Raw genomic sequence first — 72,089 nt, forward strand, 5'->3', positions numbered from 1 at the left:
CATCAGATGAACAGTGACTTTCATTACTGTGTCGCTCAGCATACTTTACAGCGGAGTAACCAGAGAGCCAGGGAGATGTTCGAGACCCATCATTTGATGCTTCATTTAATCTGGGGAGTGTACATCTGTGCTTTAAAGTGTTTATTTTTGTGTTTGTCTACACTCATGTTGCAGTCCTCCTGAGACTCCTAGGTCTTTGTTTTGCAAGGTTTGGGTTTACAGTTACAATTAGTAGTGTCATTAGGTCTTTAGATAGAAATTATGAGACTTAAGGCTACAGGACTGACTACAGGAGTTCAGATAGATTTGATCCTGACACCTAAAGGAGAGCATTTGCTCCTTATCTTAGCATCATCATTTACCAGAGTCCCTACTTTTTCTCCCTCCAGGGATCTAATGGGTACATTTTATTTAATTTCCCTCACGTTATCACATGCATACTGTCATTTCTATCTGAAGGAGAGCCAGTCAGTCAAAGATCAAAGATCTTAGGGGGTGTGTGAGGCTTTGTCTGCTCTTAGGCTGCCAAAATTAGATTTGCAAATATTGACTAAAACCATGATAAAGCAGTTACTGAGTAGTTTATACAAAGGTCTTTTGATAAGAAAAACATGCAAAGGCCTTTCTTAGGCCTATGCATGCAGTGAAAGAATTAAAATATAAGTTGATTTTTGGGAGCAGTGTGTCACTTTTTCTTCTCTCTGGGGTCCTGGGGGGCGCTGCTTTTCTTATGTACATGTATGGGGGGTTTAAAGGAAAAAATGGTTGGGAAACACTGGTTACAAGCACTCATTCCCAGTGTCTGGGTCGAGACCCACAATTGGGTCACGGGAGATTTCTGTTGGGTCGCCAAATTAATTTTCACATTTTCTTTACTACAGTATTTAATGGGACATTTGCACTTGTCTGCCACTTCATTAGGTACACCTTGCTAGTACTGGGCTTGGACCCCCATTTTGTCTTTTGAGCTGCCTTAATTCTTTGTAATGTAGTTTCAACAAGGTGTTGAAAACATTTCTCACAGATTTTGGTCCATACTGACATGATAGCATAACGCAGTTGCTGCAGATTTGACATCTTCACATTCATGATGCAAATCTCTCTTTCCACCACATCCCAAAGGTTCTCTAAGCAATTCAGATCAGGTGACTGTGGAGGCCATTGGAGTACAATGAACTCATTGTCATAGTTAGGGTACCAGTGTGAGATGATTTGAGCTCTGTGACATGGTGCATTATCCTGCTGGAAGTAGCCGTCAGAAGATGGGTACGCTGGTCATAAAAGGATGGACATGGTCAGCAACAATACTCAGGCTGTGGCCATTAAACAATGCTAAATTGGTACTAAGGGGCCCAAAGCATGCCAAGAAAATATCCTCCACACCATTACACCACCACTTCCAGCCTGAACTGATGCAATTTTTGCCTCAGTTCCCTGTTCTTAGATGACAGGAGTGGCACTGCTGTGGTCTTCTACTGCTGTAGCCCATCTGGTTCAAGGTTTGATTTGTTGTGCATTAAGAGGTGGTATTCTGCATACCTTGGTTGTAAAAAATGGTTATTTGAGTTGCTGTTGCCTTTCTATCATCTTGAACCAGTTTGCACATTTTCCTCTGATCTCTGACATTAATAAGGCCTTTTTTTCCACACAACTGCCCTCATCTGATATTTTCTTTTTTTTTGGACCATTCTCTGTAAACCCTAGAGATGGCTGTGAGTGAAAATTGATCAGCAGTTTTTGAAATACCCAGACCAGCCCATCTGGCACCAGCAACCATGCTACATTCAGAGTCACTTAAATCCTCTTTTCCCCATTCTGATGCTCGTGTGAACTTCAGCAAGTCGTCTTGACCACGTCTACTTGCCAAATTGCATTGAATTGCTGTGATGTGATTGGCCAATTAGCTTTTTGTGTAAACAAGCAATTGAACAGGTGTACCTAATAATGTGGCCGGTGAGTGTCTGTTTTTAGTGCACATTATAGCCACCTTGGGGGCCTTCACCCAATAACTATCACTCTCTGCAGCAAAATAGCACACAAGGCTTTACTGGCCACTGGATGGTAGAAGAACTACAGTCACAGTTATTGATGCTTGGCTAATAAAAAAAAAAAAAAAAAAAAAAAAAAAAAAAACTGTTCCAGACCAGACAGCCACTGAAGACCTAAGGAGTCGAGCATGGGAAGAAAGCCTATGTGAGGAGGGTGAAGTGGTTTCTTCAAGGCTTGTAAAGCAGAGAACGCAGATTGAGTCTGGAATTAACATATCTAAGCTAGCACCAGCCATAAGCTCAACCAACCAGCTGACGATGGCGCAGAAGGCAGACTTGATAAGCAATAACATGTTGAAAACAAAGTTGTTAGGTTGCCATGGCTTTTATCCTGTAAAAAGTGGGTCACCAGAAAAAATTGGGAAACACTGGTCTAAAAATTAAATTTTTAAAAAAGCATTATGCAAATTACAACTTCATTCTGCAACAGTAATGCTGCAAGGCTGGTTTACAGAATTTAAAAATAATGATACAGTGTCAAAACCCATGTTGAAATCACTAAGATAGAAGCTAATTAGCTTACAACAGAAAAAACAGATGGAATTGTGACCTTTGTGATTTCATAACTACTAATTCAGACTGAAAAGAAGGTTTGAACTGAAAATATGACTTGTATTATCTCTTTTCCCTTTGGTAACTTTGATACTTTACTGTCCTATAAAATCTAAAAATAATGAATAATATGTCGTCTAAAGTATGTTGAATCCAAAAGGTATCAAAAATTTTGACACACTGGCACATTTGACAAGGTTTTCATTTTTGCTTCTAATGTTTATACAATTAAACAGTGTGTGGTCCCCTATGCTAATTTGATTTAAACTCGGTGAAATTATTTTAAAAGAAGAATCTGTACTTTTCTTAGGGAAGTATAATAATACTGTGATAAAACATGATATTTAGGTCATGATTATTATCATCTGAATTGTTAAGATCTTTCGGGTCATGACTTATTATCTCACCACCAGAGATAAGGAGGGTATCTTTCTAGGTTTTCTTGGGTGGATAGTGACTGTAAGAATTTCCTTAAGCATTTCAGAATATTTCTGCGAATAGGTTCAAAGAATAACCAGGTATCAGTTTGTTAGCACAGGGAGCCATTACTCAGCATTTTTGTTCTCTGATAACAGGAGTGTCCTGATTTTGGCTTTTGCCATTTAGTTTCAGGTTTCTCCCTTTCCCAATTTTTCCCTTCTGAATTTAAGTGATTTTCCCCTTAATATAACTTTTAGAAGCCCATTTGTCTGCACTGTGTCCATCAACCCAAAACCTGACAACATATGAGCTGTTACTCAGAAGACACCATGCTTCATTTGATCCTCCATCCTGATGTAACTCAGCTACCTGTCAAGAGTGAAAACATTGCTGCAACTATAAATCACTTCACAGGTAAGCTGAGTTAAATGTTCTCTTTATGTTATTGTAAAATCAGAAGCACAGAGTAGTAGTAGGGGTGGGACGAGCCACTAAGCTCATAATGTTAGCAGATTTACACTATTTTTTTAACATTCATAACATATGACTGGAAATTTTGTCTTTATGCACATGAAAAGTCATTAATGCAAAGATCACAGGTCCCCTTTGAATAACTAATTCTCTTGCACTGAATATCATTGCTTACATGTTTATATCTTGTTTAATCTTGTTTCAAACATGTATCTTAACAGCACTACCTATCTAATATCCATACATGTTAATAGTGCGTCACATCCTGATTATTCCAGAAATATTACATATAATAGAAGCTTTTAGATAAACCTGGACTTTCTATTAATGATATTATTTTTTAAATATGACTATAATAGACAGAAATATAAAAAGCTCCATCACTTGAATAATAATAGCCTGTTTCTTTTCGACAAAGTAAACATTTAAAAGTAATGTTTTTCATTAACACATCTGCTGTAATCATCATTTTTTTCCACTGAAATTGCTTTGTGTTTCTCTCATATAAAGCAGACACATCTTGTTTGCAGATGAGTGTGTGTCTGCTTTCTTGCACCGCCAGCTGCAGCGTTTGTGTCTTTTAGCGTTTGTTTCTTGCTAACAAACGGAGCAGAGCCGATAAAACTGGCGCTTTAGCAGCATCCACGCTGAGCAGGTACGTGTTTTTTCCGCTAAGTTTGCCACTGCCGTATCCAGCAGGCTGGTCCGCAACTTGCGTTCACTTTCTGATGTTGGCTCATGTGCAGCTCAAAACGGCGTATGCATGCAGAAGGGGAGTGTAAGCAGTGATTCAAACAGGTGATGAAGGATAAGTTTTGGCTCTGTGTCCTTGCTGCCATACAAACTCTTAGAGTGTTATTAGTTAGTATTAGTATCCAGTTAAAGTACACTACTTTATGCAGCCTACTGCTGTATGTTAATCTCTCAAGACATTTTTCCTCTCGACAAGAAATCTTGTGACGTTTTAGTCTCACAATCCTAACTAGTAGTGCATGGAATGCCTGTAGAAGTGCACTCCACGCCCTGCGCTTGTGAAAGCACTTGCAAGTGCTGGGTCTACCCGCTTCCTCTTTTTTGTGGCTTATGAACACCTGGTGATAATACCATACACCACGGACAAGCTTTGTAAAGGTCTGACGGTATTTGAAAATGTATGCCACAATCCTAAGTGGTGCTATAAAATAACTAATCAAAACTGAATGCTAAATCAGTCAAATTTTTGCCTAAAACAGCAGTTGTGTTTTGTGCTAGTAATGAAAAGTTATTGCATTATGATGGTTACATGGATTACTCATACCCACCCCCACCACATATTTCATGCTCCTTTGCCTAAATAGCAAGTTAGAAAAAGTCTGGTTTGTGGCAATACAGAGCCAAGCTTCCATACTAGCATCCAGACCTTCATTTCCTGTGGCTAACACGCTTAGTATTTTCAAGTAACCCATGCAACCCCACTTCAAAATACTGAACTATATCCCTTGGACCACTTTTCACATAGAGATGATAAATACCAAGAGAGAGATTCTTAGAAATGCTAATTTATATTTTCCAACATTTTCTTTCTAAGTTTCATTATACAAAGAGTCAAAAACTGATCTGTAGAGGCTAGTTGGGAATATATTACCTCAAATTAGAGAGATATTACATTTGTACTCATTTATATTCAGACTTGCAACTCTGATGGTTAATATTTTTCTCTCTAATGGGGAAAAAATGAACCTAAGTAAAGCAGATGCGCATTGTAACTATTCAATGAGTAGCACTTTCACCCAAGAGAATTAAAAAAAAAGAAAAAAAAAAAAAAACAGTGCCAAGCATTCAGTGTCAGAAGCCAAGGTTACAAATCACATAAGTGGGTGGGCGGCTGTCATCAGAGCCACATGGAGGTCAGTTAAATAAACTTGAACTTGAATGTCTTTTGTGTACGTCGGAGGCAGATCACCCACTTCTTTGGTTGCATAATGCTCCCAGTAACACAGAGTCAAGACGGTCAAGTTAAAGTCCAGCTGTGTAAAATGCAGCTTCTACATGGATTTCTCCTGTACAAGATATGAAATTGATTTTAGTTGGGTAAAAAAAGTTTTAGTGCAATCATGTCCTTACAGCAAAACTTTTCTGATAAGCCCTGTACAGCTCAGAAACTACTGAGTATTTACAATTGAATTCCATCAGTGCCGACGCCTTTGAGATTCTGTTGATTCAAGATTAGCCTTGGACTGGATTTCACAAATGTTAAATGACATATTGATTTGTGAAATACCAAACATTCATGCAATACCTCACTTGCAGAAACTGTTTTATTTTTTTTATTTTTTTATTTTTTTGAGATGATGCAAAAAGGTGAAATTTGAGCTGAAAAAAAGATACAAATCCTTCATTTTGAATGAATTATGAAGCAACATCCATAATAAGAGCTGGATACACAATGAGTGTGTCCTTTACAAGACTGACCTGCCATTACAGCCTGCACATGAACAAAGGCATGAATGAAGTCTGCATTAGTTTTTGAGAGCTATGACCTTGTGAGGTTCATGCAATATGTGCAAGACACATACAGCAGCACAAATACTGAGGACACAAACACACTTCAGGTACAAAAAGTTCACACACTATTGCACTGGCACATGCACCCACCTATTTACACCTCCAAATGCTCAGAATTCCCACCCACACTCACCCACACCCACACATTAGCACCCACACAACTGCATGAGCAAGCTCTCACTTTATTTCATAAAGCAGTTGGCTGAACATCTATAAATAGGCTGTAGGGCACTGCACAACCTCAATTTGCCACCCCCGTACTCTCCTATAGCAATTATCCCAAGGTTTATTTCGGTTAAGCAGTCAAGCACAGGGAATAAACGACTCAGCCCATTCAGCAGTGCTTAATAGGAATGAGGATACTTAATAGCAGCCAGCAATCAATCAGATCAAAAGGGAGTAAAATAAGCTAATTTGTTCATTGCACATGATCTGAGAATGAGTATTTGTTGAATAATGCCAAATAAACCAATTCTATTTGATGTACTAATTCAATTGTAGTGTCTCGTTTGGGGATTTTCAGAGTCATGCAGTTTTCAGGTGGGCTCTTACATTATACCCATGTTCAGAGAAGGTCAAAATTCAACAGCACAATCCTCTTCCAGGATTATTATTATTTTAATTTAAACAAGACTAGGCAATACAACCATGGACATTTCCAAGTTTGTCTTATATGGACAAGTAAGACACTCCAAAAAGTGTAAAATAAGTCAAATTTTTACACGTGTTTACTGCTCATTTTAGAAAGTACTTTTCTAAACTAAGGGCCTATTTTTTCTAATGGTTGAGAATTAAATAGTTTTAGTAAAAAAAAAAAAACTGGATGCCATGGAAAGTAGAGAAAAACATTGCCCAATAGAACAATAGGGTAAAGACATTTCATATTGAAATTATTCATTTACATTTAGCAAAATCCTTATATCAACAATTTTAATGCATGAAACAAGCTAACCAGCTACCTGCATATTCACTGCCATAAAACATTTGATTCGACACCAAAACAAGACTGTGCACATTTATTTATGAGGATAAAGAAATTACAGCGCTGTGGAAAGAATTTGCTCCCTCCCTGATTTCTCGTTTTTCCTATGTATGTGTTTCTTTCATATATGTTATATTTAAATGTTTCAGGTCATCAAACAAATTTTGACATTGGACAAATATAATCTAAGTAAATGCAAAATGCAGTTTGTAAATGATGATTTAATTTAATACAGGAAAAAAATCCATCCAAACCTACCTGGCCCTGTGTGAAAAAGTAATTCGATACAATAGTATTCTGGTTTTCACTTAATTATGAGCTAGTGCTGGGCAATTGATAAAGTTTATATGTCAATTACTATTTTGGTTTTGTGCGATCATGAAAACGGTATGAGAGGATCAACATTCAGTAATTGCTGCACCACATTAACCTGACACGCCAGATGGAAGTGTTTCGCACATCAATCTGGGAAATCTTCAATGGGAAACGTCTGAGAAAAGGCAGAGGCTTTGAAAAAAACTCAGAGTGTGAGTGGATGAACGTTCTGTCTGTCACATCTCTACGGGCCAATAAGAGCAACAAAACACGTGACGTAGCAGCTATCGAGGAATAACGCGAAACATGACGACTAAAGACATGTAAGTACTCGACTTTTGTCATTTTTGAAATGAAAACAACTCACTGCTGTTTTTTATTCTTCTTTTAACCAAGAATTTTTGTCAAGTTCCGATAAAACTGGCGCTTTAGCAGCATCCACGCTGAGCTCTTCTGCCATAATTGTGTAACAGATAGGGAAATTATATTGGATAAGAATATAGTCTTTTTATTTGGGGGGGGGGTTGTATGTTTTGTTTATATTTTAAAGTTAATTTCACCAAAATCTTGTGTTTTATTGAAGTATTTTTAAGTCTTTATTTTGAAGCCTTGAATTAGTGACATTACTATGCCCTCTGCTGGCGGTAAGGTGGTATATCGTGTCACTTCCGCCCTCTCGCCAGTCTGATCGGAGCACGACTGGGAAAGGTGTGTATCTACTGTTGCTCGTTCATAAAGCATAGATATAAGAGTTCTTACCTCTAGCTAACAGTTGAAAATTGCTTGTTTGTTCTATATATGTACAGCAGATGAGATTGGTGTTTCTTTTCTCATTTATTTAGCCTTTGAATCAGAGTGAGAGAGCTAGCTTGACACGCTAGCTTGACATGTGTATGTTGAGCCTGCTTGTGTGTGTGTGTGGGCCGTTGCCGCTATTGCATCTCTTGTTTAGCACATTTTAAGCTTTTCTTTTTTTCATGCTAGGCTTGCTCAGAAGAAAGCTAATTGTTGACTGTGTTTCTGCTCTCTGCTCTGAACCTGTTAAGGTATGTTTATTTTGTTGTACATTTATTATTATGTTTATAGGGAGTCTGTTTAATTTTCAATGTTGTATTTTTTTTAAATATGTATTTTAATTTAACATTATAATGTCAATTTTGTTTATTTGTATTTTCTCAAGAGCTAACATTAAGAGTCTGATCAGAGCACGACTGGGAGAGGCTTGCTAAGAAGAAAGCTAATTGTTGACTGTGTTTCTGCTCTCTGCTCTGAACCTGTTAAGGAGCTCAACTTGGGAGAGAATAAATTCTGCTCAGTGAGACTGGCCTGAGTCTTTGATTGCTTCCTGCCTGAACACAATGCAGCATAGCCAGAATGGGTAGCTCATTGCCGGCTACAATTGCACCGGCCTCTTGCTGCTGTTTGTTTACATCACAACTGTGCTGTGCCTGAAAGTACTGCCCCTCGTCACTTTCTAACCTGGCCCAAACAGTTCAGATGGGCATTTAACAAGATGGATTCGCCAGTGAAAAACAGGGAAACGGCTGTATCCATCTGCGTTGCAAGGTTAGCACCACATGCCAACCACTCTGATTTCGAGGAGCCATACTGGGAAACTTGAAAAAATATCTTTCAGATTTTGCTATATGATTGTGGCTGATCCCAAAAGAAACAACAATTTTGTTTTTCTAAAATAACACTGACATGGGTGTTCCAAAAACAATGGAAAACCACATTTAACAAACATGATATTATTTAAAACTTAGGCTGCAAGCAGCACTGAAGGGCCCTCACACTCTAGTGCATATAGGGGGGAAGTCGCAGTTGTGGGTGTGTAGTAAAAGATGGGTGTTAACAACCTGCTGTTAGCAACCTGTTTAGTGCGCTGCAGCACATCAGAGGCACCATGTAGATCCTCCCAAGACTGCCATTAAATAAAAAATAATGAGCATTTTGCACTTTGTGTATGAGGTTGCACTGGCTGTCAACAGTAGGTGGCAGTATGACAAAGTAAGATGGTAATATGTAGGAGTGATCAGGCCAGCAAAATGTGCATAAAATCTCTGCAGCTGCAAAAAAATGAAAGTATCAAACTGGTATTTTGACAGAAGTCAAGTCAAAGCAATATTGCAATAACCCCATAACTACAAATTGCAGTGCGCCATATTTCTCCTTTGTGATTAATTGCCCAGCCTTAGCTGGGAGAAACAGTGTCTTTGCTTTCAGTAGTGCCAAATCTCTCACAAAACATGCGTTTTTGTTTCTATTGCCACCTGTTTGCTTTTTTAACTTGCATCATATGTGACGTGTGTTTCAAAACTGCTATCACAGTCTTTGCAGCCATATTAGTTCTGTAACATCTAAATGAGCTGATCTATCAATACAGAAGTACATTACGATATATTACTTTATTGATTATTTTTACACCTGCCTAACATTATGAGACATAGCATGTCAACTTTCCTTCACTTAAAGAAAGGTTTTGTGTTTTGTAAACACAAGCCCTGTCTGCAATGGATTAATATTACATGGGGGACTCTGGTAATAATGAACGTTACTCTCTATTGTCTCTATTTAACATGGCATACTTGGCCCAAATAAACAAAGTCTTTAATTTCCTCCAATTTACTGATATTTCCAGTATCCCCATGTGGGCACAGCATGGCACCCACCTTGTCTCTGGGGGCATAAAACTACATCCTACAGCCAGCCCTGACAATCACCATTCCAAGATGTCTTGAAGAAAAACAGAGAAAGACAGAAAATGTTCCTCATCGCATGCTACAAAGCCTGTCATCTGTTGTTGGACATCTGGTGGTGTTTAGCAAGACTGGCCAGCTGAATTTGCACTCAGAATGTTGTAGAAACCTTTATTTACCATGTCCAACACAGCCTGCTTTATTATCGACCAGAAAAAGCGACCTGCTTGAAGAAAGTAAATCCCACCCAAATTACAGATGCGCTTGTTCAGACGAGATTACTATTATCAGAGAACCTTTGTGTCTACTCTATAATGATAGATAATTGGCCCAAGAAATTTTAACTCACAGGGGATTAAAAATTAAGATGTTCCCCACAATTATTGCAAATTGCAAGAGGTCCACAGGCATGACTTATTCCTTGCAAAAAAAAGGGCTTCAGAAAACAGGAATCCCTAAAATCTACATCTCTTGACTGGTGTGGAAACTTCTTTTGAAGCTTATCAGCATCATTGGTCTGGGTTCCAGTGTTCAGCATTAATATGGTGTTGTCTATTCTAACTGGGATGGGTCAGGTGCATGCACCTATCACTTTTACCAATCTAATGAGTGGAAGTTTTATCTTTTATCATAGCGTGTGTGCATTGTCTCAAACTGGTTAACCAGACCTGACTTTAAAGCTGATTTTGACTATAGATCTTTTCTGTTTTATCTCTGTGTTCCTGCTGAAAAGGGGTACCATAAGAAATCAGAGACCCCATACTATATCATTGGCTCTTTCTTTACCCTTCTTTCTTTCCTTCTTTAATATCTGTGTATTTATCCTTGGCCAGAGTTGCTTTTTATATATTATTTTTTCATGTAATCTACAGAGTTTTTCTGTGCTGAGCAGCCGTGCTGGGACTGTAGCAAAAGAAAAGGAATTCTGAACTACAAAGGCTTCTACTTTGTAAGATCTCCTTTTGATTTTTCTAACTTTGATTGCGGGTGCCTCTTTTACCTCAAGATACATTTTGGAATCCATGTTTGCACAAAACTAGGACTGTGGATTTTGTCTTTCATATCTCTTACACTTTTTTTTTGTTTTTTTTTATTGTTTGTTGTCCGAAATAAATAAATAAATAAATAGGTAGGAAACTTGTTGGACAGTGAAATGAAGCGAATGATTACAGCAAATTAAAAAAAAACTGTTTATAAGAGCATCTGCTGTAAAACAGACTAGAAAAGTTGAACCGGTCTAAAATTATTTTTCACACACTAATAGATGATAGAAGGGGGGTAAATGGCTCAGCTTGCATAGCACGTTGATCCTATTTGGATCTTTGCCCAATGTCATTGAGCTTTTTCCTCCAATGGGCAACGGATCTCCAAGGACCAGAACAACACGTTTTCAAACTCCCATGGCAATTAAACTAAAGGTGTTGTTTATTTGCTGGTGGCAATTATGAACTTCCTGAACAAGGACATCAGCTTCCTTAGTTCCTCTTTGTCACAGATCTACACTATTTACTTCATTACCAAATTTTACAAAGGATACAAAAAGTGGATTTCTGGTTCATTATAAGCAGTTTAACACTACATAAATTACTTACACCTCTTACATCTCCTAGAAATTCCAATGAGTGTCCTTCTCCAACAAATAAGACTAATTAGTATTCTTTGCAACGTGTGTATTACTTCAGGTTTTTCTGGGTGCTAATGTTAACAATATCTCTACTTTTATTATTTGAACTGCTGCATTAAGAGTGTTACAGCTCCATGTTTTTCTTTGTTTTACTTTCCCTATCCTGCTTTTTCAGTTGATGATATCAAAACAAATGGCTGTTAACTAGGGATGTGCATTACTGGCACATCTAAACAATAAATTATGTCACTCCAAGTCATTGGCACCAGATTTACTAGCTGGCCAAATGAATTATTTATATTCTTGCATCAATGCTGGTCAAATTGTGCTTCAGACTGTAAAACAGCTACCTGCCACCAGTAACAGTGTAGACATATACTGGTTGTAGAGCTGGCTGATGGGCCTTCTGTCCTTACTCTGCTGCCCAATGAACAGATAGCAAGCAGAACTGCTGTTTGTTGGTATTTTAAAATAGTAAACTGGCATAAAATGTTATGTATGTACCGTAAGCTGTGTCAGATTAAACTGGCATATCAAGACTAGAATTGCTCAAACACATTTAGCTCTGGCACTTGGATGTTAACCTGCACGACAGATCGAAGACATAACATTAGCCACATTCTGCAACCAATTTGCCATGTTTAGCCATTTTGAAGACATTTTTCTCATTTTTGGCTCTTTTCTAAGAGTTTTCATAACATTAGCTAGTCTAAATTAAGATTTTTGTGAACTGACTAAGAAATTAGTTTGTGGGAACAAGCCGTCTGTCAAGCATCCAGTCATGCTCAAGCCTCCTGCCTTTTAAAAGGAGGTTGCAGAGAGCCTGCCCATTAAGATTGGGCGGTATTCATTTTTTAATAACATCATAACCACCCAAATGTTGCCGGGATATAGAGTGTTACTTCCAGGTGTTTTGAAAAACCACATTATACGGCACTCGTTGGCGTTTACGCAGATTTATCATGAGCAGAGGGTGCACTCCACAGTGATTTACAGTTGAAGCATTGTTCTCGCACAAGTAAACAGTTACTTCAGGACCAAGGTGAAAAGTCTCTCTCTTTTTCCTCTCCATCTGTGGCACAGACATGCACACCTTTCCTCTCTCTTCCCACCCCTCCTCCCAGAGGTAATATGAGAAATAATGATCAAATACTATCATGTAAAATCTGGCAGTGTTAAGTAATGTCCAGTGTGACTTTTAACATATAAAGATTGGCCTTAAATATTATTTCAAAAAAGTGCAACAATGCTGTGCTCTGTCCTGAAGTGACTTCACTTCACAGGAAACTTATAAAAGTAACAAACTAGTTCAGTACCTAAAATAACCATCAAGTACTGATTAATTTCATCTATTGAACTTTAAAAAAAAGGGTAAAAATAAGGAGGAGTTTTGTGTCATGAGAAAACCTAGAGCTTAACAGGCTTAAATGACTGCTTGATTGACAACAGTGATTAATATTAAATGTCTAAAGTAGCTTTCTCAATGCTTTGGCCTTGTAACGAGTACAGAGAGAATACATGGTACGATAGACAGGGTTTGTCATATCATGCTTGAGGAAATCTCTCAGACTTTGAACATCGCTTGTTGAGCTGTGCCAGGTTTTATTTAGATATGCATGAGACAAGTATGTTCAGGGTTGTTGGTGCATGAACACACCAGTCAAGTCTTAGTCAACCATGTGCCTGAAAGTTAAATTTGCCATGATTTTCTATAATCTGGGGACAAGCAGACTGCTCAGCCCAACCTTTAAAACTGCTGAGAAGAAAGTGTTGCTTTAAGCCTGAAAAAACCACTTGTCCAAAGCACACCACTTAACTGCCAGGACTGATATGCTCCACAGCCAACATCAAAAATGCTGATATTTCAAGGCAGTGGGTCCCAACCCTTTTTCCTTTGAGTGTCCAATCTGTTTTTAAAGAAAGCTGAACTGGACCCACACAAAAAATTACTCAAAAAAATTGTTACAAATTTTAAATTTTGTTTATCATAACCTAAAAGAAAACACCTATGGCACTTGTCCCCCAGAAAATACCTTTGTACTTGCACTTTAATAAGTGTGCTACTAGTATGTAGGTAGGCTAATATAAATTTGTCTTAATTTTTGACAAGTCAAACAAAGCCATTTTTGAATTTATATGCAGCTTACATGCTAAAACTAGACCATTCATGTTTTGTTCATCAGTCATTGCACCTCTATGACAATAACAAATACACATTTTTGTGGTAAAGTATGGCAATGTAATCACTGATTTTCATTATTTCCTGACATGCACTATTAAGAGCAATGGCCCTTATTCACCAATATCCTCTTAACTGTCTCTCAAATTTGTTCGAAGAAAGTTTCTAAAAGAATAATCCTATTCATCACGTGTTCTTGAATACCATTTATTTCACACCTGTGTTTTTAAATCCATGAATGTTCTCATTAACTGGAACCTTCTACGTTTTCCTAATTAGCACAGAAAAAATGCCCCTATGAAGTCCATATAAATGCTTAGACTGCAGGGCTGATTGCAAACACTGAGACATACAAGAGTGAGAAGACAAGAAGCAAGACATCAATAATGTATAAATTTAAAAAAAAAAAAAGAACAGGAAAAACAATTGTGCACTAGAGACACAAAGTATAAGAATACATAGATCCAATGTGCATGTAGTGTTGCTACAAACAGATACAAGTTGGTATCACTTGTTCAGATTGTCATTTCTGTCATCAGAAGCTACAGCCCCAATTCCATAAAAAGTTGGGTTGCTTTGTAAAATGTAAATTAAAGCAGAATGTACGGATTTGCAAATCTCATAAACCCAGATTTCTCTGTGCACAAGGGGCAAGGCTAATGATCCTCTGGCCCACAGGCAGCACTGCATTAAAACAGGCATGACTGTGCATGGGCACAGGAACCCTTTTAGAAATCATTATCTGTCAACAAAAATTCAAAGTACAATCAACAAATGTGAGTTAAAGCTGTATCATCCAAAGAAGAGGCCGTATATGAACAAGATGAAGCAATGCTGCGATCTTCTCTGGGCCAAAGCACATTTTAAATGGGCTGAAGACAAATGAAAAACTGTTCTGTGGCCAGACAAATTGAAATTTGAAATTATTTTTGGAAACACCAGATGCTAGGTCCTATGGACTGAAAAGGGTTAGGACCATCCAGCTTGTTATCAGCAGAGTTCAAAGGCCCACATCTTTAAAGTAGGGGTGCACCGATTGCAATTTTCTGGCTGATCACCGATCCCCGGTCTTTAAAAAGCCTGACCTGCCGATTCCAATTTTGGCCGATACCGATTTTTTTTTATATAACTGACAGCATACACCTTCAATGTTCCAATCTTATTTTCTTGAAAAACATTGAACAATACCCGTGAAACAATACAAACTTGTTGTTTTAACTGCACATGAGGTAGTTCTCTCAAATATAAATGAAAAGTTTAGAGCATTGCTGTCCAAACTACTAAATTATATCAGTTCCTTTAGTCTTTCATTTTTCACATTTTAGTACGTAGAGGTACATATGAATCCGATCTTATCCACGATCTTATCTAAGTATCGGCTGATCACCGATACCCCAAAATTAAGGAAATCGGCGCCGATTCCGATTTTGGCCGATCGATCGGTGCACCCCTACTTTAAAGGTATGGAGTTTAATCAGTGCCTATGTGTGGGCAGCTGACACATCTGGAAAGGAACTATCAATGCTGAAATGTAGTGGTTCAGCAAAACAATGCTAAACCACATACTGCAGAAGAGTCCAAGTGCTGAACTGGCCTTCCTTTCAGCAAAAGAAAAATTTGGAGCATTGTACAAAGATCCGGCAAAGGCGACCCAGAATTGTTGAGCAGCTAGAATCCTACATCGAACAACAATTGGACAACATACCTCTCCCAAAACTCCAGCAACTGTTAAAAGTAGAGGGGATGCTACACAATGCTATGTTGTTCATGTGAATAAATATTGGTTTATGAGATTTGAAAATCGCTGCATTCTGTTTTTATTTACATTTCACACAGTGCCCCAACTTTTGTTGTGATTGGGGTTGTGCATGCATTGTTAGGCCCTAGACGCAGCCAGACTCTTCTCCTCCAGTGCCCCCAGAGGTAGAATGAGTTTACAAAATACAGTTGCTTTGCACTGTCCTGCTCTACTCCCAAAGTTTTAGGCCCAGCTCTTTGTGATAAATTCAGAACTTAGTAATTAGGTGCAATATTTGTTGGGAGAGATAACGCCAATGATGAGGATATGAGGTCTCACATTGATGGTATGATGTCTTGTCCTGGATAATTCCAATTATACCAAATTAAAATGGAAAAAAAATATGTATTGCCTCTTGCACTACATGGCAGCACCCATTTCTGATGGGACTTGAAGCACTTTGTGGCACTTACTGATGTTGTTTCCTCCTGTATAACTATACTTGTGCTGGATTTACTCTTAGATGTGTGTCACCTTGGACAACGTTGTCTGCTCAATGACAGTGCAACAAGGTGACATTTTAAAACAGCATTACACTGAATAAGGGATGGATGCATTCCAGGAAAAGTGAAACAGACAGAAGTGGCTAAATCTGGGGGACACTGGTAACATCTTGTATTTCTTTTCAGAATTTGGAATAAACACTAGATACTTATGCCCCTGTGAAAGGATAAGTGCTCAGTGAAAAAACTTCCTAAATCCGGTTAAGCTTTTAATATTGGCCCCCACATCTCAACAGATGGGCAGCAAAATGCCAGAGTTGTCGAGGGGGAACCCTCCATCGCTGGTGTTTTTCTCAGTTAGTCCCATGACACCTCTACAAGGCTGAACAGTGATCTCCAGTGTCCCAGAGCCAGCCCCTCACATAATAGCTCTTACTGCCCACCATGTCAACATGGAGACATTACTTATCTTACATACCACACCACATGGCCATCACTGTCCAAACAATACTGCCACCTTCAGCAGACCCAAGCTCTACATGCAAACTCCAGGTAGTGACATTGCTGACCCTACCACATGCTTTAAATTAAACAATAACAGTTATTTCTATATACGACAGTACTGAAAGTACAGAACTTTGAAGGAAAACCATAATATTCATATTTCAACACAAACATGTCATGAGAAAGAGACAGCTCAAACAATGATCAAAAGAGAGAAGGTGCCATTGTCCTGCTGCTAAAACAGAGCAGTGACATTGATAGAATTTTTTTTTTTTTTTTTTTTTCTGGTTGTTTCACCACAGATACATCCTAAAGACGTTAGAAACACACAGTGTCCACACAGAATTGAAGGAAGATTCAGTTTTTATCCCACTGCCCCTCTCAGTAAAACAGTGTTTCTCAGTAACAGTAAAAAGACTACATAAGTCACCCTAGCATCTCTTAAAGATGTATGTGTGAACGTTAGGGTCTGTTACTTACAGATAGAGAGCAGTGGAGAGTCACAGTGATATCTCCTGGTCCCAAGAAGTTTTCCTTTACATTCTGACTTGTGAGTGTGTGACAGCTCACAGCCCAGCACAAACACTGTCATCCATATGAAGACCTGAACAAGAAAAAAAAACAGAAATTGTAGCGTGCAGAAAAGGGCGTTGCAATGGGGTAGGGAGCCCAGACAACTGCCTAGGGCCTTGAGCTGGAAGGGGGGCTCCCAGAGACGGCTGACATTGGTCAGAACCAATAACAATATGGAATCTCCTTTGAACAACAACACATCAGGAACCCCCCCTAATGCGGCCACTAGCTACTAGCCAGCAAGCCGGCTGCCAAGGGCATGAATTTGTGATAAACGGCAATAACTGATGACTGCCATAAAGTGAATATCCTTCAGGCTATGCCAAAAGACAGGAAAAGCAAGAGGACAACAGACAGACAATGAGAAAGCGGTATGTAAGAATGTGTTACATTATTAACCCTCTGAAACTGGCGTTGTTGTATATGACAAAAAGAGACACAGGTTGTTTAACCTTTTAACTCCTGAGCCTCTGGACACGTTCTTTTTTTAACTTTAAATGGCACAGAAAGTGTCTTGTAAGTGCTTTTGCCCATTATTCCAAAGTACTTTAATATCTGGCAGTTGTGTACAATGTACTGCATGTTTAAAAAGTGTTTTTTTTTAACTGTTTAAATTAAAACTGAGTTTCTGGGCTCTTTTCTTATTTTAACCATAAAAGGCCCAGTGAGTACGTGCTTTTGCCCATTTTTCCACAAGATTTAGAACTTTTAATATATGGCAGTTATTTACATATTACTTCATGTTAAGTGTTTTAACACTTTAAAATGAAGAAACACAAAAAACAGGGGAACTTCATGCTAGAATCTTGGTGGAAAAAGGGGAAATTACAGAAATAACCGCATGCTGGCTGTAAAGCACAGTTTCTTAGCTTTCAGAAACTGTTGAACCATAAATCATAGCCACTTTTTTTCTCTGGGAGCCTGTTGTTTTGCTGTTCTAAGGATGCTACGCTTGCCTTCTAACTCTTATGAGGTCTTGTCTAGCGAGCATGGAACTTGGTTGAGTTTTTTGAAGGTCTTACAGAAAAAAATCCACAGCAACAACTCTGACATTGAATGTACTTTATTTGTTTCCTAATCCATTTTTCGATCTTATCTACTACTAGCTTTAGCATTAGCCAGTTGAGGTGCTGTGACAACCAATAGCAGCTGTTCCATCATCACATCATGCTTTGCTTAACTGTGCATGCTCCAACACTATGAAACTTAAAGAGACAGCCTGAGGACCTCATAATAAAGAGACATAGCTTGTGATGTGGCCCTCAGAGCCTGTGACGTGGCCCTTTCGGTCTCTGCAGACAGGATTTGCTTTGACATTGCATGTACTGTGTGATGTATTTATTTGTTCCTAATCCATTGTTAGATTTAAACTATTATTGTATGTAGCCAGTTCAAAATTGCTGTGACAACCAATAGCAGCTGTTCCATCAAATTCCCACCACAAAAATACATTTAATCCTGGCATGAACATAATACATAAATATGGTTTGATAAACATCTGCATTTATTCTTAAATGCTATTCACACATGCTGCATGACTGAATTTAAAATCAACCAGAACTATATTGTCTAGTCATACATTTTATTTCAAAATTGATAAAAAAAAATGTGGTAAATTATCATTTAAAATAACATTGTATTGATCCTTCTTTATATTTGAGTGCTGATAAGTGCAAAAATTGATCATCTTACTACATACAGTTCCAGCTCTTAAATTTGCCTAAGAGTGCTCTGGATTGTTCATAGATTTTGTGCTTGACTGTAAACAAATCACAGATAAGAGCACTTTGGCGAATGTCAGAATTTCCTTAACTGCATGACGGTTTAAAGAACTAATACCTTCTTAAGAATGGCTGGTGTCATTATCATTTAGACTGATCATGTTAAAGTAGCCTGTCAAGGGTAATGTTGTTGCCAGTTAAACATACGACTATTCCTCCCCTGGTGCAGCTGATGTTTGCTGTAGAGTGGAGCCTTTGCAGATGTGCAGGCTGCAGGGGACAAACTGAATGTGAAGATCTGGAGTCAGCACTTCAACAGACTGTGCCACGGGGAAGAGAAAGTGACTTGTATCGAGGCTATGTTAAATCTGAAACAAACACAAAGAGGAAGAAAGAGCTTAAAAAAAAAAGATAGTGAGGGGGGAAGTTGGCGGGCACACCGAGAGCAAGAAAGAGGGAGCGAGAAAGAGGAAAAGGGAGAAAAGCAAGAGGTCAGACAGAAAGTGTGGGTGAGAGAGAGAGAGAGAGAGAGAGAGACTGAAAGGGAGCATAAAGTGACGGAGAGGTCTAACACTCACACTGGCTTTGATATCCCCACAGCTTCAGACTGACCTTCACCTGCTCCACATGAACCGAGCTGCGGAGACACAAGGTGGACGGACTGTTCCCTGAGCTGTCCTTTAGCTCGCGCTCTAGTAACTGTAATAAAACAGCGCTGCCAGGAAGGCAAAGAGTGACAGGGGGAAAAAGCTCCTGCGACCTGCACATGCAACCTGTTTAATGACCGTAAAGAGATGCTGGGGTGAATCATATATAGAACCGTAAAATTATATTGATGTATAGCCGCTGTGTGCTAGCAGAGATGCTGGGGTTGTGCCACAGATAATGATAGTGGAATTAAGGGAAGCATGTAAGGCATTAATTATATATGACCATTCCTGTGATTTTCTTTTTCTTTATCCTTAAAGCCATTAGCATTCTTTGGTGTGTGAAATCAACAAAAGCTGCACGATAAAGGGAATCCGTAATGATTTATGCCATATTTCTTTCATTTTCTGAATTCGTTTATAATTAATGAATATCACTTTGATATCACTTTTAAAGAAGGATGAGGCAAAGAATATTTTAATGGTGTTTTGGAGTTTTAGACCTTCATTTTTGGCTTAATGTGAGCAATGACTCGGTTTTTGTACAATAACTTCAAACTTGTTTCATCTCCTCTGAGAGTTTTTCCCTCCATGTGTTCCTAATGTGAACCTGAGTCTCCTAAGTCATACAGAGCGGCTTTACAGCTTCCCTCTATATCTACTGATTCCTTGTCCTGAAATATTTATCATCTGGGTGAGAAGGGGTTAGGGTTGTGCCGCAGGGATCTGATCCACCTGTGGGGGGAGAGGATTGCGCTGAAATAGCCAAACTGCTCACCGCCTTTATCTCTGGACCCAAATCCATGGAGTGTATGACTTACTTCAGCTTCAGTCACAGAAGTGAGGGAGTGGCCTCTAAGAGATGCTTTTTGGGATTCTTCACACAAAGGTTAAAAATGGATCTTTCTATGGATAATCATTAATACTTTATATCAGAGGATTAATAAATGTATGGATGCTATATATGGCTAAGTGCAGAATCCATCTGATCATACCCAGCACTGCTTACACCTGAGTCACGTACAAAGTGTGCTCTTCTTCCCTTCCTTGCAAAAGAAATTGTAACACAGCTGTTCCATTTGCTCTGATTATATGTTTCAATAAAGATAAACTAATCAGAGGTAGCTAATGGACATTTGAGTTGTTGTTAATTGTAAAGCTGAATTTCCAAATGCAGATCTGTACACAAATGATGCAACATCAAGTAATGGACTGCTCTGGTGTCTGTCTGCAGTCCGAGTTCAAAAGTCCAGTAGCATTTTGATGGGCTTTCATTGTTTACAGAAAAAAAGGCAGAAGCTAGAGCTGCCATATGGAAAAAAAAAATCATAATCCTGATTATTTTGATTGATATTGAGGTTACAGTTATTGAACATGATTACCAACTGACTTCACCTCTTTATCTAAATTCTCAATGATTAGGCCAAAGTAAATTGTTGCCTCGAGAAGTAGCCACAGCTTTGTGGCATAAAGTGTTCAGATTTCTTTGTTTTATAAATGCAGGGCCTATTCTGTACAGGAATGGTTGAAGAGATAGGTGCTTAACTTAAATTATGATTCATGAATGTCAATAAAACAGACTAATTAACCACTCTTCTTATTACAGGCTATTTTTCATACCTGTACAGAGGTGGTTTAAGTTACTGCACACATCTCAGGAAAATGATGAAATTTACAATAAAAATGCATGTTTCAGAAATGTACAAGTCCAAAAACCTGCTTGCACAGAAAACTAGTAGAGGGAGGTAGAAAACAGGGCCATGCACAGGGTTTAAGAAATGCTTATTAGGGAGATTTGGGGGCATGCGTAGTGGCAGACAGCCATTTTGGGGTCCAAGGCACACAGGCATATGGCACCTCAATTGTTATCCCCTTTTTAAACTCTAACTACTTGCAACAACTTCTTTTAATCAGTCTTCACACTGCAATGATGTAAGTATATCTGGGACTGTATTAATGCCATTAAAAAAAACAAAACATATAGACAGCTAAATAAATGCACTTACTATACAAACTATAAAAATGTAATTTTCTATATTTCTTTTGACCTTAAAATCTAATATATTTCATTTTTGATTTGGTTTTGCAGTCTTCTAGTGCTTTCAATATTTTGTTTTTAACTCTGTTAAATGTTATTTAGTCATGGCTGTGATACTTTACCATCATAACTTAAAGAGCCATTGCCACATGCCCGATCAAGTTAACATCGATTGCAGTACGAACCAAAAATGACTGTTAAGCATTGGTTTCGTATAAAAATATCCAGGCAGTGTTCAGAATGTATTTGGAGACTCTAAAAGGACATCTGGTGACCAGATGACATTGGAACTGTATAAATGCTAAGTTTGCATGTTTATTGAAAGAAAAAGACAGTTTACTTAGAGAAAATGTTGAGCCTCAAAAGTTTTATTTCCTGTATTATGATGTATTTTCCACCAGTTTTTACTAAAAATTGAGCTGGGAGTTTTAAGAAAAAATCCTCAACTTAATTGTTGCCCTAAAACAGTGGTTCCCAAAGTGGGAACCACTGCAGACACACCATGTTAACAAGCCGTGGGCTCACACTAAGTTAACATGCCTGTTAAATTATACGTTAGAAACTGTAAGCCCACCTGTATTTTGGCAGTTGCCTTTTCTCTTTGTATTGTTTTCCCTTCAGCATTGGTTTAGCTGCTATGGCCTTGGCATCTACCAAAGGTTGCATATTGGACGAGAAGAGCATTCACTTCATTCCCAATTCACAGACACAATCTATAGCTGTTACTGGATGAGCAAGTTGGTATGTCCGTATTTTGATATCTTTGCATTTGGCGCAAGTTATTTTAAGTAGACTATACCCATATACTGTAGAAAGAATTGGACAAAGCCTGTGTGACATCAGCCGTTTGATTACAATAGTAGGACTCAAACAGCTCTTGAAGCCAATCTGTGGCGGCTTCCATATTGAAATCGCAGTCTCAACTGAACTTTGAATCAATCCCACTAAGCTCGACTTTCTGGATTCTGGGTGACAGAAACGTAGCTTCTGTCTGTCAAGCTATCTGTCAATCAAATAAGACGCACCAATCAGTCTGCAGTGAGGTTTTTCCTAAATATAATCTAAACCACTGTGGTACAAAAAAAGTGTAGAGTGAGAGCACATGAAGACATTTGCTAATGAGACACATTTGGTTTTTTGAACCGGGCTGTAAACTAGTTTATTTCTAGTGGAAAAATCCGGCTTTTTAACAGGTGTTCAGATGAGACTTCTGGAGTTCCTGCAGCCAGCCTCAAGTGGACGCTCGCAGTGTTGTAATTTTTGCACTTCCGCATTGGCCTTATTTTTAAGGAACAGAGGTTACTGCTTGACTATACCTCAGAAAAGTACATAGGTCCTGACCACAGTGACCTCATTGGTAGGCACAGACATGAGGAGGAAATGCTTGCTAACAATTAGCATGTTTTAGCACTATTTTGATGCAAAAAAATGGGGATAAAGTTGTCCAGAGGCTGTGGCAGGTTATACTTCCACACTGTATAACAGAAGACGTGAGTGATGATGATATTCATCTCAGGAGTTCACCTGCTTAGAGGATCGAAGGTCAGTGGTGCTAGCACAGCTAATGTTACCTACATTCTGTAAAACAGCTTCACAGTTATGGTGTGGAGTTGTCTTACCCTTGCAATGTGAAGTTACAGAATGTATTTAATAGACTTTAGACTAGTCAGCTAGTTATAATTTGTTAGAATTTGTGTTAAACCTGATGGGAAATAATTTGCCTAGAAAAATCCCTATTGGTCTTTAATGCCAGTTTTTATATTTTGTTTGTTATTTCACAAAAATTTGAATAAAAGTTGTCTATAATCACTCTTTTAAGCCAACAAATACAGATAAAAATGATCAAGTGGATGTATTAATCAGAGCATGCATGTCATTACTTGCATCAAATACTTTGAAGTCCATTAAAACATTGAATTGGCAGAAAAATTAAAAGCTCCTGCTTTATTGTCAGAGTGAGGTAACCCTGATACCCTGTCACGCTCCACGGTGTGAAGTTTTAATGAGCACAGAACGGTCACAGGTTTCCCTGGCCCGCATTGGACCATGTCATAAAATTAATGGGTGGGTGTATGCAGCCGTTTTATTGGAGCAATCACAGACATAGAAGGAGGAAAATTTGGTTAGTCAGTCCTAAAGAAGGTCTGAGAAAACTTAAGCTTCAAATGGACCTTCTCAAGTGAATGCACTGAACAGAGAGTGACTTGTTTGTTTTTGCATGGGCTAATTAAGACTCGGAATTGAGCTTGAGCGAAAGAAAACGAGTGCAAAAGAGAGAGAATAATGTCTGTTTTCATTTTGAATTTATCTGCAGGAGAGAAATTACAGTTGACTCCTCCACTCTAGCGGGAAAGCAACGCGATATGAAGGAGTAAAAACAACAGCAGCTGAGCTTTGAAACTCAGCTGCAGTTCTCTTCATTAATCGCATACAACACATTGACTCCCTGCATTCCCTTTGAACCCTCATGCCCTTTGAGCTTTCTCAGATTAGCTTTGTTTATCAGACCACTGGCTGATTATTCCTGACAGTTCTAATCATGACCCTCCATTATATAGCTGCTACTAATAGACCTGGTTATGTGTTTGTTCGGGTTCTTGTTTTCTTTTTTTTTTCATCATCTTTGCCCACCACTTGCAGTCCTTGAAGCTGTATGCAGCTCAATGCCTATGGTTTCACAACATTTCCAACGCATTCTGTCTTGAAAATGCCTTTTGATGATCAGTGTGAGTGAAAGCTGCTTTCCCCCTCATCACCTACTTATCTGCCTGTGTGGAATAGCATCCAGCATTCTGTGCAAAGACTAAGCAAGGTAAAAGCCCCGGCTTTCAGACACTGCAAACGGACCTCGGAGGACTGTTCCAGTCTGAGTCATTTACTAGGTGGTTAATAAGAACAGAGATGGCAAGTCTCCCGCTTGAGGACGAACAACTTAAGAAAATAAACTACCCACAGCTACAAATTATTTCCTTGGCCTCTGAACTTGCACAAAATAACAGTACACCTTCCATGAATTATACATCATCTCTGTTATCTTTAATCTCCCTGGCGGATATTGGTTAGAAGACGTCACTTTCTCACATTTGCATGGCGTCTTCTTAATAGCCTGTTAATGAAGATACATGCAGAATCCCTTTGGTTAATAAGGCACATGTCAGGGGTTTCTTGCCTGCGGAAGGAGCACTAAAACTCAGGAGCAGGCTGCTGGGAAGTCTTAAAACTGTGACAAACCACGCTAAAAGGGGGAGGGGGGACGGGTGCCACAGGCAAAGGTAAAGCAGGAGGAAGATAAGAATGGAGGGGAAGAGAAAGAAAGGGAGATGTAGGGATGTCAAGACCGAATTACTCCTCATTACAGTGTGGTGAGAAGCCAGTAAATCAAACGCTGCTGCAGCCTTTCTGCAACTTTCCCCCCATCATCAGTCAAAAGCCCTCCCCGTAAAGCATGCTCTCTGTTCTGCCTGCAGACCCGTAATAATAGAAACATGTCCCAGTGCACTCTGTTCGACAAGGTCGCCTCCTTTGTCTCCCATCTGAGTTGTGTTGTCCTGTGGGTGTGTGGCCAAACAACATGGAGAACAAGGGGACGGAGGTTGTCTTATTCATGGTCAGCAGAAGGTCGATTGATGATATTGATGGCCAATTTTCCAAAGTCATCCAAGTGTAGTTTGGAGGTTTGATGCCTGGCTGGTCGGCACACGCGCCATCAGCTGAGCAGGTGATGTCCTGCCACCATCGTTTCACAAATGGCGTGTTGCGGCACCTTGACATTGTCGTGGTCGCCGGGTGAAAAACGATGTCTCACTTCATTAGGTCCCTGCTGGTGGAGATCTGCTCGTCCCATTAGACGCCGCGGCGTGTCGCACCATGTTACTGCAAGCCCCATTGCCATTTATTTCACAATCGGCCAGATGAAACGGCTGATATTAACAATCTGTTCCTTGATGTGTTTCTCTCGCTCTCGCCCTCACTCTCTCTCCCTCTCTTTTTTCTCCTACTCTGGCTGAAACTCCTGGCATTAGCCGAGACGAAATTTTTGAAAACCATTTGTTATGTTGGGTCACGTTTCAGGACACAATTAATGGAGGGGATCGTGTGGACAGGTAATTTGAATCATCAGCTCCATTTGTTATTTACAATTGTCAATTAATGCTGCCCTCAACAGCCCTTGTGTCAGCTCTCTGCCTGCCAGTTGCCAATTACTCTTCAGCCCACCTTGCTGACCTCCTGGCAGGCGGAGAGGAGGGGGAATGAGACGAGCACGATCCCTCTGAGACGCCAAACATCCCGGCCATCTGCCGCCCGTATTCATGCCTCCCCGAGCAGGAGAGAAAGTGTGCGAAAGTAACAAAGGGAGAAAAAAGAGAAAGAGGGGACAAAGAACAGAGGAAGAAATTGGAAAAAAGGAAATGAAAGCAGAGCAGTGATAAAATGATAAGAAAAAGGAGGGCGAGCCGAATGGCCTGATTTTTTTAGGGGACAGTTTTGACCTTTTGGCTGACAGACTCAGAATAGAGTTTCTGTCTGAGGATAGTTAAGATGATAAAAACAGTCTATTATCCTTCATCTTTTCATGTTTCCTAACAAAGCTCATGTATGGATTTGGATTTATCGTGTTGGGGGTTTTATTACATTTTGAGCAATAAAATAAGACTTTGTTGCTGTATGCTTGAGTTGTGCACATTATTTTAGACTGATTTGTCCAAGCTTCTGGTTCGATATGTTACAACTTCCTGCAATAATTAAAATGGCATGCTTCAGTTGTTTTGAACACATGTTTATTGCTTTTTATAGAGTGATTATTTAAAACCACTCAAAGATTGCTTACTTTGAGTGATCTCAGAGCCATTCTGATTAAAGTCAGTGATAGCAGATCTTTGTCACTTTAACTTCCTCGGGGAGATTAAGACCTTCGTTTTGCATTCCACCAGTGTGCCCTTATTGAGTGTCATTTTCTGCCCAAAGAAAGAGAAACAAGGAGGAAATGCGTGGGCTGACCTTATGGGATGTGGAATTGCAATTTGCCACAGCGGGCACCTCGACACATACAAATGACTAAGGGAAGTAAAATTCCAATCCCTCAGAGTCCCTTTAGCTGGAGGTTATTGCTTTGTAAACGGAACATGACATAACCAACCTTGCAAATGTGTCTGATGGCTTTGTTATGGAGGGACAGAGCAGTGTGGATGTGGAGGAGTTAGACTCTGTATTGTTAGTTGCAGACCTCCATCACCATTGTCTAGACCTCTTGTGTGTGTGTGTTTTTTTTTAACAAAAGACTAGGCCACTGGAGGCTACAAAAGTCTAAATGTTTTATGATAGGATGTTCATTCAAATCATCTCTAGTGACAACAAAGACAAATCAAGCAGGTAACCAGACGACTGGCTGCAGTCTGCAGGCGATCCGCTGTCAACAACAAATTAAGTGACAGTGACAAGCTAATATATCTCTGGGAGCTTTAAAGGTGAGAAAATATGAAGGAAAAACTTTGAAAGCATGATTTTGGCATGTGGGAGGTTGTTTTGATTGCAGACAATATATATTTCCTAATGAAATACGTGCACATTTACAACTAAATAACACATGACAGTACTGCATTTCAGTCAGGAATGCTCTCAACATAGCTTTAAACCTAATTTATAAATCTGTACACTGTTTTGCTTGGCAGTGACAGTTCTTCTTAAAAGATGCTACCGGGGTTAGCCAAACAGCACATTTCACTGCTAAGATCCCACCAAATTAGGGGGCAACTAAAGCTTTAGGCCAGTTGTCACTAACCCATTCCAACTAGACATCCCCTTTGATGTTAACTGAGAAATTTAGATCTACCCACCCAAATTCAATTGGAAAAAAATATTTTTGAATTCATAGGATTCCCTTCAACCAATAATGTAGGCTAGAATATGCAGTCTTCAATATATCAAAATGATAAAAGGGAATTAATTGAACACCTTCAGGTTTAAATTTTAATCATTTCATTTTAATGCTTTTGTATCTTTTATGTTACAAACCACACCTCTAGCAGTGCACGGCAGCACCTGCGTCCAGTTGGACTTGAGGCTCTTTGTGGCACGCACTGATGTTTCCTCCAGTCTAGATCTTAGTCTCTGTCTTGTTCTTACTCTCAGTCAAGGCCATTATGGGGGTGAAGGGGGGAGCTTTCAGGGGCCCAGCCAAATGGGGGTCCCATTGAGGTCAGCAAAATTATGATCCATTGTAAAGCTAAGCTGTGATAACCTAACCTTGCAAAGCACATGGATACGCCCGTTTCTTTGTTTTTCACTGGCAAATCCATCTTGCAGTTTGGGCCCAGTTAGAAAGTGACAGGACCAATCAGCGACGAGGGGCAGTACTTTCAGGCGCAGCAAAGTCGTGAAGTTAACAAGCAGCAGCAAGAGCTGGTGCAGTTATGGAGGAAGAGATTAGCGTGGATGCACCTAAAGCGCCAGTTTTATCAGAACTTGACAACATTTCTTTGTTAAAAGAAGAACAAAGAACAGCAGTGAGTTGTTTTCTTTTCAAAAACGACAAAAGTCGAGTACTTACATGTCTATAGGGGCCATGTTTCACGTTATTCCTCAGTAGCTGCGCACACACAGCGTGACAGCGGCTACCTCACGTATTTTGTTGTTTTGTTGAGTTTTTTTCGAAGCCTCTGCCTTTTTTCAAACGTTTCCTATTGAAGCTTTCCCAAATGAATGTGTGAAACAAATCCATCTGGCGTGTCAGGTTAGTGATAACCATATTTTACATTTAATCTGAATTATACCACTTTAATAAATGCAAAAAAGAGGTTTATTTTTATGCTGGGTTAAAAGTGGCAAAATGGGAAAATAAAGGTTAAAAGAGGCAAAAACAAATGTCTAAAAGTGGTACAAAGGGGTGGGAAAAATGTGAAAGCAATTAAAAGAGGCAAAAATGAGAAGCTAAAGTAGGGAAAAGGTTAAAAGTAGTAATTGTTTAAAAGTGGTTTTAATATGGGAAAAAATTTGGATAAATGGACAGAAACATTGATGTTAATGGCTTAAAAGTAGTATGGATTAACAATTGTTAATAATAACTCGACACTTTTCTGCTCCAAATGAAGTAACCGTTAGGTCTTTCAGTGTTAAATTTGGCAGCTGTTTTCAGATTAATTGTAGTTTTTGTCTTTGGACAAAAATAGTTAGAGTTTTAGTCTCATTTTAGTCCTGTTCACCCTTCATAGTTTTAGTCTAGTTTTAGTCAACAAAAAGTCTTTAAATCTTAGTTTCACTTTTAGTCACATTATATTTTCTCTTTAAAGATTAGCCAAATTTATAAAAAATAAAATTTAAAAACACACTAGTTTTGTACAATCAATATCCTACATGTTGTAATCTAAAATTAACTGATAAAAATACCGACATATTTTGGATAGCGGCCTTTTTTGATGAGAATCATTGTGTTTTTTTTCATAATGGAACTCTTACTAATGCACCTTAGTGATCAAAACTCTTTATTAATAATTTCAGTAATATTTATAGAAATGTTCGTGCATTTGGGGTGGAAAAATTAGGCCACATGTATTAAACTGAACTTTTTATATCTATTCCATATTACTAATTAAACTAACATTTCTCCTTTAAAGGACCACATTTATTTAGATTTCTCACTAAAAAACTAAAATTCTATTTTCTCCATGTGACTTTGACCACATCACAATAAGTTAATTTCATCCTGCTTGAATTGCCAAACGTCTGAGCCTCTATAAACACATTATAATGTAAGGTATGTCACCTCCTGTTGGTCGCTAATTAATGTCTATTTTAATGTGGATTTCATGTTTTTAACGGGACCTAGTAATTTTTTTTTTTTAATCTCTGCAACTCTGACCAAGACTGAGGAGGATTGTTGTACAGCAGAAACAGAGGCTTTTAGGAGTCTATGCTACTAAACAGCTGATGAAGATTTTCAGAGGAATGCTGGCTGCTTATTGTAATGTTAAGTGAAATTTTTGTAAATTGCAAAGCAGATGGATGCACCCGTTTCCTTGTTTCTCACTGGTGAATCCACCTTGCAAAGCTCCCGTCGGAACCGTTTGGGCCTGGTTAGAAAGTGACAGGACCAATCAGCGTCGAGGGGCAGTACTTTCGGGTAGCAGAGTCGTGATGTAAGCAAGCAGCAACAAGAGGTTGGTGCTGTTATAGTGGAAGACATAAGTGTGGATGCTGCTAAAGTGTCAGTTTTATTTCTATTTATTTATTAAATTTTGTTTTTATCATTATTATTTTTATTTTTGTTTTTTTTTTAAATTTTATTTTGTGTGTGTGTGTGTGTGTATTTTGTTTTCAGATGTGTATGTTTCTGTAGATTACATATGTAATTTTTGGTTGTGTGTGTGTGTGTAATCTTACCTTAAGCCCGTTTCTTTGTTTTTTGTTTTTTTTTTGTTGTTTTTTTATTTAATTTATTTTATTATATTTTTATTATGTTCTATGGTATCCCATGACACATTTTTATGTCTTGGGCTAATTGTTTTTCTCTGAGAATCCATTCTAGTAATATTGTATTCCTTAAAATACCCTGTTGGACTTAACTTGTTAACTTGTTTAATGCAAACAAAAATGAAAATAAAAATTTGACCGCTAAAAAAGTGTCAGTTTTATCAGAACTTGACAACAAATCTTTCTTTAAAGAAGAACAAAGAACAGCATTAAGTTGTTTTGTTTTCAGAAACGACAAAAGTCATGTAGTGATATGTCTACAGTCACCTTGGTCACATTATGCAGTTCTATATGGAGTTTACTCCTTTGGTAAGGGTGCAGCTTGGTAGCGGCTATGTCACGTGTTTTGTTGCTCTGATTGGCCCGTAAAGATGTGCAGAGGTGTCAAGTAACTAAATACAGATACTTTGTTACTTTATTTAAGTAGAAATTTTGGGTATCTGTACTTCACTGGAGTAATTATTTTTCAGCTGACTTTTTACTTCTACTCCTTACATTTTCAAGCCATTATCTGTACTTTCTACTCCTTACATTTTAAAATATAGCCTCATTTCTGCTATTTTATTTCAGCTTGTTTTCATTCCAGCTTGGCATCATTCAAAAAACACAAAAAACAAAAACTATCCAGATAAACTGCACCATCCCCATAGAGTGAATTTGATTGTGGTTGGATGAGAAGTATAAACATAATACCATTCTGACACCCTATTAGTTTGTACGCAATCCACTGCACCTTTGGACATGACACAAATCACGTCACACTCCAGCAAGGAAATAGCAGACGTATGTAGCCTAGCACGAAGATGTCCATGGCAGAGACTCAAGAGAGCTGGAACTAAATGTCCCAACCAAGCACCAGCGAGGAGGTTGGTAGTACACATACTGTATATGGTTCTTGAATGTATTTGCATTGTACTAAAATGTGTTCATTTTCAATGAGCATAAATACAGCTGAAACAGGTGCATCCCAAATTTTTCATTATAAGCATTTTAATATAACATTATAGTCAATATGGGCTTTAGAAAAATGTTTTTTTGGGGAGGTGGGGTAGTGCACTATGGTAGAATGGAATGGAATGGATGGTAGAATGGAATGGCAGAGTAGAATGGAATGGTAGAATGGAATGGAAAGTATAATGGATTGGAATGGTGGAATGGAATGGAACGGTAGAATGGAATTGGCCCCTGTGGCATGGCCAAGCTTATGTCTTTTAGGGGATTTTTTTCCCCTTTATATTACTTTTACTTTTATACTTTGAGTAGTTTTGAAACCAATACTTTTATACTTTTACTTGAGTAAAAAGCTTGAGTTGATACTTCAACTTCTACAGAAGTCTTTTTAAACCCTAGTATCTATACTTCCACCTGAGTAATGAATGTGAATACTTTGACACCTCTGAGGATGTGACAGACAGACGTTAATCCAATCACCCTCCGAGTTTATTTTCAAAGGCTCTGCCCTTTCTCAGAGGCTATGAGTACATTACTAGATGGATGTGTGAAACAAATCCATCTGGCGTGCAGGTTAAGAATTTTTGAGGATTTTTTAAAATGCGAACTTTTAAATAAACTTGGGGAGTTATTCCTGAAAAACAATTGAAGAATTTTCCTATTTTGGGGGAGTTTTCAGTAGGCATTTTCTCAGAAATGTTTTGTAATCTCTCCTGAGAGTTTTCCTGAAAATCTAAGGAAAATAATTAGGATTTTTCCCAGGAAATCTCCTCCAGAAAGTTGCTTGTAATATCTCATTAGTTTTTATTAGTAATACTAGGTTTTTTCTTGACTTTATTGATAAAACCAGACCTGTGTAGCAGACATTTTAGAGTTAAATGCATAACTATGAAACCATAATTTGATGTTCTTAGATGCCTTGAGACTTAAGATATAATTATTTTTACAGTATGGCTGATCCTCATTCATCACTACCTGCATGCTTGTTAGCTCTTTAATATGAGGCACAGCATGTGGTAGCTATTGTAACAGCACGGCGTTGTCTTCCGGCTTTCTTAATATTACAGCTCTGAACTGTTCTAGAAACGTATTCCGTTGGCTGAGGATCCATACTGCCCCCATTGAACACCTTATACTTATTAGAAAAACAGCCCTGTTCAGCTAAAGATAGCCTGTTAATTGCTCGCTTCCTACTGATTTCTGTCACTAGTGCATGCTCTCTGCCACTCAGCCTGGAAGCACAGTGACTCGCACTGACTATAGTGTCACTGCATTGTTTCCCTCTGACCAGCTGTTTGGGTCATAGAGCCGTAGCAGAGTCAAGTATCTGGATTTTGTTTTATTATATTTACTTATCCACTGAAAACAATATTACATTACAGGTGTAAGTGACTATCAATATGAATCAGTTGAAATTATGTAGTCTACAGCAGCCACAGCAGCAATCACTAGGCCTTTAGGATTAGTTATTTCACATCAGTTTTCCACCTGAACAAGCAACACGGCTTGTTTATTTTTGAGTCATTAGAAGAACAAAGTGACTTTTATAAACTTACTTCGAACACACATTTCCATTTAGCTCTTTTGGTTGGAGGCACTTTTTTCAAATCATCTTTGGAAACTTAAAGATCTGTGAAATTCAGAAGGCAGGGAATCCTGGATGGTGAGTGATGCAGACTGCAGGCGTATGAGCTGCTGTCTACTGATTTAGAAATCTTATCACGTGGCAGCAGTAGCTCTCGGTGTTTGTGGGCATGGGCTTAGAGTTTACACACCTGTCTCATCAGGTGACTTGGGATCTCTCCTGCTCACTAGTTTGTACTGAAGTTTCTCCCCTGTCTCTTTTGGCCCACCGAGTCTCTATCTGTACAAGTTTTTCATTTGTGTGCTTCAGGTCATATGGTTTCCTTTTGTATCTACAGTAAATGGCATGTCATCATCACTTTGAGTCAAAATCGCTGATTTTCAAATAAGGTTGTTATCTCTTTTGAAGGCTGCAGACCCCAACAGCTGACCGGCGCAGAGGCATTTGAACACATAGCCTATTAGTTGCATCGTAAAAAGGCTGCCAAACACAGAGGCTTTCAGGAGGAAAAACAAAACCCTTAATTTTTTCTTCTGAATGTGTGAGCCAACATTGATTTTTGTGCCTGTTTTGACCTAAAGTATACTAAATAACTCAGACCTGCTGTACCCATAGAACTGTGCAGCCTTGCTTCCTTGCCAGTGCCCTCAGGCGCTCTCCACGGGCTGAAACACGGGCTGAAATCTCTTAATAATTTTCAATAATTACTATTACAGAATACCTTATACAACCCAATATAAAAGTCATGAACAAAGGGGTGAAGGGAAATCAGCTGGTTAGATCTAAATGCACATCCATCTACCAGTAGATGATCTTCAGGTCAATGCCTCCTGACTTAGCCTAAGAAAAGGGGTGGCTAGGGAGGTGGAGGAGGAGTGGTGGTGGTATTGGACTTTTCAGACTTTTCTGTGTTTGTTATATATTCTTGCTTTTTGGAGTTAATTGTTTGTTACCGTAGCTGCTGTAAACCATTTGTTGTTGTTATAATGTGGTTTACTGCACGTTTTGTTGAATGAAGTGGAAGCCACAGGTGCAGATGCTACACCTCTTTATGCCATTTATGATATTCTACTTATTATTTAGATAGGAAAATCCTTGGAAGCTAACATACAATAATAATAAAATTTTCCCAAGCATGCATCTGTCATGTATTGTTTTTTAAAGCCTTTGTGTCATCATATTTTGGCTAAATGAGCGTAAAGTGGTGCTGTCCATGATGCTGAAGACTGAGACTGACAGCTGACACAGAGCAAAGAAGTGAAGGAGAGATAGGCTCACTATAAACAGCTGTTTCTATCTAAATCTTTTTGAGTGACTATTGCTATCAGGTTTGCAATAAATTTATAAAGGTTTTTGAAAGGTTTTTGGTAGACAACATATGATGACGATAATAAATTAATAATAATAACTGAGCATTCTTTTCTTCTATGTGTGATTTGTCCTGTGCCACTGTCATGACTGTAATGCACATTTGTTTTTTTTGCTCTGTGTTGCTCATTTCTCAGTCAGCTCAGTCTGTGGGGTTTCAGGTCGAGGTTGTCATTAACATTTGGCGTTGGTTTTCGAAAAACCAGAAGCCAGAAAACCGGAAAATGCCAGAAGTATTATTAGTCTGGATAAATGTGTTGCTCCCAGGTGCTGATCAAAGACTGTTTGAATCACAGTTTCAGGGGTGACCATATTTAGACTTCACCTCTATCCAACTGTTACAGAGAGACACAAATGAGAAAACACTGTTTTGGCTGTCATCAAAGTAGTTTAGCATGGTGTTGTAAACAGAATTTAACCCTCTATTAACCAATCAAAGCTAGTGCAGAGCAGCAACTAAACATGCAAACATACACGTTTGTCCTAAGGGACAGGTGGCCTAGTGATTTAAGGCGCACCCCATGTACGCGGGCAGGCCGGATTTGAATCCAGCCTGTGGCCTCTCCTACATGTCTCTCCCTGATCTCCTGTCCCTGTTTCTGACTCTATCCACTATCCTCCTCTATCAATAAAGGCACAAAAAGCCCCAAAATAAATCTTAAAAAAAAAAAAAAAAAAAAAGCTAATAAAGTAAATGCATTTGTGATTGTAGTGGGTATCTATCATCAGAGGTAACAGAGTTTACGATCTAGCTGTCAAAATGACCTCTCACAGGCTTTCTAGGAGGTTTAAATTCTGGCCTTTCTAATGTTAAAATAGACCCCACTGTTGAGAGAAAGAGCTGTGATTGGTTGTGAGGGGTGGGAGATGATAATTGAATCAGCTAGCAGCCAGCTAATTGTAGATGGGTGTATAACTGTCCTGCCTGAACTAACTCTAATTCTCATTTATTAGTGAGTGTAGTTTTACTAAGGTGAGACATCTTAGAATTAACAGTAATAGTGTCACTTTTTCTACCAGTTTTTAACTGGGTTTTGATCAATAAATGAAAAAGTTATTTCAACCACATCTGCTTGACTGAGGCAAAGCTTAGGAAAACTGAAGAGTTACTGGACCAGAAGGTGTATTTTTTTTTAAAGCTTTATTCAAGCGAAGCCAGTTGCCTTCTGTTCCTTGCATGAATCTGATGTTTTGAAATAGACAAGATTTCAATCATCTATCCAGAGGACTGTGAACTGTTACTCTCAGTCCTTTACATAAGATTGAAACATCTTTAACAGCTGACCATCCACTAGGAACCTTTAGCCTCTCACAGTATGATAAAGGTGCAGAAGAACTTTTGTAGGTTGTGTAAATACTTAAAAAGACATAGGTCAGGCCATTGATTCATCTTATACGGCATGTAACAAGCTGGTTGCAGATGATCGATGCACGATATCTCATATTATTATTTCTGTGTTTTACTGTAGATATCAGCAGGGGTGAGGTTACCTCTGTGTGCCCACTTGGCTGAAGTACTGAATAACAACTGCTGCACTTCCTTTGATTCCTTTGACTAGCCGGCATGGCCAAACATTACAGTGTCTAACCTGTCAATGACATACCACGGATTGCTATTGATTGGCACCGTTATTGCTGCTGGCTAAATTCATTACAGGATCGACCAAGGTTGTCTGAGACGGGCACAGAGGTTGAAGCTTCTCAAAGCACCTGAAAGGTTAAAAAAAGAGGAGAGAGGGAAAAAAATACAAACACTTTCAAGGCTTGCAGCTATAATATAAGAAGCTCTGAAGGGAAGGAAAGCATGATGATATTTTGGCAAATATTTTTGCCTCCAAGTAAAGAAAGCTGCTTTCTTTTCTGCAGGTCAGAGATGGAATAGAATTATCTCTTCACTTGGCCCTCATTTGTATTTCCTTTTGGCTCATCTAAACACAAGATCCCAGCCAAAGTTGGACTGGAGGAAGGGTAAAGATGTATTCATTTAAAAGTCTTTTTATTTACATAAGGGAGAATTATAGTGCAGAGCTTCAAAATATTTTTGCCTGTAATTACATATTCATCAGTGATTCAGGAACCAACATCCACCGCTCACTCCTGTTTCTTCATAACATGTGAGAAACAGATTTAATGTTTTTCAGTTAATAAAAAATACCATGTTAGCAAGATATTTCACTTAATCCAAAGGATCAAATTATCCTCATATCTGACAGATCACCGGGTCAATTCAACTGATTACAAAAGCGCATTAAAAAACACAACCCTTGTTAAATCTGCATGCAAACACACATATTTAATTTGTTAAAAAAAACAACAGTATCAGTATTTGCTCATGTGCTACCAAAACTGAGCTATCATGCAACAAATAGGGATGGATCATGACTTTTGAGAGTTTATCTGAAGTATTTATATAAATTCAAATAAATGACCATTCCTATGTTATGCATTTTATCCTCCTGAGACTGGAGCTTTTTTATGGAATGCATTTTAAGTTTCTCTCATGTATTCAGGATAAGTAGAGCCTGCTCTATTTAAAAGCTCTCACTTGTCTGAACTGGAATTAGCTTTGACCAAAAATTATCTCTCCAGGTGTCCACAAGGACATATTAAGTCCAAGCATGAACACAATTTCCACTAAAAGTTTTGGATTTCTTGGACATTTTCCATTCCAAAATCCAGACAAAACAACAATAGCATTGTATAATTTCTCTAAAAATTTCCATGAAAGCTCTCTTTTATTTCAATGGACCCAAAATTGCTTGTCTAATTTCTGAATACATTTCCCAAATTTTCATAAAATTATAAAAAATAAAATAAATAAATAAATAAAACAATTACAGCAAATTCTCCCCAAAAATTCAAATTTCAAAATTCAGTACATTTTGTAAATTTATATGAAAGTGGCTAAAAGTTCCCCTAAATATCTAAATACATTTCCCACATCCCCATGAAAATGGAAAAATATTCAAACCAATTTCCCCCAAAACTTCCAATGAAATTCTAAAATATTCCTTACCGGATTGACATTTGTATGTATCTCTTAAAAACACACACTGGAAATCTGTAATTTGAGAACATTTTAAAGTATAAACCCTCCAGGAGGCCACCATGTTTTCTACTCTGCAGTGTATTCTGGGTAGTGTGAAGTCATCCGGCCACGTTGCTCCGAATGAGCCCAATCACACTGTTTGTGTGAGTACAGTAACAACAAGAAGTTACTATGAGTGTACATCAAAGTGAATATAATTATAGAGGAAAAAAGACAAGAGTGGAGCTGATATTAGTATATGTAATGCTCATCAGTGCTGGCAGAGAAGTAGAGTCTACCTGAAGTCAGTGGTGTGTCTTCTTGGCTAATCAGAACCTTACAGCTTTAAGCATAGTTGCTCACACCTGGTCTGATCATCCTCATTACCTAGTGGCCCGACTGCTCACCTGATCAACTGAAATAAACAAAGAAACGTTTGGCTACATTTTAATTTTGGAGAAAGGAACTAGGTTACATGTAGGGATGTAGACAAAGTAAGAGGATGAGTATTTACATTTGGGTACTAACCAATATCCTTATATTGGTTTTACAGATTGGTCATAGTCAATATAATTAAGCTATTAAAAAAAAAATAAAACTCTTTTTTTTCTGTTTTGTAAAATTGTTTTTTCTCTCTACCTTTGCAAGCCTTTTAGGGCCAGTTTCCAAGAAGCATCTCCACAGCATGATGCTGCCACCATTGTGCTTCACATTGAGGATGTTACAATGTTAAAATGTAATTTAGCAGAGGCTTTTATCCATAGTAATGTACAGTCATGGACAAAAGTATTGGCACCCCTGGAATTTTTCCAGAAAATACACCATTGCTCCCAGAAATTGTTGCAATTACAAATGTTTTTGGTATACATGTGTTTATTTCCTTTATGTGCATTGGAACAACACAAAAAATCTGAAGAAAAAAGACAAAATTGACAGAATTTTACACAAAACTCAAAAGATGGGCCGGACAAAATTATTGGCACCCTCAACTTAATATTTGGTTGCACACCCTCGTAAAAAAAATAACTGAAACCAATCGCTTCCTATAACCGTCAATAAGCTTCTAACACCTCTCAAATGGATTTTTGGACCACTCTTCTTTTGCAAACTGCTCCAGGTCTCTCAGATTTGAAGGGTGCTTCTTGCAACAGCAGTTTTGAGATCTCTGCATAGGTGTTCAATGGGATTTAGATCCGGACTCATTGATGGCCACTTCAGAATTCTCCAGCGCTTTGTCTCCAACCATTCATTGGTGCTTTTTGAGGTATGTTTCGGGTCATTGTCCTGCTGGAACACCCATGACCTCTGACACAAACCCAGCTTTCTGACACTAGGCCCTGCATTGCAGCCCAAAATCTTTTGATAGTCTCCAGATTTCATGATTCCTTGCACACAGTCAAGGCACCCAGTGCCAGAGGCAGCAAAACAACCCCAAAACATCTTTGAACCTCCACCATGTTTGACTGTAGGTACTGTGTTCTTTTCTTTGTAGGCCTCATTCCATTTTTCTGTAAACAGTAGAATGACGTGCTTTTCCAAAAAGCTCTACCTTAGTCTCATCTGTCCACAAAATGTTCTCTCAGAAGGATTGAGGCTTACTCAGGTACATTTCTGTGAACTCCGGTCTGGCTTTTTTATGTCTCTTTGTCAGCAGTGGGGTTCTCCTCAGTCTCCTGCCATAGCGCTTCATCTCATTCAGATGACCGCATATGGTCCGAGCTGACACTTTTGCTCCCTGAGTCTGCAGGACAGCCTGAATTTGTGTGGGAGTTGACCGAGGATGTTTATCCACCATTCCAACAATCCTGCTTTGCATTCTTTTGTCAATTTTTCTCTTCCGTCCACATCCAGGGAGATTAGCCACAGTTCCATGGGTTATAAACTTCTTGATTATTTAACACACAGTGGACAAAGGAATTTCAAGATCTCTGGAGATGGCCTTGAACCTTGAGATTGTTCATATTTTTCTACAATTTTGCTTCTTAAGTCCTCAGACAATTCTGGGCTCTTCTTTCTCTTCTCCATGCTTGGTGTGACACACACAGGCACACAACACAAAGGTTGAGTCAACTTTTAGACATCCTAACTGATTTCAGTGTGGTTTCTTGATTGCCAGCACCTGTTACTGCCACAGGTGAGTTTACATTAGCATCACACAATTGAAATAAAATTATTCACCCACAGTTTTAAAAGGGTGCCAATGATTTTGTCCGGCCCTTTTTTTTTTTAGTTTTGTGTAAAATTATGTCAATTTTGTCTTTTTTCTTCAGATTTTTTGTGTTGTTCCAATGCATATAAATGAAATAAACGTGTATACCAAAAACATTTGTAATTGCAACAATTTCTGGCAGAAATGGTGTATTTTCTAGAAAAATTCCAGGGGTGCCAATACTTTGTGAATCTGACTGGATAGTGATTATGTGTTGACTGGGATATGAACCATCAATCTCTCATTCCAAGGTTGGGGGTGTAACCTACTGAGCTATCTAGCCCCCAGGATGGAAGGATTAGACTAACTTGCAGACTCAAATGTACAGTCAGCAGTAATAAAATGAACATTTTGTTGCTTAAAAGACACACATTCAAAAAAAAAATGCTCAGAACAATTGGTAATTGGTAAGAGAGCTTTTGTCTGCAATAGTTGAAGAAAAAGGCAAGAAATACAGCTAAAGATAATACAAACCATATGTCTTAGTTTCTGTAGTCAAAGACACAAAAGCTGCAAATGCAGCTGTCTTTTTGAAATCAAACTTAATTTACTATGAGGTAATACAGATGCAAGGCCCTGCTGCTTTGAAAACTGCTGAAAGGCAACATTTGTAATGCAAGAATCTACCAACCTCACACAGTCTACTTCATGATGTGCCTGTTAGTCTTCTTCCTTTGATTTTATATTGAAAAAACCAAGCTATTTTAAGGGCAGGATGATGATTTTGATTTTGACTCTGCCATCTTGAGTTTAAGGCTAGTTTGTAGTTTACTGATCAAACCAACCAATACAAATGTACATATTTGTCATTTATAGCTGGAACAATCAGGTCAGGGGTAATCTGTGCTTCAGCAGATTATCAGAAGGTTGTCCCCAAAATTGTAAGCGCCAAACATTTATCTCCTAATATTTTGATCTGTTATATAAAACCAATTTGTGAATTTTCTGTACCACTTTTTAGATTATGATTTGCTTTTGAGTTTTTGTGTCAAAACAGCAAAACAAGAAAATTCAAACTAAATCAAAAATGTGACTATTTTGTGACGTATGGTCAAATAATAAGAGGGTAACTTTGTTTTATTGTTATCCTGATTTTGTTCATTTAGGGGCGAGACTAAATGGCAGACAGAGCAGTTAACCCCTTAAAGCCTGAAAACACAAATTATAGCTTGGAAAATCTATTTTTTTGGGAAATGAAATGTTTATTTCACTTTCTACTGAAATCCAAAAAATCCAAATTTCCATAAGATTTAACATTTATATTTTTTGTATATCATTTGATACTTCAGGTGTTTTTGGTAACTGATAATCCACTTGAGGGCATTTTTTATCATTTTTCAGATTATATTCAGAAGATTTTTTTGGTAATTTATGATCATATTGATTAGATAAGGGTATCATAAAGGTATGTATCAAATATGCGACAACAGACTTTAAGGGGTTAATTAGCATCACTCACGCCTGCCTGCTACCCAATAGACAAGAGGACAGAGATCTGTAGACTGAGATCACTTTGAGCAGCACAAATGGAAATAACTGAATGGAAATCAATTAATTTATTGTTTAAAACACTATAAATAACATCCTAGACCTCTCTGACATCACCTCCTCTCCCTGTTAAAGATACTTCTGTTTTTTAGGTTTGTTAAAAACTTTGTTAATAAAAACAGTTAAAAAAGCTAAACTCATATCCACTGCAACAATTAACACAACATGATTATGTCTGCCTGTGCTGAGGCTTTCACTGATCTCTAAAACTATCCCATTTGGGATTTTTTCTCTTGAGGTTGTCACAAAAAAGTTTTTTTTTGTTGCCACAATATGTTCTAAAACACTTGCAGATGGTGCAAATTGAAGTACCCTGGTAAAACTGATCCATGTGGCTATGATACTGCTCTTTTTAAAGACTAAATCTAAAGCTTCACTTTCCTTTACAGTCCTGAATCTCCATACCACTGGGAAGCAGAGGTGGAAGGTGAATGAATATGGAGCTGCAAAGTTTGAATGGGTGATAAGGTGATACCTGTGCTTCGGCAGATCATCGATACATTCTATTTCTTCAAGATCTATGATCAACCCATCACAAAACCCTATTTTGAAGTCTGGTGTTGATTTATTGTTAGCCCTACTTTTATTTGGGAAGACTTCTTACAAAACATGTCGGTGTTAAACATTGTGCATTGACTTTATTTGGCTTTGCCACATCCCCTGTCACAACTTGCCCCCCCCCCCCCCCAAACACACTCAAACTTTGGGATTTACTGCTTAAGTGTTAAAATGATCCCGTGTTTATTTGTGGCAGTACGGGACAGTCTACCACTTTTTTTTCAAACCTGTGCACACCAAAGATGGGGAAAAAAATATTAAAAGTAAAGAATTAAGACATTGAAAGAAAATGATCCTGCCCAGACAGAATACCAACTTGTTGCACACATGTGTACTTACTCCATATTTCTTTGACAGATGTTGACATTCCTCTTAATTTTTCTTTCTTTTTCTCTTGCTGCTTTTTCTCCCACATTTTTGAGCTGCAAACTGTTCAACACTAAATGCATAAAGGCCTCTAAATGGGACCTGCTTTTGTTTGTCAATATGTGCAGCATATTGGGCTAGTAAAAAGACCTCGGTCTACTGGGATGGGCTTGAATTTGACGTTTAACCATTTGCAGCAGAAAAAAGCGTATTAATTTGAGTTCCTTGGCTGTTCACGTACAGGTTTTGTACAGTTGGTGTACATTTAATCATAACAACTTTGTCTTTATATTTTCAGATACAGGATCTGCCGTGCTCTCCTTCTGTCCATCGATCCCATTCTAATTTCTCCATGCTATGTTGATTCTGTCGATGGACTAATGTGGCCAAACAGTTTGACAAATGAAAACACAGACACAGCCATCTCTATGCCTAATCTGCTACTTTATATTGATAGATATAAACCCTCTCCTGGACTTCATTTGTTCTTCTACCCATTAATCCACAGCCAGGCATCCTCCATCCAGGGGCTTAGTGGCTCTCTATTCTTTCCTTCCTAGTTGGAGATTGGGAACGCCATAGGGGGCCGGAAGATCCTTCAGAATACCAATTGGCCGCACCGGGGGGGAGAAGGATGAGGGATCTCGATTATAGATTTCGCCTGAAACATTTTTTTTCCACCTCCTCTTCTCATCCAAAGACCTGAGAGACAGAGTTGAAGGAGACAAGGGGAAAAGAGACGAGAAGTGGATGTACAGGAAGAGACAGCATCACCAGGCTGATGTTTACTGATCTTAAATAGCAGGCCTTCGGACACGGCTCTCAAGTTGTTCCTCTCTGGTTTACAAATTATGATCCTGATGTCAAAAGTGGCGGCCAAAAGAAGGAGTGAATTGCTTTGCTCACTCTGTTCTATAGTATGATTGGCTGTGTAGGTACAAGGTATGTCAGCAGAGATGAGAGGGGAGAGAAAAAAATAAGGGAGGAGAAGGGTGAGGAGGGATTGAAATAGCTTCATTCATCACAGGGTTGCCTGCCATTTCTCCTGCCTCTGTGATTCCGCATGATCTGGGAGGATTTAGTTTGAGGTCTAAAGCCCTCTGAGACAAAACTGTACAAATTGAGTTTGATAGTTACCGACTCTTATATTCTGCCATAAATCCAGTCTTTGCAATTGGAACTCATACATCAGTATTGACTTAACTTGTTTTTTTTACTGTATAGTTTTAAAACAGCAGCCTTTTTATCCTTTTATATCTTTCCTTTAGCCACCCTTTCATTTTCTTTCATTCCACACAATGAAGATAAAAAGAAATTTGCTTTTTACACCGTCTGAATGCAGATAGGCTAAGTCGTAGTCTGAATTCTCTAAATAAGAGCCTTGGGCAGGACTCCCTGAAAATTGGACATCATATAGTTGAATGGACGTCTGATAAATTGCTCTAAAAATCAGCAGGCTTTCTCTCTCTTGTTGCTTTTAACATTCCCTTGTGGCCACACGTATTCCCTATGGTTCGTCTTCATCTGCATCTTATTAATCTAATAAACTTCGTTGAGTTTACAATGATCAGTCTGTTTTGAAATGCACTGCACATACACAGAGTAACGGCTATATTTAGAATCTTTTGATATCTGCGAGAACATTTGAAGAAATCCCGACTTCATCCCAGGTCTCTACTTCAAGGAAAGAAAACGCAGCCACTGTAAACTGCTCGAATATTGTGTGAAAACCAACACTTTGTATGGTATCCGATAAAATGTTTGCCCAGAGATGCAATCATGCAGGCTGATAATCCAGCATCTGGCTGTGCCCCGGAGGCCGGAGGAGCAACCACATGTGAGGCTGTGGGTCTGCTGCAGCGGCGGGATCGATGCTGCCCGCTGTAGCTTCCCCTCTGTCAGTCAGTGAGCATGTTATCTGCTTTCGTCCCTCACTCAATCACCCATTCACTCATTCACTTTCCACACTCATTCAATCACTCACCTTCCTCTTGCACTGCAGCAGCAGCCAGACAGGCCGTCAGCTCCTTCCTTTTCTTTTGTAAAATAGCAACACTGCCCCCTTTTGGTCAGACTTATCTGTCACCTGGACAATCAGAATGATGTCCCACTTGAAAAACGACTGCACCGAACTATTTCTGACACTCACCCCTTTTCATTGATTTATAAATCTTCTTTGGGAGAAAAGAAAGTTTTTTTTTTAAATCCAGAATCGGTGGATAAGGGTTGAAGGTTGATGTACTTTAAGCTCGGCCTGCCTTGGCTATATCTCTGCCTGAATCACTGCCACTCAGAGCTTGTTACTGAGACACAGCCATTTCACAAGTGCCAGGGATTCACAGTGAAATAGTGCTTGTGGGAGAGACGGGACCGGACAGAGTCCCGGGGGGAGGGTAATTATCCGTTATGATCACTAGGAGACGACACGAGTCTGTGTGACAGCTTTTGTTATTTTGACCGCCGAGGAGAAGAGTAGAGGCGAGAAGGGATGATTAAAAGAGTGTCTGCCCTCCTTGTGTCTTTGGAGGAAGAAGTATGGTGACACCCGGGTGGTTTCTAAGGATGTGCCTTGACAGCAGAGTGGGAGAAAAAGCCAGGAGAGGGATGGACATGAGAGAAAGAGTGTCCTGGGGGCGGGGGGTAGTTGGCGTGATGTTTTAGGCCCCTCCAGCTCCGCCCCCCTCACTTTGTTGCTTGGAGACATTTGGAGAAAATGCAAATGAGCGGGAAACAGAGGGACTGCATGATTGTATAAACAGTTACACAAACACAGCTGCCACAACATGCACATAGAGCAGTGTGGTTAAATGGCTGATTATGATAACAACTGATAATTTAACGGCTGCATTAGTCTACTTCATGCACAGCATGCAATGACATACTTTAATAATTAAAAGTTCAGAGAAAAATGTAACCAAAGCTGCAACGTGAAAAATAATTTGAGAGAGGTCTCTGCATGACTTTTAATGTCTGACATATTCACACGCTAAAGAATAATGGACAAAGCTCAGAGGCTCGCCAGCTGATGTGGTCATGTCCCAGTAGCAGCTTCCCATGCCACTTCTTAATTATTGTTAAACCATTCACCAATTCATCTGGAAATTTTTTAATTAGACCACAAAATGTCATCCTTTTTTCCCTACAAAGCCTTAATGGGATTTGGGTGTTTCAGGCTCCCAGTGAGTTCAGCTGACACTCTTGTAGTTCCATGACGAGCAGCGGATTAGATCGAGGATGGTTTATTCATTTTCAGTGCACTTTCTGGTCACTTGTTTTCATCTCAGCCCTTAAAGCCTTTCTCTTGTTTATGCCACCCTAAAAATAAATATGAAGCATTGCTTCTGAAGTATGAAGAAAAAAGCTGAGAAGCAATATAAGTCAGAGTGGGAGAGTGAGGGAAAAAAAAAAAACTCTTATCTACATAGATTTTTTTTTTCAATGTGATGAATTAGAAATGTGTGGGAGTCTTCATACATTGCTCTCGCAATTCCCATGCTAATAGCCACAGAGTGTATGGAGAAAACAACTGAGACCAGACTTCAGCATTTCATCCACAATGGGGTTTTTAATGTTTGTTTGTATCTCTTGATTTTTATATAGGCCATAAACTTTTATAATGAATGTACGCTCACAGAAAATACTTATTCAAAAATTAACTAGAAGACAACAAGTGCAAAGATAAAAATCCAATTGAAGAAAAAAGTGTGTGGGAGGAATCCACAATGTGTACACAGCATACCATCAGACAGCATTCAGAATGTGTTCAATATTTATTAAAACTCTAAAATAAGCAGGTGAATAAGCCTGATATGAATGAAATTATATACAGTGCCTATGAAATGTATTGATGCCCTTTAATTGATTTTATAAATCAGTCATGTTAAATATAACTTGGCTTTTTGACAAAAAAAAAAAAAGAAAAAAATTTGTTAATGTCAAAGTGAAAAAATTCCCCAAATTTGTCCAAAGTAATGTCAATTGCATACAAATAATTAACATAAAATATTTGACTGCATAAATATATACCCTCTTCAAGTCATTCTTTAAGAGATGAAATCACAGCACTAAGTCTGTGTGGAAAGGTCTCAATCAGGCTTGTACATCTGGACACTGCAATTTTGCTTTATTGTTCTTTGCAAAAATGCTCAAGCTCTGTCTTGTTGCACAGGAAGCGTGTGTGAACAGTCCAGCAACAAATTCTGTATTGGATTGAGGTCTGAGCTTTAACATGGCTACTCCAGAATATTACCCTTGTTGTCTTTAAAACATGTCTGTGTAGCTTTCACTGCATGGTTCAGATCATTGTCTTGCTGGAAAATAAGCATTGTCCACAAGGAGACGAAAATGATATATTTCCATTTCGTTTTGAAAAAGTTTTTGGCAAACACAGTTCATTTAAGGAAATGTCTGCATAAGCATGGAACCACTAACCTGATGCGCCAGATCAATTTGTTTCACACATCCATCTGGAAAACCTTCGATATACAGCGTTTGGGAAAGGGCAGAGTTTTTGAATAAAAACTCGGAGTGTGATTGGATGAACATTCTGTTTGTCACGTCTTTACGGGCCCTTAAGAGCAATAAAACACGTGACATTGTAGCCGTTACCGAAGTGCAGCTACCGAGGAATAAACTCCATATAGAACTGCATAATGCGAACCATTGTAACTATAGACATGTCAGTACACGCCTTTTTCTGTTTTGAAAAGAAAACAACTCACTGCTGTTCTTTGTTTTTGTTTTAACGAGGAGACAGCGTCAAGTTCTGATAAAACTGGCACTTTAGCAGCATCTGCACTAATGTCTTCCACCATAACAGCACCAGCCTGTTGTTGCTGCTTGCTTATGTCATGACTCTGCCATGCCCGAAAGTACTGCCCCTTGTTGCTGATTGGTCCTGTCACTTTCTAACTGGGCCCAAACGGTTCACACAGGAGCTTTGCAAGATGGATTTGCCAGTTAGAAACACAGAAACGGGTGTATCCATCTGCTTTGCGAGATTACAGAACCACTGAAAACTGACTGAAAATGCTGCAGTATATATGACTAGCATGTAAGTGGCACTGTAATGCTGTGATGGAAATGCACCAAAAGAGAGAAGAAGATTACGAAAAACTGCCACAAACTTTCTCCTAGTTGCCCTTTTGGTTGTTCTCCGCAGTAGATCTAAGAACATGGTGTATGCTGTTCTCGGTGGTGGTAAAGGAGCATTAGATTTTGCTGTCAAAGCCATAATAAGCTCAGTAGCTTCTGCAGCACGAACACGGCACTGTTATCCACCATTATTGTTTTGGTTTGACACGCATATGCAGCTTAAGTGGGCTATGCTATGTGTGATGTAATCGTTTCAGGAAAGATGCGGTTGGCTATCCACACAGAGACAAAACGGTAAGCAGTTACAGATTTTTTCACTCTGGGACTCCGTTTCAACAAGCAGCGTTTACGGCCTCCCAAAACACTGTTTCCGTGTGGGTAAAACGCTGATACAACAAAAAAACGTTTGTGTATACTCCTTCATCTTTGTGTGGACGGGGCCTAAATTTTCTCCCAAGCCAGAGTTCTCTTGCAGACTAAGATTTTTCTCCTGGATTTTCCTATATTTTGATGCATTTTTTTTTACCCTCCACCTTTAAAGCCTTCCAGGGCCCTGCTGAGAGTTATCCCCACGGCATGATGCTGCCACCATTGTGCTTCACAGTGATGATGGTGTGTCTGGGGTGATGTGCAGTGTTTGGTGCACATAGCATCTTGTCTGATGGCCATAGAGTACCATTCTGGACTCATCTGACCAAAGACCTTTCTTCCACTTGACCATGGAGTCTCCCACATGCCTTTTGGTGAACTCTAATCAATATTTAATATGAGCTTCTTCAACAGTGGGTTTCTCTGTGCCACTGCCCCAGAAAGCTTTGACTGGTAAAGAGCCTGTGCAACAGTCATTGTCTGCAGAGTTTATCCCATCTCAGCTGCTGAAGCTTGGAACTCCTTCAGTAGTCCTAGGTGTCTTGGTGGCCTCTCTGACTAATCTACTTTTTGCATTGTCACTCAGTTTTTGAGGACAGCATGATCTAGGCAGATTTGCACATGTGCCCTACTCCTTCCATTCTTTGACTAATACTTTTCAATAACCTTTTATCTGAGTTGGTTGGAGTGTCATTTTGTCTTCATGGTGTAATGGTAGTAAGGAGTACTGATTAACCAATGACTGGACCTTCCAGACACAGGTGTCTTACTGCAATCACTTGATACACATTCACTGCACTCAGCTGATCCCCATTTCACTAACTGTAAAACCACTAGCACCAATTGGCTGGACTTCTGTTGAATTATAGGTCAGTCAGAGAGTGAATATTTATGCATTCACTTATTTTACACTACATATGTTATTTGACTAAGTTTTGACATTAAAGTTTTTTATTTCAACAAACTTAATTCATATTTTACCATGATTGATTTATGAAATTAATAAAAGCGTAGCATTTCCTATGATTCGTTCGTATTGGCACTGTAGATCAATCAGTCACAATTAAATAGCTTGCACTGTCAAATTTGAAGTTAAGAGTTATACCGTGAATATCTACTAGCCTATACACACCTTCAAAAAATAGTAAGAGCTGTTTTGTGTACAACAGTGACAGAAACAACAAAACAAAAAGCAAGACATTCTCACAGCTAAGATAATACAAACCATATGTCTTAGTTGCTGCAGTCCAAGACACAAAACCTGCAAAAGCAGCTGTCTTTTTGAAATCAAACTTAATTTACTATGAGGTAATACAGATGCAAGATGCTGCTGCTTTGAAAACTGCTGAAAGGCAACATTTGTAATGCAAGAATCTACCAACCTCACACAATCTATTTCATGATGTGCATTTTTGTCTTCTCCGTTTGATTTTCTGACAACATTACCTTTGAATCAAATGCTCTCCTGCAGATGGATCTAAAATGTGCCAATTCAAACTCCTGCTGGGCTGCTCTTCTACCAACCATTCAGCAAAGAGGAAGAAAATAAGAGATAAGCTCCCAAGCTATGCAATTGGAAGCCCATACATTTGATTTTGAAGTCTTTAAAAGAGTTTTTTTTTTATGTATTCTGCTTTGCCAGAAACATCAGTAGTACTTTGTTATTCAGGATATTTGTTTTTATAACTATTGCTGATAAAGGGATGGGGGAGGAAAACTGCTGTCTTCAAATGCAGCTGTGATGGTGAGCAGATTCCTCTGACTTCACTTGAGTTTGTTCTGAAATTGGATTCAAACTGTGCAGCAGACCTCAGAGCTTGTTTCCATGATATTCACACAGAATTTTTCTGTATTTTGTTTTGCACTCTTTTCCAACTTAGACTATCCACTACCTCTGAACTGTGTTCTGCTTGTACAAGAGGCTGGCTGCCCTTTGTTCCTGTACAGTCCTGGCTGAAAACATGTGCTCTGCTTTGGTCTTAAAAATCATGCAACAAAACTTGTCCTCAACAAATACACAAATGCACTGCTTGTCTTTGTAACAGCTTATTACAGCCTACATATTAGGTTTACAGTTATAGCTCCTGTTTCAGGAAAATGAATTTGTATATTGCTACACAGTTCTCCAAACTGTGTTTACACAAAGTTGTTAAACCTGGTTTATGTTAATAATAATGTGAAATTCTGCTGAGGTGGGTGGGTTGTATTGCAGGCACACACAATGCTTTGTAATGTCTACTGTGGACACACTTTAAGTTCCCAGGATCCTGAGGTGAAGCTCCCACAGAGACTGATCAGAAAAAGGCCCAACAGAGGTTGTTCTTCCTAAGCTCAACTTGCCTGGTCATCTACACTGATATCATGTAGTCTGTTCAGTCTGTTCTCAGCACTTCCATAACTGTCTGGCTTGGATCTCCCTCCAAGCAGGACAGTTACAAACTGCAACAGTCAATCAGGTCTGCAGAACAAATTATAAGGACTGACCTTTCTTCCATCAGGGACTTACACCTGAACTCATGTCTGAGCATAAGATCACAGAAATGTGATTTTATATTGGCTCATTTCTTGGTAGCTGCACCTGTAGTTTGAAGTTTCATTTTTCTTCTTCTGAGGTGCGTCAAGCTGTTACTGACAACACCGCAATTCCTGATGTGGGCATTCACAATAAAAACACTCAAGCAAAATAACTACAGACTTTTACTGTGAAGAGCTATTCTGAAAAAGCATGTCTATCATAGATTGATCCTTTTAGCAAAGTATCGATACCAAATGAGTACTATAAAATACGTCTCACCACCACTTCTCCGCCGAGTGCCTCCCTGCCTCTCTCTCCTCAACACTGTTTTGGCTTTCCTGCCAGTCTGTGTCACATGAATTTGGAGACCAATCAAACATGCCTTACCTGCTCGCCCGTGTCACATGGCTTTGAGGGCCAATTGAACATGTCGATCTTGCTGCACCATGTGACTTTGAGGACCAATCGTTAACAGATTTCTGCAACTCCACTCGCTTACATATGAAGTCATTTTATAAACTGTGATGTGAACCTGGCTGACTTTCTCACAATCTGGTCCCTAAGTAAATTTCAAAATAGAAAGAAAACATAAAAAAAAAATACTGAGACCACATGCCAATACCATAAAATGTATAAAGACCAAATTGTAGAAACATAACAAGATCAATATTTCTATGAAAATCTTTGATGATTTGCATTTCTTACATTTTTGTTTCAAATTAGTGGGTATAGATGGCTAATATAGCCCTTCAATCTTAACTTAAAAAAAGAAAAGAAATTGGTTATGTTGTCGATATTTTAATTCTATATGCAAGTTTGTGCTGTGATTATAGTTTATTTTATTTTTTACCTGCTTAAACATTTTAATTTAATTAAAAATTCCCCTAAATGAATTTCTGAATGATCTGCATAGGCTATGCCTTTTTAAATGCCTGAAATGTGTAACTTTTGAAAGTATGCAAGTCCAATATTTTATTCTTTCTTCAAAAGTATCGGTATTGGTATCAGTATCGATAAAATTACATCAAAGAGTACCGGTATCATATCGAATTAAAAAACATTGGTATCGCCCATCTCTAACTCAGACTGAGCTGTTGTCTGTCACATATCACTGTCCTACACTGATGGTGACATTGGTTATGCCTCTATTGACCAGCCACTTTTGCCAAGTATTTTTTTCCAGGAACCCATCAGCAACCTAACCTTGAAAAGCCAATGGCTTGGCCAGATTCTATGTCAGTCATCGGGCACTTCCAATCTGATAAGATTGTGCCAGGTCTGTGAATGGACCGGAACAATCACTGTCATTTGAGGAGAATGAGGCAGTAGCTATGGGCAGGGTTTAGTTGTACTGAAACCCAGTAGCAATGTCTGCCACCGGGGAAGCGATCAGCTCTGATGTAGCTAAGGTAAAGCAGCAGTTTTATCAAAACTGGACCACGTTTCTTTTAGTGATGGATCGGTGATGAACAAGCCGGTTCAAAAAGCTGGCTCTTTTACGGGAACGATATGAGCCAGATGCCGTTAGAAAGCTGTTTTATATTTTTATAACTGCTATTTTTATCATTTTATATAGATTGTGTGTCTCTGTGTGTTATTTGATTGATTAGTAGGGATGATCTTTTATCCTCTACCACAGGCACACCATGCATTAAGGACTTGTGTTTGATGGTGTAGCATTAATGTTCTATGTCAGGTGTGTCATATGACCCAGCTGGTGTGCAGATTTCATCTGACCAACAAGGTGTTTTGGGGAGACAGAAGATTTTGAAAAAAAGTAACTTGATATTTTCATCAATTTAAAAACTGAGCATAGTTGTAGTGAAATACCTGCCCAAATATCAATCATATGTTATAACATTGCTAAAATTGGTAGGTCAAATGAAGCCAAACTGGTACCTGAATGAAGAGCCATTTGGGAGCCAAAAGAGTCGACTGTTTTGCTGAGCCGAGCCAAAATGAGCCTGGTCACTGAAAAGAGCCGTAATTCCCATGACTAGTTTCTTTATTTAAGGAAAAGCAAATAACTGAGCTGAAAGCTTTTCTTGGCAGAAAATATGTTTTTGCTCTTCTGCTGGCCAGCCTAGGCACGACTTTGATCCACCAACTACCTCCACCTTTAAATCACGAAAGTTCCTGCCTGCAGAGCTTACGTTTCTTACCAGGGATGCACATGCCTACTACCTCATCTTGTTTTGCTGCTCTGATTGGCCAGTATAGTATATAGTATAAATCAATCTGACTTGTCCATATTTTTTATTGATTTTCAATGGTATTGCAATGTATCAACACATCCCTACAGTCAGCATATAAAAAGCACGTTACCTTTTAAAAAGCATGGGACATGGACAGTAGACGTAAAGGCAGTATTGCCTGTAACTTGGTAGATCACATGCTATACTCTTCCTCTATAATCAGGAGTTGTCCAGGAGGTTTCACACGCCTACTGAACTTTTAATCTTGCCAGAAGCAAAGTCTCTTCATTACTAACCTCTTCAGAAAGAAAACATAAGTTAGACTAGTTTACCTGCCTGCTGATACAACTATTCTGTCAGACAGATGTTATTTATGTATTTATTTATATATTTATCCTTACTTCCCTTTGTCCAGAGGGATAATGCCACTTTGATGCCATCTTTTCATGCCCTTTGAAACATTTGCAGCGGCATTTTGACATAGGTGGGCGGGCCCTTGGGCTGTGCGGGGGCTCTTTGCAACTTGGCTGAACAGTTGCCTTTATGCGTGTGTGCATGTGTGCACATATATATATGTTTATATATATATGTGTGTGTGTGTCTGTAAGCATGTGTGTCCCTAATTTGGCAGCAGAGCCTAGAAGGCAGAGAGAGTGCGAACACCTTACTCTCCTATGGTTTGGCTTTACTGCTGCAGTGTGAGGCTATTATCAGGACATAGCAATGGGGGTGAGGAAGGGGCCTCTGTAATAGTTTTTATAGGTTCACCACTGGCCTGTCTCTGCACCTGGCATTTATCTCCCCCTGGAGGTACAGCAAATGATTTTAAATTAATAAGCAGGTACAGGATGGGCGGCCTGTGATCGGCTAGGATGCCCTGAACACAGAGATGAATAACTAGCTGTCGTGTGCAGCAGTGCCTCCCATTCTGTTTGCTCTATTTATGTGTATCCGTATGGCTATATCTTTTCACTGTGTAGCCAACTGTGGTTTTAGAAAAACATGAGCACATATTGTCTGGAAATCCAAAGGAAAACATAAACAAAAGAAATTTTTGCCAAGTGTACATCTAAAGAAACTCCGTTAGCTGAAGCCCTTATCTTGGCTCACAAACGTAATCAGCAAGAAGAGCTTTAAAAACAAAGACGTGATCACCATCTCAGTTTTCTTTTTAGCACAGCTTCTGCCTGGACCCCTGTGTCTTCTCTTCTTTTTTTAAGCTGTGCCCTGCCTGGCAGTAGAAGTGTCAATGACTGGGTGCTGTTGCTTGGCTGATAATATAAAATGAATTTTTATGTGCAGTTATATTCCAGTTTGTGGACACCCTCTAAAACAGTCTCTTTTGCTCAGTCACTCCAGATGTGATAAGTGGGATTAAAACAACACGATAGGACCTAGCAATTTTTTCCAATCATCACAACTGTTTGGCATATTTGATCAGTCATCCTTATTTCACATCATAATATTCATCACCAAACACATTTTAGTTATCCAAAAATATCAATATGCTTAGCTTGATGACAGATGACTGAAGCAGACTTCTAGGCCTTCTCATCAAGCCTCTGGTTTGATCCAACCTTGAACCACAGTGTCTTTTCAGACTCTAGAAACACTGAATTCCTAAAAGTAAATCCTGTATTGGATGCCTGTTGTAATTATCAGTTTTTTTTTTCCATGTTTAAAACTGTTTAACAATATCATGCACAGAAACATAATCCTGTAACCATTCCTTCAAACTATTGTTCATATTCTCCTCTGTGCATTTAAATGGCAACACCATAGCATACTGAAGAGGATATCATCCCAAAAGTGAGGTCAGAAGACAAACTGCTCACTTAGCTGACAGATAGCTTTGTTAGAATGTTTTTTTCTGAACTGTTGTCCTAAATCACAAATATGTACTGTATATAAAATGGACAAAATCTCAGTGACATCACCGAATGGTTTCTTTAAAGGTGTCATAAAGGCCGGGGATTGTGGCTGCTATATTGTATCCAACTCAGCTACATCCCTCATCATTCAAGTTTATCCATACATTTTAGGATTAATAAATAAAAAAAGAATGGGTCATTAATGGCAGTGAAGATAAACCGAGCTGAATAGATTTTTACATCAAGAATCTGAGTGCATTGGCCTGCGGAGCCGTGGATCAGTGAAAATGAAACAGTTGATGCATCGGTTCTCACATTAGAACTCAGTAAACTGAGGCTCTGGTGCTTGTTATCCTAACTTATTCTGCCACGTTTTGTCTGTGTCTGTAAACTTTTTCTCTTATTGACCTTGTACACAGCAAAATCACAGTGTTAGATGTAACACTGACAGTGTTACACCGCGTTGTATGATATTTTTCTCAGAATTTCCTAATAGTCATGCAACTGACAGTCAGTGTAATTTTCTAGTTATAGTTATGAGCCATTAATGCATAATTCAAATTTGATTGAACAAACCTCCCAATGATAACTATCATTTTTCAAAAATACAAAACTCAAAATGCAATGTTCCAAATTATTATGCACAACAGAGTTTCAAAACATTTTTTTGGTTGCAAAGAACTGAAAATGGTCATTTGTTGAATTTACAGTATTAGGAGGTCATATTTACTGAACCCAAAAGCTATTTCAATCAAAAACATCTTAACAGGCCAAATTCCATGTTAACATAGGAGCCCTTCTTTGATATCACCTTCACAATTTTTGCATCCGTTTAACTTGTGAGTTTTTGGAGAGTTTCTGCTTGAATTTCTTTGCAAGACGTCAGAATATCCTCCCAGAGCTGCTGTTTTGATGTGAACTGCCTCCCACCCTCATAGATCTTTAGCTTGAGGATGCTCCAAAGGTTCTCAATAGGGTTGAGGTCAGGGGAGGATGGGGGCCACACCATGAGTTTCTCTCCTTATACACCCATAGCAGCCAATGACACAGAGGTATTCTTTGCAGCATGAGATGGTGTATTGTCATGTATGAAGATAGTTTTGCTACAGAAAGCACTGCTCTTCTTTTTGTACCATGGAAGAAAGTGGTCAGTCAGAAACTCCATATTCTTTGCCAAGGTCATATTCAAACTTTCGGGGACCCTAAAGGGGCCTACCAGCTCTCCCCCATGATTCCAGCCCGAAACATGACTGTACCCTCCTTGCTGACGTCACAGCCTTGTTGGGACGTGGTGGCCATCCACCAACAATCCACTACTCCTCCATCTGGACCATCCAGGGTTGCACGGCACTCATCAGTAAAAAAGACAGTTTGAAAATGAGCCTTCATGTATTTCTGGGCCCACTGCAACCATTTCTGCTTGTGGGCATTGGTTAGGGGTGGCTGAATAGTAGGTTTATGCACGACCGTAAGCCTCTGGAGGATCCTACACCTTGAGGTTGGTGGGACTCCAGAGTCCCCTACAGTCCTTCCTCTGTGTGTCCGTGTACTATCTGAATCCCCCTGGCATTCCTTGATGCACCATAAACTGTGCCATCTCTCTGCGTAATTATGGATGCGTTTCAGTCTTGCATCAAACAAGCTCTCATGTCATAGGACAGCCTGTGTCCGTAGCAGGATTAAATGTTCAGTTAAAAGTTTTTTTAACTGTGACGAGAGCAATTTTAACCATCTGACAAGAGCTGGCAAGTAATAAACTATGTTCCGTTCAAACGTCAGCAATCAAAATCACAATTTCACTTCTTGATAACATGAAATAGAATTAAAGGTAGGTTTATTCAGTGGATGATAGTGTGGCATTCTAATTTTATAATAAGAGAGGTTAAATCAGTCATGTGATTAACCCCGGCACTACCTTGTCTGCGTATTTGGCACTCTCCTTTATGCACAGAGGATTAAAGGTGTTTTTTATCCTGTGAGCTGCCATTCGTGGCTCAAACAAGGGAAGAAGTTTTAATTCACAAAAAAAAAAAAAAAAAATCCTCTCACATTCATCAAAGCCTGACTTTGCTAGAAACTGGTCGGATTTGTGGACAGGACTAGGATCCATTAGAAGGAGGTCGTAGTAGAGCTAAGAGCATTAGTAGTTGTAGTAGAGCAAAGTTAAATTCTTCAGCTCTGATAAAATCTTTGTTGTCGAAATACAATGAGACAAAATATATAGATCTCTCTAACTCTCTAGCAAAAATCCTGCTGTTTCTAGCATGCAGCTACTGCCTGGTGTGCTCTCTGCACTCTGAAGCGGGTCCTTTACTCGTTAATTCATGTTACGTCACATTCCCGCGCTTGTGCTCCTTCATTTGCATTGCAGGTGCCTAGGCCCACCTCATCCTTCTGTGCCGGGGCCGCGAAGCATGCCGCGACAAAGCACAGAACTAGTGCACTCACACTGGCCAAACGCACTGGACTTTATGCTGAAACAGGCCCAGGCACGGTAAGGATGGCCTAGTGTTAAGTGTGCCCTATGAGTGGTTTTCCAGATTGATATGTGAAACAAATCCATCTGGCTTGCCAGGCTATACTAGCTATGCTTCAGTGTCATTGCAACTTGCATACCCTGGACTGAAAAGCTTTTCCAAAATTAGATATTGTAGGCTTTCACAATCACAAAAATGTGTTGTTTATTTTGACTCTTTTGAGTATCCTAACAAAAAAGAGAGGAGCATGTTAAGGAGAAGTGTCACTTGAGATAAAGGAATTACCACCAAGCATTCAAAGTTAACCATGTCCTCCCTCTAACAGTTTGGAAGTTTCTACTGAAGTTAACATGCAGGTTTGCTTGTGCAAGTGTTGTTTTATTAGTCAATGTTAATTAGGCTGAGGGTGGACATAATCAGCAGCAAGCAATCTTTCATTATAGCCTTTTGGCAGCATTTAGCTTTTGACAACATCATTGGTTATAATCTTCGGATAAATGCTGCCCACTCCCATGACCAGGTTCCAGGTGTTTGGATGTGGGAATTGAGGGGAGAGGCAGGGTGGGAGGCTTCAGTAAACAGCATGTGTGCATGCATTTTCATACAACGCCCTCAGCTCTCCTGGATTCTGGTTGGCAAGATGCCTTCACACCAGAAGAAATACAACACTTTTGTTTTACAATTCCACCTACACACGAGGCTGTGCACAAATTAAGGCCTGCAAATGCACAAGAAGGCATACAAAAGCAAAAATATTGTCAACCCAGGTTCAAAAGAACATGGCTATATTGGCACATAAAGAGAAAGACGATACATAATAACACGTGTTGGTCATGAAATACATTTATTTAAACATAAACACACAGAAAAGCATTTTCCCACTTTTTCCATTCCGTCTTGAATGTTTTATTTAAATTTGCCACAAGACGAGACCAGTCTCATTACATTGCTCATTATGTTTTCTTGCTACTGTCTAATATAAGTTGAAGTTAATTCCCTGAAAATTAATTACTTTCCTCAAACTTTGATGGAGTCTTAGTCATTTCCATATTTTTAATCCATGTCAGAGAAGGGGAAAAAGGAAATGTCAAGTTAACCAAACCTCGAGCTGTGCTGATGATGTTTATAGTGGGGAAGAAGAGGAAGAGCTGGTGGGATATTACCCAACAGCCAAAACCTTCTGGAGGCACTGAGGGTAAAGTCAGGGGATTACAAAAGTCAGAAGTTTTTCTCCTCTGGCCTTTAAAAATATCCAAACAACTTTCTGACAATAGTTCATCAAGCTGTTGTGAGGCTCAGTTTGGACATTGCTTTTCTTAAAGCCAAATCTCTTGATTAAAAAAAATTTGCACAGCTAGGTACAATGCTGTAAGAAAAATCAAATCTATTTCAGTACTACAGCAAAATTTATTAACTTTTAAGTAAAAGCCTTGCATTTAAAATTGAACTGATAAAATTATTTATATATACCATAAATAATACAATGCATAGAGGGGAAAACTGCTCATTTCACCAAATGGCTCATACTGAAATTAAATGTTTGAAATGTCTTATTGATTGTTATTATATTTTGTATTATCAATGCCAATCTGAAAAGTCTGTGCCTCAAAACAGTTGTTTATTTCTATTTCAAATGCATTTTTTACTAAAAAAAGGTCTTTTCTAGAACTTTGCTCCTTTTGTTAGTCTACCATTTCAGGCCAATCAGAGGTTAATTTGATGGTGATTTCATCAAGCAGGTACACATAGGGGCCTAAAAATGATGATGACACAAGGATTCTTTTAACCCTTTAAAACCTACAGCAAACATATGTATTCTCAAAAGTATCAGGCACACTTAGAGATTTGAATGCACTTCTGTAAATACTTTATATTTGCCCACGCAGATGAAATCGGCAGGGGGTTATGTAAAGGGTTCCATATCTTTGTTTGTTTGTTTGTTTGTTTGTTTGTTTGTTTGTATGTGTACAAGATAACTCGAGAACGGAAAGTAAGATCTTCACCAAACTTTCAGGGAATATTGGGATAGTGACAGGGAAGAATCAGTTAGATTTTGGTGATGAGCCGCGCACCTGTTTGTTTTTTGTCCGACTTCAAAATTTTGAACACCATAGTAATCAATGGGAGCGTAAGTTCCTCGGTGGCGCTGCTTAGGCGTGGGTCTGCCGCCTCAGGCGGCCATTCTAGTTTTTTTTATAAATTTACTTTTTTGCAAATTGAGCACAATTTCATTTAATTTTCATTTTTGCCACAGTTCGTAAAGATGAGTGTATTTCAAAAATGAAGTTATGGCCATACTCAAAATCATTTTTTTGTGGGTTGAGATGATGTTCTGCAACTTTTTTTACAGTCAAAATTTGGAGGGGTTCAGCTATCACATCTCTGTATTTAGGAAAATGTGTAAGAAAGACCAAAAAAACAAAAACCCTTTTCATTTTTTTTTTTTTTTTTTTTTTTTTCCACTTTTGAGCAATTTTATTTGTTTCTACGGACTTATCACATACATATGATTAAAATTTGGGTTCTGAGGGTTGTATTGATGTATAGCCAAATCAAATACTTCAAAAAAAAATGGCACTACAAAATGTAAAGATATACTCTGGCTGACCTGTTCTGTGGTAAGTCATAAAGGGTTAACAAAAATCGACTTCTGTTTAAAACATAACCTGTCAGATTACTGTGTCAGTTTAACTTTGGCAACAGATGTTGAATTGATCTGACAAGTGAAAGCTCAGAAAAATTAACAATTTGCGAATAAGAGTTTTGCATAATTTCACTCAGGTGTTTTTTTTTTTTTTTTTTTTTTTTACTTTTAGACCTAAAGTAAATAATACCTCTCATGCCAAGGATAACATACATGTAAAATGCTGAAAATGGCATCCTCCTTCCCTTTTTTCCAAGGACGACCTCTTGACCCCTCTCTACCCCCCCCCCCATACACACACACACACACACGCACACACAAACAGAATTTTGGCTTGCATGACACCCCTGATTAGCATAGCTTTAATAGGACATAGCAATGATCATGCCTTTAGGGTACTTTTTATTTAATCAGAATGTATTGTCTCACCCAGAACTTGGTGTATGTTAACCTCACATATGCAGTACATATTCCTACACATTCCTTAGAAGTCCTCTTTTGCCTCATTGTGGTGCTCATGTACACATGTGATTCAATGCCCCTTGGTCCTCAGAATGCAATCTGGATTGAAGTACATCAGATTAAAGGAGGAGACAGTGAGTCCTTAACTTATATTTTAATTTGCTTCCAGCATAAGTGATATTAAGACTACCATGCTGGATGTTGTGCTGTAGAGCTACTGAGCATCTCAAAGCCTGAAAACAAACAAACAAAAAGAACTTTAACTTTTTGTGTTGGACTTATCCAGCAATGAGGGCATCTTCTTCCTCCCAGTTACTGAGTTTGTTCACTGCAGTGATTCCCTGAACAACATCTGAAACCATGTCTGCTTCTGCTCAGTAGTACACTAGGCAAGGCTTTATTTAAACAGTGTAAAAAATAAAACCTGGGTTGAGCCACAGAATCTAAACTTCAGATGTGCTACCCTGGATATTCTTATGATATTATTGGTGGACATATTTTTATTTTGTTCAGAAACTGTGTTTAAAACGTAAATCCACTCAAAATCCTTTTATTATGTCTATACACACAAATGCATTGGGAACACTGCACATTCTATTACAAATCAAAACATGAAGAAAAATTGATCATTTTTTAAATTGTTTTACAGACAGTGAAGAAAAAGGAACATTAGGCTGTTCACAAAAATAACAGTGTCTGCATTTTTCTTTAAATAATTTTCTGTATACACTTGAAGATTTCCTGTGAATCACGGAAAATATATTTAGTTATAGATCTGCTGTTTCTAAGAACTGCTTCACATCTCTGTTGCATGGAGTCGACCAACTTCTGGCACCAGTGAACAGGTAATTCAGCCCAGGGTGAAAGAACTACATTCCACAATTTCTCTGCATTTCTTGGTTCTGCCTCGGAAACAGCATTTTCTTTGTCAACCTACAAGTTTTCTATTGGATTAAGGTCTACGGATTGGACTGGCCACTCCTTAATGTTAATCCTGTTGGTCTGGGACCAGGATGCTGCTCACATGCTGGTTTGTTTGGGGTCATTGTCTTGTAGAAACACCAATTCAGAGGGCATTTCTTTTTAATACATCATTTATTTTGATGTATTCAAACTGATCCATGATCCATTTTTTTTGTGATAAATAGTACCTGACACCATAGTATGAGAAACATCCCCATATCATGATGCTTCCGCCACTGTGCTTCACTGTCAGTGTTCAGTGTTTGGGGGTCGTCTGACAAACTGCCTGCGGCCCCTGCAGCCAAAAAGAAGAATCTTCCTTTCATCGGTCCACAGAATGTTGCGCCATTTCACTTTAGATCAATCAATGTGTTCTTTGCTAAATGGTAACCTCTTTAGCACATGTTGCTGTTTCAACAGTGGGACTTTGCAGGGCTTCTTGACAATAGCTTGGGCTTCACATAGGCATCTCCTAATTGTTCCCGTCCTCCCAGGTAACTTTAGACCTTTGATCATCCTGGAGCTGATCATTGGCTGTTTCTTACTATTACTACTACTGAGTACCATATTATCCTACATTACAGGAATTTATTTGTCAGGAAAATACACATACATGGCTTTCTGGATGAACAGAGCTCATACCTACCTGCCCAGACATAATTTTATACCCCTAAACAAGCGTACAATCAAATATGGTTTCTCCCTTTCTTTTGCGAAAAAAAATTTGCTAGAAATCCTTTGCAAATGACAGCTATCATGACCTTAAGCTCAACTATTCACCAGTATAATGTGCAAGTTTCATCATCTTACCATGGGGCAGCTGCTGTCGGACTGAAACAGATTAAAAACTTCATTTCACAAATTCTGTAGGAAACAGATGTCCTGGGCCACTGCTGATAGGTCAGATGTCGTGATGTCTCTATTACATTTACTGATCTCCACTGATTGGCTGAAAAAACTCATACTGGTTCTACAAGTGATGTACAAATTTGGATACGGCCAAAGCTCAAGTCATTTACATCGCACATTTCATACACAATGGAGGGCCACAAAGTGCTTAACAGTAATTTTTTTTAAAAAAAGCAACTGTCAGAATAAGTCATTGAGACAGGTCAACAGGAAATGTCTTAAAGTATTCAGTGATGGAGCTCCTTGAAGACTTACAGGGAGGATGTTCTATTGAGCCATAAAAGCTAAAATCAGCCGCCTTTGCTTTGAATTTACATGTGGGACAGGCCTGTGAATAGACCATCACAGTTGTCTTATGTTCTTATTATAAAAGGATATATTAATTTTCCAGCACCTGAGATGAAAGAGCCCCCTGAGTTTTTCTAAGTGATAAACATATTTTGTGACCTGATGTTGTGAATCAAAATTAAGATCATTATAACACCCAGATTTTTTTTCACTGTAAGTGGACAAAGAGCTGAGATGAGCTGCAGTTTTCTGTCCTGTACCTGTTGAACCAAATATGAAAACATCTGTTTTGTCAATATTATGCTTTAAAACATTTTCTTTTATTCACTGGTTTAAATCATGAATACACTGAATGATCGAATGTATGAGACTAAAGCAATCTAGTGAAAATGATCTGTGCAATTCTAATTATCTGTGTAGTTTTGGTGATTAATTCTGTACCTCTGAATTAAATTTGTGAATTGAAGCATTTATCCAATAAATGATAGTGGACCAAGAATTGTCCCTTGAAGAACTCCAAGCATTACACTGACTTATCTCATGGTACAGTCTTACGCAGATATGATGAACTACCTTTTCTTCTGAACCATTTTAGGATCAGACCAGATACACCCATCCTTTTTCTAATCTATGTAGCAGAGTTACTTGTTTAACTGCATCAAATATGGCATTTGGATCCTGAGGCAAAGGAACTGGTTATTTAAGCCTGCCCATGTTTAGCATTCAGAAATTTAAAAAGTGCCATTTCTGGTTTATGGTGATCCCTAAAACTCACTAGACAGTCTGGCTGCAGACCAATCATGTCTGAAAGCTACTCTCAGACTGTTTTTCTAAGACACTGTATATCTCAGAATGAGAATACAGGCTAAAACTTTCAAAATATAATTGGACTAAACCAATCTAGAGATACAATAGGGGTTAATGTAAGGGTTAGGATGCCAAAAATTTGAAAGTATACAAATTCAGACCTGCAAGAGCTATTTACAAAATGTTTACAGCTCACAGGAATAAAGCTAGTCCTCCATTTTAAAATACTAATGCAGCAAGCATAGCTGACGCAGCTCCGATAGCTGCATCTATGTATCTAAACTGAGCTCACAAAGCAGATACATTTGCTAGACATTTCTACATTATCTGCTAACTGTTCGCTTTTGCTATGTTTGCTAAACCTCATGTTGCTACAGCTAATTTAGATATAGATAACATACAGTGCTTAACAAATTTATTAGACCACCCTAACCCTAACCAAAGTAAGGTTTATGCCACAGCTGCCCTAAATTAACAGCATTGGTAATTACCAAAATCATTTTTTATGTTTCTGCAATGGTTCATACAACAATATGTAGAAGCACAAAATGATATTTTAATGCTAAAATATCATTATTATTGTTATCCATGAATTTTCAAATTTACTGATTTACAAAAAAATGGACAAACTAGTAAAGCACATTATTATTTATTGATTAATATGTCAAATTATAGTTATTTACTTAAATTCCTGAACAGAAAAATTAGTTTTAGTGGTTGAATGTTATGCTTGATTCATTTCTGACTTCTCAGAGAAGCCCAGTGAGCCGGCTCAAATTTGGGGGAATTCAGTTTGAAATCCCTCATTCCTGTTCAAAATGGTAAAACGGGGAGAGCTCACTGAAATGAAAGAGTCCGCATTAAAGCACTTCATGATGCTGGATGGTCTTTGAGACAAATATGACAGGTGGTCTAATAAATTTGTTAAGTACTGTAACTACATAGACAACATAGGTACAAAGCTACCATAGCTAAAGCTAAGCCCAAAACGCAACTATGTAAGCTACATAGGTACTTTATCTACGTAGCTACATTAGCTTTAGGTATGTTTGCGAAAGATCACGCTGCTGTGATTTGAAAATTAATAATGCATGAATTATGGACCTTAATTAACCAAAATTAACCTGAAAAGCCTAGTTAATTGATTATTTTCACTGCATAAAATATTTCCAGCAGCTTCCAAAGCCAGAGAAATTTTTGATTTTTATAGTTGTGACAGTTTGTGTTTTTTTATTGCGGCTACAATGACTGAGCTACCATTTCATACATGCAGGGGTAAAAGTAGGCCACTGTGGTCCGGTACGGTCTGGTACTGCATACTACTAAAAGATTTTGTGCTGGTAAACAGTGCCGGGAAGAGAGGGGAGCTATCAGAAACCAACATTCAAAATGAGTAACAGTTGTACTTTGACCAAACAACACATTTGCTCACATTGTGCCATCTTGAACTACTTCTATAATAATTATTATTAATGTATCGTATTCATAGGTAAAATCTCATGACACGGGCTGAAGATTACTTTATGGTAACAAACTGTCCGCTTTGGAGTGATGTGTAGCACATTTTCCTACAAAACACAATGTTTTAAGACAGGTGACATCATCCACTTTAATTTTCTGTGTTAAAATAAGGAGCGTAAAATAAGAACTGGGTGTCTATATTGTAAATTTTAAGGTTGACGTGTTTAACTGCTCAATTTGATCAGTGGGATCAGAGTGTGACTGGATGTCTGGTCATATCTATAATAAGTAATTCATTAATCCAAATAGATTTTTGATTCAAAAACCTGAACAATTAAATAGCCTTTTGACTGAAAATACCCTTGTTTTAGGTTCTTGAATAGGACGCACAGACTTAGTTCATGTATTTTACAGAATGCTTGAATTCTTACATGACATGCTAGAATATAGCCTATCTATCTAAAATAACTGTATGGTCTGTGAAATCTGTGATTGGGTATAAAGATCATAACATCATGGGGACTATAAAGTAAACCTGTATTTCTGTTATTTGGGTTAAGACTATATTTGACCTCCACATTTTAAGGTATTTTGTGGACTTTCAAAGTAAGATTTTAGGTCTGCTCTAACATATACAAACAGTCTTTTCTTCTCTATACCTCCCTGTTTACACTGAATGTTCATGTGTGAAATAAATACTTTGAACTGTAGATGTTCCCAAGGAAGCATTACATTTCTCCCATGTGTTTCTTCCTCTAAAAAAAAATGTCACACAAAGTCATAGAGATACATGATGCCCCTGACTCTGCAGCTCATTTCAATATTCGCAACAATATAAAGTGGTGAAGGCTGAACTGGCAAGAACCTCACGCCTGCATACATGAAACTCTTTATTCCTCCACCATAATCTACAATTTCCGCATTGGACGACTAAGCTGCGCACCGAAGCACCACAGGTTTGCTCCGACCTTGCCCACTGGAAGCGTGCCTTGAGCGCTGCACTGTGGAGCCCTGATGGGCAGGCTGAGATCATGGGAGAACTGAGTCTATGCAGACATAGCATGTCGACAGTGGCAGATTTTACGTTCTGGGGTTAATTTATCATCCTTTCTGGTATAAGTCCATGATAATATTGCTTCTGCCATTGGGTGAGTATATTAGGAAGTTAAAAGCTTAATGTTTCCATAAAGGATCCGTGGTTTTATGTAAAATTCTTTGGCTGAATGTCCTCAAAAGTTAACTTTTCCTTGTCAATGGGGCCGTTGTAGCTCTGTGACCCACTGACCTCTTGTTGACCCTTTGCTCTTGTTGCAGGATGAGACGTAATGTTGATACAGTGATGATTTGCAACCAGGAGTCTGTGCATTGTGTGAATTTATTTTGAAAGAACCGGATATTCTACGCTTGTGACTTCCTTTTTGGCACTTTCTGACTGACGAGTATTGACATGGTTTGGCAGCGGCTGGCGGTAAAAATAGATCTGCAGCATATCGAACAAAGCTGAGCGGAGTGGCACTCCAGGGGCGAGCTGCTCTGACTGGAGTGCTGGCTGTGGAAATGCTCTGAGAGACTAGAGAGGGAGCGGTGTGCTTGGCAGTACAATTTGCCAGCGGATCGTGGCACAGTCGCTGTATGTGGAAATTAGAGGTAACGTTTAGACATTTACAAGCTCTGGTCAGCCAACCTATGCAGCATACTTTTTATTTTGAAATGAGGAGTCTTTTGTACAAAACAACGCATTCCATAAGGTGAATTTACTACACAGTAAATGTAAAATAAACTTTATATAATTAGGAATTTAATAAGTGTTCTTCATGGTTTCCACTGCAAGCTACCCACAAAGCCCTCTGGGTAGCTTTCAGTGCAAACCAGGAAGGCTACTTTTAACAACTTTTCCCCTCAACTATTCCCATATATTTCCTGAAAAATACACATTGTTTGCTTTTAGCTTTGTTGGTCTGTTATTACTGAGGCCATGAGTGTGCAGATTTTTATCTGTAACTGCTGACACAGAAGCTTCACAATTTATTTTCCAGTTAATCTCTATGGTGTGTTTAATGTATGAGTTCTAAATAGAATATTTACCGTGCTGATAAAAAACCTGCCCTGAGAGCATTAAAGTCTGACATTTCCTTTTTTTTTTGCCTAAAGGCAAAATCTCCTGAAAAAAAGGTTAAACAGTTGTATAAAGTTTCCGAAAATGCATTCCCAGTGTTTTCAAAATGAAGCCTATTTTCTTATGTATTAAAAAAGTCCATAATCAACACTATAAAAGGTGAAACCAAGGTAGGTTTCACATCTAAGAAGTGGAGAATATCAGGAATGAATCCCCACAGATGTGCAAAGCATTTCTCCCACGTTAAACAGGCAAAAGCAAACAGAAATCCATTTCCAGGTTCTGTCACATCCCTCTGTTTGTTATGTAGTCTTTCACTGAGCCTCGGCACAGGAGATTAAGGGGGCCTGGCTGGTACATCTCATCCCATGCACCAGTGACATGCGGTGAGCACACACACCTGCATTGCACACAGATATTATGCAGCATAACGCTCACTTGCACATCTGTTGAGGAAGAGACTGGATGATTTATTTATTAGCACCCAATTAAAACTTCAGGAACAAGAACACTTCAATGGGAATATAAATATCAAATAGAGTAAGCTCTACACGACTATTTAGTCATGCAATCTGGCTCCTACACCACGGCACGCCAGAGAGAAAGAGAAGCTGAAGATCAGGAAATGGAAGTGGAAACACTCAGATCTTTTGTGCAGCAAAAGAATCCTTTATTTCACTCTCATCATTTTCACCACCTCCTCTCCCCTTTCTTCTTCCCGTGCCGTAAATGTGATTTCTTTTTCATGTTCCCTTTTTTTGGGGGGACGGGAAACAGGACTGCTTTTTCGTTTTGACGCAGACTCCAACCACGGTATAGGCCAATCGATTGGCTGTGCTTGGTTTAGTGCAGGAATAAATGTTGTGGGCATAGCCAAAGGCTGGAGAGAACTGATTGTGTGGCATTTGTTAAGCTCACCAGGGAGTCAAGAGCAGTATTGTTAGGGTGAATATGGATTTTGTGAAAAGCTGAAAATGGACTGGCTTCTTTTTTTTTTATTGGAATCAGATGTGCACATGAAGTCATTGTGACTCCAGGTAACTACTGTGCCCCATGCATCACAAACCTCATCTGTCACTGCCAATTACTTTTTTCTGTCCCATCACAGTGAACCAGTGACTGTTTCCGCTGCAGCTCTCCTTACATATAACGCTCTATTATACATCCTCTTAACAGCAGTAGAGGGATTGTTAATGTGCAGCACACTTGGTCCACTTTTTATTGAATTAATCCACGAAGAATGAGATACTTTTCAGGATAAGTGTCTTCTTTCACACCTGATCTGAGATTCATTTAAAAGTCATTACTTAATTAAAAAAAGATTAGTATCAGGAGGTTAAGAAAGAGGGGGTAAATCTCTTAGAAGGATGACTTATTTCCAGAGATTTGGATGTCAATTACAGACTTATCAAGTACCACATCAAAAACACTGAAAACTGGTATTGGTACGTTTTCAGGTACAAATCCCAAGTGGGCATTTCACGTGTGAACCATAAGTGGCTCATTCAAATGATGCATAATGAAATTCACAGTAAAGACAAAATATTTTTCTACAAACTTCAAAATTTACTTGCCACAAGCACTTAATGTTTGCTGGATGTGGGAGTTTAACATTAAGAAACCAGTGCAACTTTATCAAGTCCTCTGGGTACTGAAAGCTGAGCTGTAGCTAACTTAAGTCTGCGGTAACTTAAGAACTAAACATCTGATGACAACAATTACTGATCCAAACACACAGAAAGCATTTAGCTGAAAATGTCTTGATATCCAGCCAACAGCTGGCATTTACTTGTAGCAACAATTAGCAGGCCTCTTCCTCCAACTATAAAGGCCAGATGCTGTGTTAACTCACCAAATGGAACTCAGACAAGTGGTTCAAGCACACATTTCCAAATTTTATCTTAGAGAAGTTAAGGTTCACTTATGATTTCTTCTTGTAAGAAAAGTAGATATGTTTAAATGAGTAAAAAAAGTAATAGCTAATATCATTCTCCACCTGTATACTCTCCGTGCATCCCGTGATGTTTCTTTCATTTGTCATCGGTTCTCAGTCTTCAGTCAAAACGGAGAGAATTTCTGACCTGCCATCTTGAAGACCATTACAAAGCCCTTAAAGCTGGAGGACCAAGAATCAAGGACGCAGGACTGAAATCTGAGGACCAATGAGAGAACTTACATTAGAGCAGTCTTACTGGAACTCTTTTCACTGAAAGACACGCCCCCTTGTTGGCTACTGCTCACTGATTGGATGCTGCAGCTCAGTAAACTTCAATGAAACTTCACAACATCAGTGGAGGATTAATAACATAGGAGAGATAGAGCTTAAATGCCTCTAAATGGACACAACAGACTCTGTAAACATCAGCAGTTTGGAAAGAGTCCATGCAGGAGGAAGTGGGATTTAAAAAGTGTTTAAATGAGTTTTCACATTGAAATATTGAGAATAAATTCAATAAAATCAATAAAAGATTGAATAACTAGAGTTTATTATTTGTTTTGTTGTCTGATTCCCCATCAAACATAAAACATGCTTGAGGTCATAAAATCAAAAGAAGCAAATAAAATTGTCCTTTAATGGCGAGTTATTTTCCGTGTTTAGATGATGAAGAGAGTTCAAGTGTAACCGTGTCTGTTTGTCAGTAAGAAACATGTTTAACTTCCATCGTAGGGTCAATAAAGTTCATTTAAGACTGATTGTTAATATAGGTGGTTTGATCATTGTTTTATGATAGCTGTATTTTCCTAAAGTTACCCCGAACTATTTTTCATTGTGCATGCTATTCTATGAAAGAATCAGTGTTTATGAAACAGAGATCATAATCAAGTGAAATGGTAGTCTGCACATTGAATGATAAGGCTAATACATAATTTTGTAATAAAGACTGTTCATGGTGTTTATATACTGCAGGTTTCTCTTCATGTTTGAGATCAAACACTGTTAATATGGATATTTGATTAGAATAAATACAGATTATAATTACTCATAAAAAAATCAGCTGGTAAGGACTCCTAACAGCTGATCCTTCACACATTTGGAACAGGCTAGGGAGTGTGTGTGATTACATCATTGGAGTGGAAACACCCAAGTGCAATGGTGGAGACTGAAATGGAGATGGGACTAACAACAGCTTATACAACTTTTACCCAGCACCATCTAATATGCTATTATATCATCATACAATCACAGTACATAAAATATACAATGATATAATTGTATTCAAATTCACCACAATATAATGTAATCATATAATATGATTAGATTCTGTGGTGCTACTTCTACCCATCCAGCTTTACTGATATCAAAACATTTTGATGATGATATATTTACGGTAGAAATGGGACAATGCTTACAATTAATAGTATACTGAGCATTCAAAGACTGATTCGACTTTTGTTGTGATTCGAAAGTAAACAGTGCACATTGGATTGTGGGTATTCCTGCAAATTGAGATTACATACTGTATGTGCATCCTTTCAATTTCTCTGTTTGAAGGAATCAGTCCTTGGAAGAATTTTGAGGATCCTCAACATTGGAACAGTCCTCCAATGGCAGTCAATGATGTAGTATCCCTCAAAAATGATGCCTGTACCAAGATCCTTCCTTTGGGTTGAGAAACAGCTAGACACTCAAACCATATGTCAAGGAAAGCGAGATACAGTCTCTGCCTCAATCAGGCTGCCATGCCACATCATCAAGCTCAGATGAGATCACCTTTTCACACAGCTTCATCTCATCAGTAATGAAGTCAGTGTAACAGCTTCTCCTGTTCACCAATACAATCTGTTCATAGCCTGGGTGCAAGACTGTCTAGCACGTTTGCTCAGATTAGTTACCTTTGATCTGTTCAAATTTTTTTCAAAAAATTCTCTAAGTCCTTTCCTAGTTCCACTTTGCCCTAACTCCATTATGGAGCCTACAGGTGGACGCTGGGGTGAAGTTGGGTTGAAAGGGAGAACACAGTGCTGTTTCAGGGCAGAGCTGGTAATTACAGAGGACAGGAGGACACTGGTAATCTTGCATCTTGAATAGACCACTGAATTAGGAGATTGGGTATCATGTGATTTGATTATGATGCATCTCAGGTGTGAATCATTAAGCTTGAGTTGAAAGCCTGATCTGGCTTGCAGGTAGTAATTACCTCCGCCAAGGAGGTTATGTGATCGGGTGGTTTTGTTTGTTTGTTTGTTTGTTTGTTTGTTAGCAACATAACTCTAAAAGTCATGGACATATTTTAATGACATTTCAGAAAATGTCAGAAATGGCATAAGGAAGAACTGATTAGATTATGGGACTGACCCGGATCACCGTCTGGATCCAGGAATTTTTTAAAGGATTCTTCACTATTGGGAGATAGGGCTAATAGTGGAGGTCTGCCCTCTCTGAGTGCTTTTCTAGTGTTCAAACTGTTTTTTGTTTTCCACTGATACTCCTTCCTTTTCACTTTGCCCTTTGCCAGCTGCTTTGGTGTTTAGTCCTTTGGTTTTATTGTGTCCTCTTCTGGGACTTTTACTCTTGTTTTTTTTTTTAACGCAAAGAATTTTGGGTCGTCTTTTCTTCTCTTCTTTCTGAAGGATGGTCCAGTGAATCCTTTGCTGAAGGAGGTGATAAAAGGGAGCAATGAAGCCCTTTTTCTTATCATTTAGAGAACTGGAACAGCCCTTAAAATGGCTGACACGAAATAGATGGTTTCACTCAGTTTGGACTATGCAAACTGATCCCTGGTTTCGACTCGCTCAGCCTCTGACCCATCTTCCTCCTTGCCCTTTTGAATACTTTGCCATGACAAACTGTTTCCGGTTGCTGATCCTGCTGCCTCCCTGAATACATCTTCAGTAGTCACATGTAACGTTGCCCAAAGTTGAACTGTTAATGAGTGTGAGTCTGACGCCTCTGAGCTTCACACATTTATTTTTGATGGAGCTTCCCATCTCAGTATTCTGGACTTACAAGGTTTCAGGCCTCCATGGTTAACTGAACGATTACATTGTTACCTGTTTGCCGTTCAACTCTGTTCCTGACGAAGCTTTGAGTGAAAAATCTTTATTATGCACTCTTTGCTCATGTGTGCTGCTTCTAGGGTCAAACACTACCTGATATGCCCCTGCGTATTTTATGTTGGGAAAGACATTAAAAATGCATCCACTAGAGGGCTGTGTCTTATATGGACCTCAGTTCTCCTGCACTGCTCTTCAAGTGGCATTCTGTTACCATGTAGCTGACAAGTTGTTTTTGTTATGTCCCTGTGCCAAGAGAGATCATTTGTGTTAATGGTGTAAAAAATGGTGTGGAGGGACCACAAGGAACCTCTTCTCCATGGTAGAAAATGTATTTTGACCTCTGGGTTATTTAGGTCTTTGTCAACCATTTATTGTGACCATTAATTCTTTTTTATCAGTTTGGCAATATTCCCTAGCATGTGGCTCTTAACTCCTACTATACTCTGTGTTTTATGGTTCTCTCTTTCTTTCTGGTTCACTTTGAAGTTTCAGTCTTCTCGGAAATTCCAAGCTATCTCCATGTCTGTTAGACCTTCTTCCTACTGTCCTGGTAAAAGCCTGCCTGCCCTCCCTGGTTTCTCTGATAATTGTCATCACTCACTGCTCACTTATCTCTGGTGTTGTTCCATCGTCTTTCAAATCAGCTGCTTTAACTGCTGCACTTAAGAAACATGGTTATGATCTCAACAATTTTAACAACCTTCATCCTATTTCAACTTACCTTTTTTTTTCCAAAATCCTTGAAAGACAGTCACATCTCAGCATCATGCTTATTGTTCATGCGATAGCCTATTTCAGTACTGATGTCTTGTTTCTGCTCAGCCTTGATCAAAATGACTCCGAACTGATACCCACTAGTATGCTCCTTGAAATGAGTGCTGTCTAACATATTATCTTTCAATCAAATTTAAATCAAATTAGATTAGTTTGAATAATTTATAGCGGATTAATAAAATTTGGGTTAATCTCAAGGAAGCCTGGGATGTTTAAATAATGAAAAACACAAAGGTAAAATTAAATGTATTATTAAATCAGAATTTTTTCTGAAGTAATATTAACAAACATGCAATCAAAGGAAAATCAATATTAAATAAAAGATAATAAAGGCCTTTAAAAAAACGAATAAAAGACACAGGAGTCTATGATTTTAAGCGCAAATTTCACAGTTTCTGAAAAGGAAAACAATTTTTGCAGTTTAATTAAGACAGGTCACTATATGTAACCTAATGAAAAATAACTTAAAAAAGACCAAAGACATTTCATTACAGTAACATTTCAATGCT

The sequence above is a fragment of the Cheilinus undulatus genome, linkage group 10, assembly GCF_018320785.1.
Source record: "Cheilinus undulatus linkage group 10, ASM1832078v1, whole genome shotgun sequence".
NCBI classification, from domain to species: Eukaryota; Metazoa; Chordata; class Actinopteri; order Labriformes; family Labridae; genus Cheilinus; species Cheilinus undulatus.